The following is a 72,089-nucleotide window of genomic DNA, read 5'->3' as shown; positions in this document are numbered from 1 at the left end:
AAGAACTCTAATGTGTTTCATTTCTTGTATGATCTATGTTGCGTGCTATCACCCTTACTTGAAGATGCTACATCTTGTTTCTTGGACCTCGTCTGCAAAGTTTGAACTAATTGCACCTAATGCTAATGCTCCTAATCCACAAGGATAGGCCTCGTGATTTTATTATTACCATACATATGTGGTAGTGATGTGTGTGAACACACTTAGGACCACTAGCGCATTTTTTCCCTCACTAGGAGGTTTCTTCTCCCGTGCATTGTATATACGTCCATCATCCTAGGGCTAACTTATCTTTCATTTGTGCACTAAGCATTACACTCTCTATTGTGTGCCTTCGGCTTCTTCATCTTCTCCAAGCTATGTGTGTTTCCTTGTAATCCTATTTCCAACAATTTCTGTCAAAGCAGGTTGCGTCCTCCGAGGCATAGTCGTCAGCATCACCAATACCCACCTGCTCACTTTCTCCGATTTGGGTGAGATCTAGTGAGCGTCAGTAGGTCAAAAAATACTTCAGGATAGCTCATAGAACTGGACCAACTCAAAATTTCCATTCGAGCTCATTGCGGCCTCTGTTTCCACTGCATGCAGTACTGCGTAGGCAATTTTGTCCTTTTATGAAAAATTTATATCAGTGCAATTTTCTACAAGACATGTCTCTTACGGTCTTCTTTGGGTTGCGCTATATAGCACGTGCTGGTCTTACTTCATTTTACCTCTTTCCAGGCATTTTTCACATCAAGTACAATCACTCGTCATGGTTGACAACAACAAAAATGTGTTCAAGATATTTGCTGTTGTGGATAAATTGGATGGGGACAATTGCAATATGTTCTTGTTTCAAAGGTCATTTGAAATGTTTTGCAGGGCATTGATGTACATTCAGATTCTGTGGATACAAGTGATATTGAGGATGTTGCAGGTTTTGGTGGCAGGATTGTTGTTGCTAGAGCTATTTTTCCTACGACTGAGCAGGCTCATTGAGATGTTAGAGATGTGTAGGCTCATGTAGTGATTGCATTATCTGTGAAGTGCTCCCACAAGTGCTCCCACATCTGTAGGAGGCTACTGTAAAGTGTGAGCTTTGTCCTAAGGTGTGAGTCAAGGAGAGGAGAGTGGATTTATCCCACATACTGTGGAGCAAGGCTGTAGAGCTACTTAAAGCTCATTTGTTGAATCAATAAACAACAACTCATTTTGCACTACATGCTTGTCTATGGTGAGCTTGTGCTAAGCTAAGTCAATACTCAAGATTGTGTTTATGATTCCAAGCTAATCCTATCTTGGAACCTAATTCACTTGAGTGATAACCTTGCTTACACACACTCACACACTTACACCATGTTTCTCTTTCATCCACCCTAGCTAGCTCGATCCAATTCCTAACATTTGGTATTAGAGCCATGGTGTGCTAGCTAGGATTGCTGGTATGCATTTGTGTGTTAGTAGAATTAGCATTCATTGATCATCATTAGATAGATCCAGTAAATTTGCTCTCCTAATTGCATACCGCACGCTTGATTAGTGTTCCATTGGCTAGCATGAGCATGTTCTTGAGCTAAAGACTCTTGGGCCACTACTCACTAGCCAATTGGAAGCCTAATTAGCATTAGATTGCATTTAATTTCCATCAAGAACTTGCATTTTTCATTCAACATTTGCTCCTCATTTTGGCAAAATTGGCATTCACCATTGGTATGTGTACGTAGCCCCATTCAAATGCTTTCCGTCAAGCCCACCCATGCCAAAATCGCATTTAATTTGCCTATCCTAAAGCTTGCTTGATTTTGGTCTCATACACACCCTCAATCTCTGGAATTTTTTGCAGAACAAAGCCACAGGGGCACTTGTGTGTGTGTGTGTGCCTGCCTAAGGGAGCATTCAATGCTCATCAACTTTTTCCCACACCACCACGTTTCCTTTGTGAGCCCACGTGGTGGGAACCTCCTGTTTTTGGGGGGCCTTTGACCCTTTTAAAGGCAAAGGGCCACCCACACTTTGGGCACCCTGGCGGATTTGAAAAACAGCGCCAAACTGTTTTGCATGAACTTTTCACGGTCCGAACGGACCCCAGCCGGCCGACTGCAAGTCCATTTCTCGCCCGGCGGCCCTTACTGCATAGCGACGAATGCCTGCTGGCGCGCAAGTAATCCGACCGGCACTCCTGCCCGCGCCTGCCTGGCGCTCCTGCCCGGTTGACCAACTGCCCAAAGGCGCTTTGAATACCAGCTAACGGACACTGCAAGCCCCCCTTCTCACGGCGCTGCCTCAAGAGCATCAAAGGCCTCAAATTTTATAAGCTTACCCCCCTCACTGGGGCGCATTCCCACAGGCCAGAGAATACCTTGGTGGCCAGTCACATCAAAACCTCGACCCGAAGCAAACGGGGACTCCAAGGAAACCTCAAGATTCAAGTTTATCCTTCAAGCATCAAGGCAAAAGCTTCAAAATGATTCATTGAAGATTGCTCAAAGGCATCAAAGGACCCGACCAAAGGTGACCTTTTGTGAAGAGGGGCTTCACCGACGGTGAAGAGGAGCTTCACAAAGTTCAAAGGAATTTTCTCTTACTCTCTTTTCAAATCTTGTAGCCAAGCACAACAAAATTCTCGCAATGTATGTAATAGTATTTGTCTACATGGATGACATTATGTGCTTTTGTGATGGGATAGAAATTGGCATTGGAGAGTCTCCAAATCGCTAAAATCTCTCCATGTGTGAAGAATTTGTGACAAATTGTATGAGAAATTCCGCATGCTTGGGCTCTCGGAGTATGACCAAGATGGAAGAGAGCATTAATTTTTGCATAAACCTTTTCATAGGATATTTTAGCATATTGTTGCATGTCATTATGACGCATGGAATAAAGCCTGATTGTACCACAAAAAGGGGACAGAAGTACTTGTTTGAGGGGAGGATAAGAAGTCAAACCATGAAGCAGTTGAAAGCAAGAGTAGAAGCAACGAAGGCAAGAGACCTGACAGAGGATCAGCTCACATAGTAGAAGACAAAAAGGATGAAGACGAAGGTAGCGTTTGGGAAGACCCATTTTGAAGATGCAGACTCTCTACTTGTAGGGGAGGATTTTTTTTCTGTGTGAATACCAGCTTATCATCCTGTGTGGACATCATGATCCTTTGTGGATTTTACCATCCTGTGTGGATATCACCATCCTTTGAGGACTTTATTTTCCTGTGTGGATATCACCATACTGTGTGGATTTTGTTAGCCTGTGTGGATCATGCATCTTCAGTATCTTGTCTTAGTCCAAACCTCAAGGGGAGGATTGTAAAGTGTGAGCTTTGTCCTAAGGTGTGATTCAAGGAGAGGAGAGTGGATTTATCCCACATACTGTGGAGCAAGGCTGTAGAGCTACTTAAAGCTCATTTCTTGAATCAATAAACAACAACTCATTTTGCACTACATGCTTGTCTATGGTGAGCTTGTGCTAAGCTAAGTCAATACTCAAGATTGTGTTTATGAGTCCAAGCTAATCCTATCTTTGAACCTAATTCACTTGAGTGATAACCTTGCTTACACACACTCACACACTTACACCATGTTTCTCTTTCATCCACCCTAGCTAGCTCGATCCAATTCCTAACAGCTACTAGCATATTGTCCTCATATCTAAGAATATCCAATGAATGAAGGTCTCCTATGATGATTGAGGGTGTCTCAATCGTGCTAAATTCTCGTCCCACACCTATGCTCTACATTGGGAAGAGCACATGCTAGTTTATCCCAAAACACAACCCTACCACTAGGTTGATTCGACGAATATACATTTAGAAGGCCAAGCCGTGCATCTCCCACTTTACTATTATTCTCTAAGCCTACCGGACGAGGGATTACCACACCTCTGTCAACAATAGTTCTAAGCCAAGAATCTACAATAGGTATACATATCCTACCTTGGGCTCCAACAGTAATCTGAGTCTACCCACCCTCGCAATTAAGATAGCCGATCAGTCACATTGCCTCTCAACATCATCCATTGCAACCAAGCTGTGTCCAAAGGAGATTCTTGGCACATATATCATCCTCATATACATAATATACATAGCATGGGGCACACTCTTCTCTGCAACCAATTGCACACAATGTTTTCAATCACCCATGTGATGAGGGAACTCTAAAGCTTGCATGCACAAAAATCTACTCGCTATGACAACATTGGTCCAGTTCCTGTCAAAATTGCCACAAAGGTGAAAAGAGAAGGCAAGGGTAGAGTCTTCATGGTTGTGTCATCCTTTTTATATTGAAGCTAATTTTTGGGAGTAGCATTGTTCTCTGATTATTGCCATGGCTGCATTTGAATGCAAAGTGTTGTTTGGAAGCTGTATGCGATATGATTCCTTTCCATTTTATCTCATAACATTTCAAAGTGACTAGTAGTAAAAATTTGGTAAAATGAAAAACTTTTGAATTTAGGTCTCTACGTTATTCAAGTGCAGTAGTAATGTAGGATATTGTCTTTTCTTCGACCTCACTGATGATAGAATTTTATTGAACACAAGTTTGCTAAACATATGGAATCTGGTGGTATGCAAAAGCAATCGGATTGTGATGGTGCACACAAAGAATATGAGCAACATATTTTGGAGAAGCTTTGTTTGCAGAGAGGTCTTTTGGAGCTTGACATGCTCATGTTTGGATCTGAGGCAACTATAAGGAGTTACATGCAGGCAACCGAAAGAAGGCAACCGAAGGGTTAGGTGGGGCAAATGATTTTTTCTGGGTTGATTTAGGAGAATCTTGGGAGATGTTTTGTTTTCTTAGAGGGAAAGTGAGTGGAAGAGGGAAAGTCCAGAGGGCATGAGAGAGAGAGCCCTAGCACATGGAGCTGGTGCGGCTAGCCAGCCAGCAAGGGGGAGGAGGAAGGTAGCTGGCTGCCATCGAGTGAATCTTGAGCACAACAGGGCTGCCTGTCGAAGGATCAAAGTCCAGAAACTGCCAGCTAGGAGAGGAGGACGCGGAAAGAGACTGCAGAGGGTGAAGAAACCTTGCCACACGGCGGGTGAGCCTTGGGCTACACCGGCCAGCCAGCCATGGTCCAACCACAAAAAGTGTGGGCCATGTTAGTGCACGCACCTGCAGACCCCCTTTTAGCCGCCTGGCTAGAGCCTATGTGCTCATTACAAGAGAGAGAAAAGGGCAGAATGTCGATGAGCATGATAGACCTTGGATCCGTGATGGATCAGGAGGGGGGCTGTCATTCAATTATGAGCTACATTTGTGAAACGGGCGTCCGTGTTGCTCTGCGTCATCTTCCACATGGCAAAAGAAGTTCTTGGTCGCCATACCCGATTTCGTGAGGCTTGCTCACCTCTTCTACATTGGAATTCTCATTGCATCTACCTATTGTTTGCTTTCATCCATGGCCGGTTTTTCCTTGTCTTGCCAACCTGTGATCTTGTTTTCATTCCCCGTGATCATCTTCTTGTGTGTTGCTTGCGATTTTATCAATACCCAAGATGATGTCATAGGTCTTCGAGATGTTGCAAATGCTTATCAAAGCTGCACTCGGTGTGGATGATGGATCGATGGGGGAGAATGGTGGTGTGTGGCACATCTGCAAGGGAGACTCATGAGGAACGCAGAACACACACACAGAGAGAGAGAGAGAGAGAGAGAGAGAGAGAGAGCTACCGTCTATCAGGATGTGTGCCGAGAGACACGGAGATTTCCTTTTCTCTGCAATGGGTCCCCATATGCATCCTACCAACTGTAGTGTTGATGAAAGTGGTCATAGAACCTTTTGAATCTAATTTATCAAATGAATAGGTTTTCTTTTGAAGTGGAACCAATAGTAGAAGGGATACCCATTTTGTAAATTCTATATATGAAGATTATTATGAAGATGCGGAAGGAATTTTATTGTAAGAAGTAAGAATTGGAAGGTTTCTAGAACTATAGTTTGCATGAGGCAAGAATGGAGTCAATCGATAGATACAATGGGGGAGTGATCTTGCTTGGCACACACATCTCCCTCCTGCTACCTGCTTTCGGCCCTAGTGCTCTTCATCTGGGTTTGCAAAACCTCCTTACCCTCCGGTGCTCCATGGAAAAAAGAGATGTCTAGAGAGGAGATGGAGAAGGTGGATGTAAGCAAGCGGAAACAAGGTGTAAAAAATAAAAAATTAGCAAAATTTGTGAAGATGTGATGCGTCTAAGGTGAGTTTGAGGCGCGAGAGAAGAGGGAAACATGCGCGCAAGAGGCAATGGGTAATTCCCGTCTCTTTTGAATTTAAGTGTTCTTTCTCTCCCTCTAAATGAGGTCGCAAGGTTGGAAACTCTCTCTCTCTTTCTCTCTTCTTCTTCTTCTCTCTCTTCACCACTCTCTGTCAGACCAAGCATCTGAGGGCATGCATTATCTCATGAGAATGGTAAGCATGTGCGGCAAAGAGTTGCAGAAGCTCAAACACAAGAAGTTTTGGACAGATTCTCACAATAATTCCCACATTATGACTTACCATAACATCATGAGCTTCTGCTCGGGAGGCATGGCATACCTAGCTAGGCACGATTGGGGGTAGCAGTTATGCATTGTATGAAAAAGGTTCCCTTTTCCTACATGAGAAAATTTCTAAATCTTCTTGTGTTAAAAGTGGCAACATCAAGAGAAGGGGGAGAGGGGGATAGGAAGCTCCCCTCTTGTGTAGGGTTTTGGGGGGAGGCTATATTCTGACATATTGAATTTTTTTTATTAAAACAGTAGTAGTAGTCGTACCAGATTCCAACTTGCTATCACGAGTGCCCACTAACGTCTCACCCAATTAAAAAATTGTGCTTTAAAAAAAAAAAATCTCTAAACTTTACTTGCATGATTCTCTCACTTTTTTTATCGACCCTACTAAGTCACTCCAGGAAAACACAGTGGGTTGGCCTCGTGGCAAAGAAGCCAGAGCAGCTACAACTGGTTCTGCGACACAGCCACAAACACCTGCACAGATAGATCTCTCTCTCTCTCTCTCTCTCTCTCTCTCTCTCACGCACGCACGCACATAGAATTATAAGTTTTGCTTTCATCCTTGCATCTACACATAGAAGCTGCCCTTGGATTCTTTCAATCCTTCCTTTTGCAGGCTTGCTGCTGGTTGGGAAGTACTACGTTTGTTGATTCCCAACTTACAAGGTCACTCGCCTTGCCCGCTTGCTACTCCAGCGCCTCTGCCAAAAATTAGTCATGAGCTCAATAGTAAGTCTCTAACGCTGCCAATGCTTTGTGGCTTTTGGATGACCGACGTGTCTCACGGTCAAGTTTTACATCGTACTAAACGAGTTGTGTATGGAAGAACGGGATGCAAGGGCTACCTGGGTGCGCATATGATTTAATCCAACTCCATTCCCCTAGATCGCGGCCCTAGGTGCAAGATCCCTCCCAATGCTAAAGTCACCAACCTCCATCACTTGGGATCTGCCTAGGTTCCGAATCAATATGCGAGTGTATCTCTCAAACTCCACCACTAGTCCGATCTAGCACGAGAGGGGTGCCCTCTGTCCCCACCTGATCCCAAATTGCAATAAGCATCTCCAGCCATGTGAAGACTCCATCCAAGTCGGGGCATTTGTCAATTAGGGATGAGACCAAGCCTCCGATAGTGCTGCCTCTATGTCCTGAACCTTCAAGCAACTCATACGCCAATGTCAAGGCCTCGCGACGTGAAAACACTGCCTCCCCAAGGCTACTGTCCCAAAATGCCGTCCCTATAAGATGGAACATCCCCCAATTTGTCTCTCACAAGTGGGACGTAGTCCCCTAGCTATGGGATCTAGGGGGATAGATGGGGGATGAACTTTAGAAACGAAAGAGCTGTTTCACCTCTGTAAGCATCTGCTGATTTGAAGCACAAACTGGGTAGACCAACAAAAGAAGAATACAGTAACGCGTAGGAAGTCGCTAGGCACGCGTAGGAAAAACTATACCCCCAATCTATGTATGTTATCTAACATCCCGGTGCTCCCCCCTCCCCCACCCCACCCCACCCCAAACCCCCCCCCCCCACACACACACACCCATTCCCCGTTTGCAAGCACTTCCTCATCTGCTTCCCCATTTCTGTTCCCCGTCCCACATGACTATGTGGACCCATGCATCTTTGTCAACTGAGTGTCATCTACCTCCACTTATGGTATCAGAGCTAGGGGAGAGGAAAGCCATGGAGGAGGGAAGGAGAAGGGTCACCTTGCTTTGCATGGTAGCAGCATGAGTTCTCTCTCTCTCTCTCTCTCTCTCTCTCTCTCTCTCTCTCTCTCTCTCTCTCTCTCTCGTTCCAACTCTCTCGTTCCAACTTGAGGGCGTGCATGGAGGGGCCAGCCGAGGGCGGAGCCGCAGGAGTCACCCCTTCTATGGGGAGTTTCATGGCGAGCTCAAGAAACTTAAACAGGGCGAGAACCACCCCTTGGTCGGGGATTGGGCCGGCAGTCCACCAGCACAAGATTGAGCACATAAGAGCTCGTTAGCATGGCGTTGAGCAAGGCTGCAATTTTCGTCACTGCTCGACCATGAATCGAGGAAGGGACGACACTCTGTCTCTATCGCTCTCCCAGCGCAGTCGGCCATCTCTGGTGCAGACGATTTCGTGTATTTTTTGGCTTTCTAAAAGAAACCCTTAGTGTTGGGCAGGGTTAGGGGGACTTTCATAGTTTTCAGTGCATGATAAAGACTTACCTTTCATTTCACATCGTGACTTTACTTTTCTTTCATTCTATTGTTTTAGAATGCGAGGCAGCATTTAGTTTCTCTGCATGCTTGAAAATGACTTTAGAGATCAAAACATTAAACAAAATATTCATAGGAGTTTGATCTTATGATTCAGTCTCTTCGAGAAAGTCCTTTTCGTCTAAGTGGAAAGTTTCCTCCTTATACAAATATAAAATGTAAATATTAGTAGAAATTTTTAAATTTACAAAATATCCTAACTATTTTCTAGTATATTTTATCGGGGTTTTCTCCTTTGCCATCCTTTGCAACCGGCTAATCTCGATTTTCAATCGGCTTAAGCCTAAGCTCAGACACATCTTTCTCAAACACTAAGGTATTGATAAACGATTCTCTCATTTGAGGATTTCAAAAAAAAATCACTTCACTAAAGTGTTTAACTATTTTCTATGCTTATTTGAAAGCATTAAAATATTCTTTTGTTTTGATTTTTAATGTGTCTTTTTATTTTACTTCCTTTTTGTTTTATTTTGTTTCAAAATACTAATGTGCAATGTGCACTATTTATCTTATTATTGGGGCCCTTTCATAATATATAAGCAATTTACGAGTAGCAAGTAGCGACTAGAAGAACATAAAAAAAAGGCCTGATTGAGACTTACCTTAAATGTTATTTAAATTTTATTTGTTTTCTCTCACATAGCCTTATGTAGACCATAATGAACTTTCACATTGTTTTTTTGGGACTCCATAAGGCCATTGTAAAAGGGTTACATTTTGGGTGCAATTGTGGACCATTGGTTAAAAAGCTTGTTGATTAGTGATATATGGCAACAAACTATCTTTTTTGGCTTTCTAAAAGAAGCCTTAGAGATGTGTTGGGTTAGGATACTTTCAATTTTTCAGTGATGATTGAGACTTATCATAAATGTTATTTTGGTTTTAAAGTATTAAATGGATATTTTTATCTCATCTTAATTCTAGTAAGTCTATACTACATACATACACATACACACATAAATATATTAATTTTATATATATATTATATATTTATATATATATATATATAATGAGTAAACCATGATAAAGAGAAGAAAAATAGGTGCAATGATGTCAAAACTTAGCTCAAAAATCCTACAATTTCAAAAATTTACTAATATATTTGGTTTGCTTCTTTGCGAGGAGGACACTCGATCGCTTAATAAAAGAGACATTCTTGAATAGTGTTTCACCTTATATCATTCTAGTTAAACTCAACCTAAAGATTTTATTACTTTCTTATTGTTTTAGAAAGCCATCGTGATCCTTCACTTGTTTTAATTCTTTAAGGTGGGTGTCCTACCCAATTAAGGGTTGAAGCCCATGACTAGGGTCGGCAAGGCATGGTCTACAACAAGCATGGCTAATAGCAAGGACCATGCAGAGTATCCACAACCAAAACGACTTGCAAAGCATAGCTTGCACGGCATGTCAGGATGCACACCAGTTCAAGGACATCCGACAATCTGCCGATGATAAAGCCGTATCTTTTTGTATGGAGCACTTTTCGTATGCAGGTATTAGCACGACAAGGATATGATCTTCAGTATTCAAGCAAGGCTTTGACTCAAGATTGGAAAAGGCTCGAGGTTCAAGGATGCTCGAACACGCAGGCAATGTGGCCGCCACGACAAGTTGCTCAAGGGCATTTTGGAGGTAACCAATAGCTTTCAATTTCGCTTGTTACTTTCCTTCAAAACATGTTGCATCAAGACACAAGCAAGGCTTGTGCAAACCATGTTGTTATCAAATTAAAGCATGGCTTATCCACGGCGTCAAAACCCGGCATGGTTGGCTCATGCCACGGTTTGTGTTTAACAACTTTGGCTATCCAAAGATCAATAATTGGTTTGACGACCAAAATCAAGCAAGGTTTGAGTGAGCAATGATCTCACCTAAAAGCAAGGCTTCTTCCCATGCCTGGCAAAGTTCAAGACATGGTAGTGTTTGAGAATCTCATAGAGATCAGCACAGCCTGTTGCTAGCCTTGCTGAAGGAGGTGCAGGTACTCGGTACGGTCGACCATTAACTACAATTTCAAGTAGTTTTTCAACAAGTTTCTCGGGCTTGACTTCTAGGCAAGTTGTCTGCCCATGATGCATTCAAATACGGATATGATCCACTCATTGTTGACAAGCATGATCTGATGAGCTTTCTAAGACATCACGGGAGCACGGCTCCGTCTCCACAAACTTCCAGAATACAGTAACCAAGCCAAGCTGGTATGAGGTACATCCCTTGAAAGTATTTTTATGTTTTTCACTACATTGTCAATTTGACAAGGTCAATTAGCTGTGAATGCTCGACAAGGTCGACTTTCTTTTGCTCTGTTAATTGGCAAGAATATTTGTTACCTATGCGCACCAGAACTCCATGAGTACGTATGTGAAGCAACACTCCCCTTTGGGTATTTGGCATCGTGATTTTCACAGTTTGAGATATGCTCTTACCATACAAACTTGGGAAAAATTGCCAAGCTATTTGCAGATTTTTGCATCACACGAGGGTGTATATGATACATATGCAAATTCACTCGAGCACTTTGAGCAAACTCCCAGAAACCTGGCCACAACTAGCTAACAAGGTTAGTATATTTTAAAGTTATGTTTGTTTTTGTTTATGTTTTGCTTTTCATTTTGGAGCAGATTTTTTTGTTGTGCAAAGCAAAGTGCTTGGGCAGACTCCATACGAAGCCGTTGTTCACAGCACAATGCCTTGCAACTTTTCTTGCGAAGCAAGGCTTATCTTATGTGCAAAGCTATTATCGATTGACTTTAGCACAATGCTATTGTCACGCATATTTCACACTACGTGGATATAAGCTCACAGTTTACACAGCGGTGCACTGTGATGTATCTATGCTAGTGTAATCGTGCAAGGCACGTATACCAGCAACTCATATGGTTGAGATTGTTATTGAAGCCAAGGGCTTATCATTCCATTTTTTGATATGTATGCATGGCGTACTAGTACGATGGCTTTACAACACCCATCATTGCATACGCTTGATCAACCTCCACTCTACAAGACTCGTTGCAGGTCCACCCACCATAGCTATACAAGCCACGTGAGGCTTGGATCCCTACCATATGTCCCCACTTCGTCCTCACTTGGGAAATCTAGATCAAGGGCTGACGAAGCCGCTTGTCCTCGCACCACTAAAGCGTTAGGCACAAGTGCTCCCACATCCGAAAGAGGGTACTAGCATATTGTCCTCATCCTTGAGAATATCCAACGAATGTCATGTCGCCAAGGTCCCCTATGATGTTTGAGGGTGTCTCAATCATGTTAAATTTTGCTTCCCAAGCCTATGCTCTACATTGGGAAGAGCGCCTGCTAGTTTATCCCAAAACACAACCCTACCACTACGTTAATTCGACGTATATACATTTAGAAGGCCAAGATGTGCATCTCCCACTTTACTATTATTCTCTAAGCCCGCCGGACGAGGGATTACCACACCTCTCTCAACAATCGTTGTACGCCAAGAATCTACAATAGCTATACATATCCCACCTTAGGCTCCATCAGTAATCAGAGTCTACCCACCCTCGCAATTAAGATATCCGGTCAGTCACACTGCCTCTCAACATCATCCACTGCAACCAAGTTGTGTCCAAAGGATCTTCTTGGCCATAAATCATCCTCATATACATAATATACATAGCATGGGGCACACTCTTCTCTGCAACCAATTATACACAATGTTGATAATCACCCATGTGATGAGAGAACTCTAAAGCTTGCATGCACAAAAATCTTGGTCCAATTCCTGTCAAAATTGCCACAAATATGAAAAGAGAAGGCAATGGCAGAGTCTTCCTGGTTGTGTCGTCCTTTTTTAATTGAATCTAATTTTTGGGAGTAACACGGTTCTCTGATTATTGTCATGGCCGCATTTGAATGCAAAGTGTTGTTTGGAAGCTACATGCCGTATGACCCCTTTACATTTCATCTCATAACCTTTGAAAGTGACTAGTAGTAAAAACTTGGTAAAACGAAAAACATATGAATTTAGGTATCTACGTTATTCAAGTGCAGTAGTAATGTAGGAGATTGTCTTTTCTTCCACCTCACTGATGATAGAATTTTATTGAGCACAAGTTTGCTGACCATATGGAATCTGGTGGTATGCAAAAGCAATCAGATCGTGATGGTGCACACAAAGAATATGAGCAACATATTCTGGAAAAGCTTTGTTTACAGAGAGGTCTTTTGGAGCTTGAGATGCTCATGTTTGGAGTTGAGTCAGCTATAAGGAGTTACAAGCAGGCAACCAAAGGAACACAACCAAAGGGTTAGGTGGGAAAAATGATTTTTTCTGGGTTGATTTAGGAGAGATGCATTGTTTTCTTCGAGGGAAAGTGCGTGGAAGAGGGAAATTCTAGAGGGCACGAGGAGGAGGAGGAGGGGGGGGGGGGGGGGGGGGGGGGGGGGGGGGGGGGGGGGGAGAGAGAGAGAGAGAGAGAGAGAGAGAGAGAGAGAGAGAGAGAGAGAGAGAGAGAGAGAGAGAAGGGCTGAATATCGTTGAGCATGACAGGTCTTGGATCCATGATGGATCAAGAGGGAGGCTTTCATTAAATTATGAGCTGCATTTGTGAAACAGGTGTCCTTGTTGCTCTGTGTCGTCTTCCACATGGGTGAAGAAGTTCTTGGTCGCCATACTCTTCTCTTACATTCAAGTGAAGGGCCACCCACGCCCATATTTCGTGAGGCTTGCTCACCTCTTTTGCATTGGATTCCTCATGGCATCCTACTTGTTGTTTGCTTTCATCCATGGCTGATTTTCCCTTGTCTTGCCAAGCTCTGATCTTGTTATCATTCCCAGTGATCATCTTCTTAGGACTAAGGATGACAGGTCTTTGGAGAGCAAGTTCGAAAGAGTGATTAGTGGATTAGGAAATGGAATCTCGAATAGAAAAGGAGTGAGGGAGAAATGAAGGGAGGGGAGAGAGAGAGAGAGAGACTTGGAGGATGAGAGAGGGGAGTGGAAGAAAGAGAGATTTTATTATATCTTCTTTGGAGGTCATCAAATATGACCTATGGGACCAAAGTTACATGTGATGAGTATAGAGCAGGCTGGCTGATGAGTGACTCTCGATGTTATGACCTATGGGACCAAAGTTACATGTGATGTAGTATGTGCATGGCTGATGAGTGACTCTCGATGGTCCAAAATTGTGGTGATGAGAGTCGCAATGGAGAGACCACACTGTGGCTGGGAGAGGAAAGTGTGTAGGTCTAAGTCATGGCTGAAAATGTGAGAGAAGGAAGTTTGGATGTGACCAAAAGCTAAGCACTCTAGTAGTGTGTGGTACTCAGACTCTCAAACTTGCGGTGAGTCTGTCAATTTCACTCTTCTACATTGCCCTGAACGCCCTGTCTTACATCGAAGGAAATGGGAGCTAAGCCGAATGGTTGTGATAGTGCGTATTGTCGACAAGGGGATAGGCTCAAGCATGTAAGTGTGAGTATGATTTCCTCTTTCAACAAAGATCATGGCTTTGTAGTTGGGGACAATATGGGCGGTGTAATGTATGAAGCGTTTCTCCCAAATAATAATACATTGGCATTGTAGAAAAGCTTCATTCACTTGAGAGTCAATTGAAGCATCATGTAGCAAGTGTAATGCAACCATTTCCCAAACCACTTCTTTATGTCTTGCATCCATCCCGTGCTCAAGATCTTGCTTTTATGCGTCTTTTGAAATCTTTTGCTTGCTTCCCATGCAATTGTAAGAAGTCGATGTGAGGGGTTTTGACGCATCTTTATCATGTACTCCACAACCCTTTTCATGCCTATAACCTCAATTGGAAGAGATTCCAACTCAAGAAGTAGGAGCGTATATAGTGTCTGTGTCTTAACTTGGAGAAAGTTTGTAAGAAAACGCTTTTGAACATTCTCAAACTCTTTCCAAGTAGACTTTGAGATGCTCCCGTCCCACACTTCAACTCCATAAAGAAGAACCGGTGTCACCAATGCATCAAAAAGATACTTCTTGAGAACCCAACACTTGATGTTTCTCGTATTATACATATTCTCAAGTGCATAATATGCTCTCTTTTCCGCTTCCAAACGATGCATAGCACATTTATGCCACTTGTGATTTGACGGAACCTCAAGGGCAAGGTACTTTAAAGCTCTCAACAACATCAAGCGTCTTATTGTTGTACACAATACATGGATTCTCCTTATGGTTGGCTTTCACAAGCATAACCTATGTTTTGGATTCATTCACAATCAGCCCACTAGGCAAGCAAAAGTTCTCAACGACAACCATAAGCTTTTATGCATCTTCTAAAGTGTGTGCTAGAAGCAGTACATCATCCGCATACAACAAAAGCATGATTACCGCATTGCAAATAGTGACCTCTTCAATGTCTTCTTCTTGCATAAAGTCAAGTACCATTTGTTCCAATTGATCAATGCATAGATCAAAGAGAGTTGGTGACAACAGACATTCTCTTCCCATGCGCAATTGACAAATCACCTTCTCATATATTCAAGAAATCGTAAGCATAAACTCACTTGACACTTGGAGTTCTTCTATCCTTCTCCACAAATTGTTACATGGAATCATATCAAAGGCTTTGTTAAAGTCCACAAAACAACAATACAATCGCTTGCCTTTCAACCGACTTTCCTCCATGAGAACACGAAGAGTGACAAGATGATCAATGGTGCTATGGCATCGATGAAAACCTGCTTGTCCCTTTGCATGCTTGTCATTCTCTTCAACCCAATCACTCAGTTTCATCTCCATTATGTATCCAAACAACTTTGCCATAAGAGACCCAATCATTATAGTCCAATAGTTACTTACATTCTTTACATCCTCTTCTTTATGCAAAGGCTTAACCCAATTAGTACTTTAATTATAAGGCATACCATGTTGAAGTGCAAGGTTGAATATATCACACATCCACTCATGGGTAAAATCTCTCATCCATTTGATCATCTCCGGCTTGATACCTTGAAGATCTCGCACTTTGCAAGTGGCCAACTTTTCAAGCCCACCACCGTATACATCCTCAATAGTAAAAAAAGAGGGCATACATGGTAGTGAACCGTATACATCCTCAATAGTAAAAAAAGAGGGCATACATGGTAGTGAACCATAAAATGGCATCTTTTCAGCATTTGCTTGCTCATATAATTGCCTACAATGTGTGTACCTATCCACAAGACTCAAGTTACCAAAACGCTCAACCCACTTTTCCCTCAAGTTTCTCCAAAATCTTCCACATGCATGTGCCTTTTCTTGGACTTGAAAATGTTGTTTCTTTACTTCCCATCTTCTTCTCTTCTTTTGAATCAATGCCTTGTATGTATGCAAATGACTTTGATAGTTTTTTTAATCCATAGTTGCATCAAACTTTATCAAGGACTTTCGAGCATCTTGACATTCGTTATCAAACCACCTTTTGCGTGATCTATCTTTGTTGATACCATGGAGATGATTTATGAAAAAGCATTCTTCAGCACAAGAACAAATAACTTTCTTGAAATCTTCCCATTTAGTTTCCAATGGTGCATCATATTGAAGCTTATCCATAATTTTTTCTCAACCATTTCAATGTACATTGGTGCCCATTTGAAATCCATATATAGTGATAGTTTCTCTTCCCTTTGGAGAGAGAGAGAGAGAGAGAGAGAGAGAGAGAGATAGAATTGATTGAATTATCATCCACGGAGGTAAGATATGACCTATGGGACCAAAAACTGTTGGTATACTGGCAATGCCCACCTCTCTCAATTTTGCCACCACAATATATGCAACATAGTTTGTAAGGCCTCCATATGAGGAGAAGCCAATGGTGCACATATATTTGGTGGATTGCAACTTTGAGATCTCAATTTGTGATCATGGATGGTACGAAGAAAATTCAGGGGCAACCCCGAGACTTTTTTTTCCCTTCGCCAGAATATTCCTTTTCGGCGGAATATCTTGGTCGGACGACGACCGGAAGACAATCGGAAAATGACCGTCCGGTGGCCGGTGGTCCGTGGTCTTTGGGCGGTGGTCGGCGGCCAGTGGTATTTGGCCGGTGACCGATTTCTAAAAGGACTTGTCTACCCAAAGGCGGCTACACATAGACGCATGGGAGAGTCCTACTTGGACTTGACTGTCTAAGGGCGGCTGCACAAGGACGTTTAGAGGCTCCCTTACATCTATATAAGGAGGCCTTCTCATGAGTAATTCGGTAGAATGATGTGCCTACTTGACGCACACAACACATCCTTGTGTAAGGATTGTTAGTCCCTTGTATTCCTACTTACTCTAGTTGTCTAAATCGCCATCTAAACTCTACCTTGAGAGCGTATGGGTGGATGACGCCATCACTTTGTAATAGTGTGCTAATCTAAAGTTTTTGATTTTACACTAATCTACTTTGCATCGTATCTCTCTCTACTCTCCTTGCTACTAGATCCTTATTGTATTCCGCATTTCTTACAAAAACAAGCATTACAACGGGTGCGTTTTGTGGCAGATCGCATTGGTACATATCAGTTAAGGACTCAGGGTCCATTGGGAAAGTAAAAGGGGGAAGACAAAAACCTAGAGGGTCATCTGTGGGGGGAGTCGATTAAAGATTTTGAAACTCCTGGATGATAGCTTTACCACCTCGGTAGACTGTCCATTTACCTTGTTTGCGGGCTTCATGTACCTTCTTGAGCTCTTCACTTTTGCGTTTGAGTTGTAGCGAAGTGAGTTCTTCTGCGATCCAAAACTTGGTATCTTTGAGGAGACATGATTGTTGGAGAAGCTTGAGTCGGCCTTCCCTACTTCCGAATTCCAAGATGGCATGACCATGTTATATGGGCTTGTCAGGGCCTCTCGTGGTGATACAATCTATTGCATTGTAGTCAAGCTTGATCGGCTTGAGAGTCTCGTTGAGGAGGTTGATGAGCTCCGAGAAGTCATTCTTAGTTGTTTTCCATGCTTGGGGTAGCCCGTCAATGCGAATCTTGAGGGTATTTTCTTCTTGAAGTCGTTGTTCTCGAAGCTCTTCTGTCACACATGTCTTCATCTTTGCAAGTGTTGCCGAATGGGTTTCGATGGCCTTGTCTTTGACTTCTTTCATTCACTTTATTGGCTGCAAGATCGGCCATGGAATCAAATCGTGCCTCAAGCTTGTCAAGGTGAGCTTTAAGATCGCAATTCTCTTCCATGACTCGATCGAGATCTACTTGGAGGCGTTCGATTCGATCGAATTTGTCGGTGCTGCTAAGATGGCAGCAAAGCTTGGTCGTGTTCTCCCAACGGTCTTCGGGGTGTTTTCTCTGGTCGTCATGCTTCCAAAGGGAAGCTTCTTCTTGTTGAGTGCCCACACAAAACCAAGGTTTTGTTTGCCAGTGGAAACCTCCTATGGAAACTCCTATTTATGTTAGAGCTTGTGAAAGCACTCGAGCGCCAGGGGGAACCCCTGTTTATGTTAGGGCTTATGAGGTGTGAAAGCACTCGGGCACCAGGGACTGACAAAGGCGGTTGCAGGGGCCGATGCGGGCTTGAGATGGACAATCAGTTTCCAGTGCCAAAGAGGTGCAATAGTCAACAGCAAGGTTGAGATGGGCAGTCAAAGAGGTTGTAGCTGTGACAGTCGGGCTATGTCGAAACAGCGCCAAGCCGAAGATAGCGCTAGACCGAAGAGGTTGCAGTTGAGGGGAGGGATGGGGCTATGGCCTAACATCCCCCCAAGGGCAGCCCCTCGTCCACAGGGGGGCTTGGGGGGCTAGAAAGGGTGAAGGCTATGCAAAAACGCAGACGAGAGGCTAGGTTTCAAAGAGAGAGAGAGAGAGAGAGACACACACACACACACACACACACACACACACACACACACACACACACACAGAGATAATGTGACAACTTGTGATTTCTAGACAGGTTTGAGGAGGAGAAAGTGAGAGCCGCCGTCTATCAGGATGTGTGTCAAGAGACACGAAGATTTTCTTTTCTCTGTGATGGGTCCTCATCTGCATCCTACGAACTATGTGGTTGATCAAAGTGGTCATAGAACCTTTGGAATCAATTATATCAAATAAATAGGTTTTGTTTTGAAGTGGAACCAATCGTAGTAGGGGATACCCATTTTGTAAATTCCATATATGAAGAATCTTATGAAGATGCGAGAGGGAAATTCATTATAAGAAGTAAGAATTGGAAGGTCTCTAGAACTATACTTTGCATGAGGCAAGAATGGAGGCAATCCGGAGATACAATGGGGTAGTGATCTTGCTTGGCACACACGTCTACACCCTACTACACTGCTTTCGGCCCTATTGCTCTTCATCTCAGTTTGCAAAACTTCCTTACCCTCTGGTGCTGCATGGAAAAAAGAGATGGCCAGAGAGGAGATGGAGAAGGTGGGTGTAAGCAAGCCGGAACAGGCTGTAAAAAATAAAAAATCGATGTGATGCGTCTAAGGTCAGTTTGAGGTGCAAGAGAAGAGGGAAACATGCCATCAAGAGGCAATGGGCAATGCCCCTCTCTTTTGAATTTAAGTGTTCTTTCTCTCCCTCTAAATGAGGTCGCAAGGTTGGAAACTCCCTCTCTCTCTCTCTCTCTCTCTCTCTCTCTCTCTCTCTCTCTCTCTCTCTCTCTCTCTCTCTCTCTCTCTCTCTCTCTCTCTCTCTCTCTCTCTCTTCTTCTTCTTCTCTCTCTTCACCACTCTCTGTCAGAGCAAGCAAGACATTATCTCATAGGAATGGTAATATTGTGCGGAAAAGAGTTGCAGATGCTCACACAGGTAGACTATGAAGCAATAGTAACTAATGCTAATCGATGAATAACAACCTAAGCTGATCAAAGTAGATAATGATAGACACTGCAGTGTAGCAAGAGAATAAAGGCTAAGTTGTATTGATAAAAGAGATGAAACTTCCACACGCTTTACATAACAAGGGTCTCCTTATATACATTAGGCAAGAGGAGCCGTTTAGGTAAGTGCTAGGATGGAGGGCAATTAGCTAAATTAGGGGGAGATGATTTAGGGCTAGTGGGTGAGATGATTTAGGGAGTGGGTGTACACCGTTATAGTAAAAGGGAATTTTACATCCCCCCGTAACGGTGAACACCTCATTACATGGGAGAATCCCCCCCCCCTTAAGGAGGTGTGCAAGCAATTGGTACAAGTGACAAATTGCGACATGATGTAGTTTGGGTGGTAGCATGTACTGATTTGGTGAGAAAATCAACCCAATTGTGTGCAGTGGGCACATATTGCAACTTTAAAAATCCATTGGCTATCAATTTCTTGATGATGTCATAGCTGATTTTGATGTGCTTAAGTTTGCTGGAGAAACTTGGGAAAGCGGCCAAAGCAATTGCAGATTGGTTGTCGCAGTAGAGGGTGACTGGTTTCTCCGAGATAGGGTAAGGGAGCTGAAATTCATGAATGAGCTCAGAAATCCATAGTGCTTCCCTCGAAGCAAGAGCGGTAGCAACGTATTTGGCTCCAATCGATGAAGAGGCAATTGAAGATTGTCGCTTTGTTTGCCAAGATATAGGTGCACCTGAAACAGAGAAGATCTATCCACCTGTGGAGAGGCAGCGAGGATCATCCCCTGCCCAATTGGCGTCGACATAGCCACTCAGGGAGATGGGTGCAGTGGGATCATAAACATAGGTGAGAGCATAGTGTTTGGTGGTCAGTAGGTAGCGAAGTGTGTGTTTTGCAGCTTTCTTGTGTGCTTTGCATGGCTGTGACATAGCTCTAGATAAGATATGGCTGGTGTAACAGAGATCGAAGTGAGTGCATGATATGAGGTAACGAAGATGACCACAAAACTTGAGATAATGAAGAGAGGGCCAATAGAGCTCATCAGTGGGAGTGTATGCATGAAATTCAGGTGCTAAGTTATGTTTGAGAGGAAGGGGACTAAATTCAGGAGAACATGTACTCATGCCATAATAAATGAGAAGTTCTTCGATGTATTTTACCTTAGTGAGTTTGATCCACTTGCCATAGGGGTCACGAAGGACTTGAATGCCGAGAAAATACGTCATGGGTCCGTTGTCGCTGACAGAAAATTCTTGTTGGAGACAGTCGATGGCGCGCAATACCATGATTTTGGTGGTGCTGATGAGTGCGATATCATCCACAAATAAACCCCAGAATGGCAAGGCCATCACTTGTACGCCAGATAAATATATTGAAGTCGACAGTGAGTCGCTCCCAACCACATACAATGAGATAATTGTGTATGCGTGTATACCATTCACGTGCAGATTGTTTAAGGCCGTATATGGGCTTATTTAGCTTGCAAACATAATCGAGATAACATGGATTTGCAAAGTGCGGTGGTTGGGTCATGTAAACAAGCTCATAGAGTAAGCCGTGCAAAATGGCGGTTTTAATGTCAAGGTGATGTAGAGGCAAATTATACTTTGCAGCTATAGCGACTAAAAGTCTAAATGCAGTCAAGCCAAGAACAGGGGAGTGTGTGTCAAAATAATCTACACCTCTGTGTATAGCCGCGAGCGACAAGTCTGGCTTTGTAACGCTCGATTCTGCCATCGCGGAAGTACTTTTTCTTCAAGATCCACTTGCATGTGACTATATTGTGATGCTCCGGTGATAGAACGAGATCCCAAGTATGGGCTTCTTCGAGTGCCTGAAGCTCAGCTTGAATTGCTTCATGCCATAAATCTCCCTCACTGGATGAGAGGACATCGACGACCGAGATTGGCAGAAGATCTTCTACTGGAGCGGGCGGGGTGGTCGAATGAAGTTCGTCTTGGAGAACAACGGAGAAGCTTGTAGCAGCGTAAATATCTACTAATGACCATGTGCGGATGGGACTGCTAGAAGCTGCCTGGTCAAGACGTTGTGCAGATGGCGATGAGTCCGATGAGGTGCAGGTGGTAGGAGATGTCGCCGAGATGGCGATGAGTCCGATGAGGTGCAGGTGGTAGGAGATGTCGCCGAGGTTGACATAAGTGGTTCGACCTCGTCGATCCCTGATGGAATAGGCTGATTTGAGGTGGTGGCGTGAGAATCATCCACCGGCGAGGAAATCGACGTTGAGGTGGTTGGAGCTTGATATGATGATGCGGAGCGAGATGGGTCTCGGGTAGGGGCTACCAGCAATGAGTGAGCAGGAAGGGGCATTGAGCTCTTGCAGGCAGTTTGGTAGGTCCAAACCATGGTAGGTGAGGTTGGGGTTCGCAAGGTGGGTGGTCGATGGTGAGAAATGCCGCCAAGAGAGGGATTATGGGAGGTTACTTTGTTGCGAGCTGGGAAATGAGCAGATAATGGTGCAGCAGGGATAGGGGGGCATGTGAGGGCGCAAGGGGATGGTGGAGGTTGATAGGTGCCCAAGGGGCACAAATGGTGGAGGAGGGCAAGCTGTGGAGAGCTGTGGGTGGGGTTGGCGATAGTGCCGGGTGAGGTTGCAAGTGGGGGCGCAGCTTGGGGTGGTGGCGCAAGCTGAAAATGAGACTGGGGTGGGGTGCTATGTGGGCTGGTGGGCTGAGTGCATGCAGCGACAGTAGGAGGAGAGCATGGGGTTGCGGTATGGCGTGAAGTGCTAGGCTCCGGAGTGTTTGTGCTTGAAGAAGTAGCTCCAACAAGTGGAGGAACGCGTAGAGGAGGCACGACATTCACAGGGGAAGCATAGCGCATGGGAGAGAGAGAGGGTAATATAGGGGGAGGGTGTTCCAGATGGCGGCATGCAAACCGATTGCTAAATGAGGAGGGTGATGAGGGGGTAAGAGGGGGGTCATGTGGAGGTTTACGAGGAGGTGGGTCACGAGCAAAAGAATGAGCAGCATAGCGACCATGTGAAGAGGCATCATGTGGATGAAAATGAGTACTAGAGCGAGGAATTCCTTGGAGGATAAAATCTTCATAAAAAATGACTGTACACGCATGAATAAATTTGTGGAGCTCGGGTTGATGGAGGCGATATGCCTTGACTCCAAGACGATCTCCGTAGCCGACGAAGATGGTGCGAGTGGCTCTTGGTGATAACTTGGAGATGGGATTTGTTTGGAGAGGATATGCTATGCTACCAAAAATGCGGAGATGAGCAAGGTTCAGTGGGTTGCCATACCATAGAGCGTATGGAGTCGTACTGGGGTTTTGAGAGGATGGAATCCAATTCTGAATGTAGCATGCGGTGGCCGTAGCTTCTTCCCAGTAACTATCTGCTAAACTGGCTTGGATGAGCATGGCACAAGCAGCATCAAAAATGGTGCGATTCTTGTGCTCGGCCCGACCGTTTTGTTGAGGGTGATCAGGGATGGTAAATTCATGACGAATACCCGCCGTGTGCAGATATCCCAAAGCTAATGGGAGGTGTATTCCCCGTCATTGTTGGTGCGGAGTACCTTGATTTTCCGATCATGTTGGTTTTCAACCAGTGCTTTGAAGCGGCTAAAATATGTGATAGTTGAAGCTTTATCAGTCATGTAATAGACAACTGTGAACTTGGAGTAGTCATCAATAAAATGAGCATATAAATGTTGCCAGTGAGTGATTTGACAGGCAAGGGGCTGATGTCTCTCATGGTCAAGTTTTACGTCGTACTAAACGACCTGTGTATGGAAGAACGGGATGCAATGGCTACCTGGTGCGTAACACGTATATAGTTTAATCCAACTCCATTCCCCTAGATCCCGGCCCTAGACGCAAGATCCCTAGGGGTGTCCCTCCCTAGGCCAAAGTAGCCAACCTCCATCACTTGGGATCTGCTTAGGTTTCATATCAATATGGCCAACGTCTCTCTCAAACTCCACCACTAGTCCGATCTAGCACATGAGGAGACTCGTGAGATGTCACTCAAATTCTACCCTCTGTCCCCACCTCCCAAATTGCAATAAGCATCTCCAGCCATGTGAAAACTCCCATCCAAGTCGGGGCATTTTTCTCTTGGGGATGAGACCAAGCCTCCGACATTGCTGCCTCTATGTCTTGAACCTTCAAGCAACTCCTACGCCAGTGTTAGGGCCTTGGGAGGTCAAAACACTACCTCCCCAAGGCTAGTGTCCCCAAATTCCGTCTCTATCACAAGTGGACACAGTCCGCGAGCTATGGGATCCTAGGGGACAGATGGGGGATAAACTTTAGAAACAAAAGATCTGCTTGCCCTGTAAGCATCTAATGGTTTGAAGCACAAACTAAGTAGACCAACAAGAGAAGAATATCATAAAAAAAAGTAACGTGTAGGAAGTCACTAGGCATGTGGAGGGAAAAAATACGCCCACAGTGTATGTATGTTATCTAAAACACAACCCTACCGCTAGGTTGATTCGACATATATACATTTAGAAGGCCAAGATGTGCATCTCCCACTTTACTATTATTCTCTTAGCCTGCCAGACGAGGGACAACCACACCTTTGTCAACAATAGTTGTACCTTGGGCTCTAGCAGTAATCTGAGTCTACCCACTCTCGCAACAAAGATAGTTGGTCAGTCACATTGCCTTTCAACATCATCCACTACAACCAATCTTTGTCTAAAGGAGCTTCTTGGCCCATATATCATCCTCATATACATAATATACATAGCATGGGGCACACTCTTCTCTGCAACCAATTGCACACTGTTGTCAATCACCCATGTGATGAGATAAATGTAATCTTGCATGCGCAAAAATCTACTTGTTATGACAACATGGTCCAATTCTTGCTAGAATTGCCACAAAGACAAAAACAGAAGGCAACGATAGAGTCTTCCTGGTTGTGTCGTCCTTTTTATATTGAATCTAATTGTTGGGAGTAACATTGTTCTCTGATTATTGCCATGGCTGCATTTGAATGCAAAGAGTTTTTTGGAAGTTGCATGCGATATGCTCCCTTTCCATTTTATCTGATAACCTTTCAAAGTGACTAGTAGTAAAAATTTGGTAAAGTGAAAAACATTTGAATTTAGTTCTTTACGTTATTCAAGTGTAGTAGTAATGTAGGAGATTGTCTTTTCTTCCACCTCACTGATGATAGAATTTTATTGAACACAAGTTTGCTGACCATATGGAATCTGGTGGTATGCAAAAGCAATTGAATTGTGATGGTGCACACAAAGAATAGGAGCATCATATTCTGGAGAAGCTTTGTTTGCAGAGAGGTCTTTTGGAGCTTGACATCCTCATGTTTGGATTTGAGGCAACGATAAGGAGTTACATGCAGGCAAGCGAAGGAACGCAACAGAAGTTAGGTGGGGCAAACAATTTTTTCTGGGTTGATTTAGGAGAATCATAAGAGATGCTTTGTTTTCTTAGAGGGAAAGTCTAGAGAGCATGAGGAGAGAGAGAGAGAGAGAGAGAGAGAGAGAGAGAGAGAGAGAGATTTTTTAATCGTCCTCGGAGGTCAAATATGACCTATGGAACCAAAGTTACATGTGATGTAGTATGTGCATGGTTGATGAGTGACTCTGGATGCTCCAAAATTGTGGTGATGAGAGTTGCAATGGAGAGACCACACTGTGGCTGGGAGAGGAGAGTGTGTAGGTATAAGTCATGGCTGAAAATGTGAGAGAAGCAAGTTCGGATGTGACCAAAAGCTGAGCACTCTAGTAGTGTGTGGTACTTAGACTCTCGAACTTGCAGTGAGTATAATGTGCACAATCAATTTGACTATTCTACATTGCCCCAACGCCTTGTCTCGCATCGAAGGAAATAGGAGCTAAGCCGAATGGCTATGATAGTGCGTATCGCTGACAAGGGGATAGGTTCAAGCATGTAAGTGTGAGTACGGTTTCCTCTTTCAACAAAAAAACATGGTTTTCTAGTGGGGGGAAATATGAATGGTGTAATGTATGAAGCTTGACCCACCGGATTTCTCCCAAACCGTAATACATTGGCATTGTAGAAAAGCTTCATTCACTTGAGAGTCAATTGAAGCATCATGTAGCAAGTGTAATGCAACCATTTCCCAAACCACTTCTTTATGTCTTACATCCATCTCGTGCTCAAGATCTTGCTTTTATACATCTTTTGAACTTTTTTGCTTGCTTCCCCTGCAATTGTAGGAAGTTGATGTGAGGGGTTTTGATGCATCTTTATCATGTACTCCACAACCCTTTCCATGCCCATAAGCTCAATTGGAAGAGATCACAACTTAAGAAGTAGGAGCATATATGGTGTTTGTGTCTTAACTTGGAGAAAGTTTGTAAGAAAACACTTTTGGACATTCTCAAAGTCTTTCCAAGTAGACTTTGAGATGTTCCCGCCCCACACTTCAACTCCATAAAGAAGAACCGGAGTCACCAATGCATCAAAAAGATACTTCTTGAGAACCCAACACTTGATGTTTCTGGCATTACACATGTTCTCAAATGCATAATATGCTCTCTTTCCCGCTTCCAAACAACACATAGCACATTCATGCCACTTGTGATTGGACGTAGCCTCAAGGCCAAGGTACTTGAAGCTCTCAACAACTTCAAGTGCTTGATCATTGTTGTACACAATGCATGGCTTCTCCTTATGGTTGGTTTTCACAAGCATAAACTTTGTTTTGTATTCATTCACAATCAGCACAGTATGCAAACAAAAGTTCTCAAGGACAACCATAATCTTTTGTGCATCTTCTACGTGTGTGCTAGAAGCACTACATCATCAGCATACAACAAAAGCATGATTACCGCATTGCAAATAGTGACCTCTTCAATGCCTTCTTCTTGCATAAAGTCAAGTACCATTTGTTCCAATTGATCAATGCATAGACCAAAGAGAGTTGGTGACAATAGCCATCCTTGTTTAATCTTAATAGTGTTTACAAAAAATTCTGAAATTTCTCTTCCAATGCGCAATTGACAAATCACCTTCTCCTAGATTCGAGAAACCGCAAGCATAAATTCACTTGGCACTTGGAGTTCTTCCATCCTTCAAATTGTTATGTGGAATCATATCAAAGGCTTTGTTAAAGTCCACAAAACAACAATACAATCGCTTGCCTTTCAACCGACTTTCCTCCATGAGAACACGAAGAGTGACAAGATGATCAATGGTTCTATGGCATCGACGAAATCCCGCTAGTCCTTTTTCACGCTTGTCATTCTCTTTAGCCCAATCACTAAATTTCATCTCTATTATGCACCCAAACAACTTTTCTATAAGAGACCCAATCATTATAGTTCAATAGTTGTTTACATTCTTTGCATCCCTTCCTTTATGCAAAGGCTTAACCCAATTAGTACTCCAATCATAAGGCATACCATGTTGAAGTGCAAGGTTGAACATATCACACATCCACTCATGGGTAAAATCTCTCGTCCATTTGATCATCTCCGGTTTGATACCTTGAAGATCTTCGGCTTTGCGAGTGACCAATTTTTCAAGCCCACCACATATATCCTCAATAGTAAAAAAAGAGGGCATACATGAGAGTGAACCATAAAATGACATTTTTTCAGCATTTGCTTGCTCATATAATTGCCTACAATGTGTTTACATATCCACAAGACTCAAGTTACCAAAACTCTTAACCCACTTGCCCCTCAAGTTTCTCCAAAATCTTCCACATGCATGTGCCTTTTGGACTTGAAAAAGTTATTTCTTTACTTCCCATCTTCTTCTCTTCTTTTGAATCAATGCCTTGTATGTATGCAAATGACTTTGATAGTTGTCTTTGTTCATAGTTGCATCAAGCTGTATCAAGGACTTTCAAGCATCTTGGCATTCTTTATCAAACCACCTTTTGCGTGATCTATCTTTGTTGATACCATGGAGATGCTTTATGGCAAAGCATTCTTCGACACAAGAATAAATAACTTGTTTTAAAGCTTCCCATTTAGTTTCCAATGGTGTGCCATATTGAAGCTTTGTCACCCATAACTTTCGCTCAACCATTTCAATGTACATTGGTGCCCTTTTGAAATCCATACATATTGATAATTTCTCTTTACTTTGGCTGAGATTATTATGCTTACTTGCTTCTCCGCATGAAAGGTCAATACATAAGGTCCGATGATCGGATTCCGGACTCCATTGGCCAAACATAAAACTCTTTATGTGATACATGATGGCTTCAGAGAGTAGCATATAGTCAATCACACTATCCCCATTATCTTTCCTACATGTAAATCCATTTGTTCCACTCCACAAAGATACACCATTGGCAATGAGCATACCCGTGCTATTGCACATGTGTAAAAGTAACTTTCCATAGTGATCCGGCTCTTTCTCATCCATTGAAGTATGATCATACAAGTGAACTTCCTTCAACTCCCTTGAAATGTATGGCATATCAGATTGTTGAGTATCATGTAACTTGATGTTGCAATGTTTTTGTGAGAGCATTCATGTCTCCAAATACAATAACATCACCTTTGCCTTTGAAATAAGCAATGTCCTCTTGTAAATTAAAAAATGACTGATCTCTATCTATGCAAGCATCAAAAGGGGGAATCACGGTGAGGAATGTAGCAACCGTCCACAAAAATGGGTGCTCTTTTTGGTGTCATAATTTTCAGCCATACATAACGTTTGTACTTGTCATCTTTCACAACCGATACAAAATCTTTCAATCCTTTCTTAACCATATATGCTACCCCTCCCTGCCCTATTCGTTGCTCAAGATTCCTTGACCACATCAATGAATGTACATTGTAATCCTCCAAGCCGTTAATCCTTTGTGTATCATGCACTACAAGAGGTACTTAATAGTAGCGACGCTTGTAGTGCAACGCTCAAAGATGAAAAACCACGGTGTCGCTATAAGCGTCACTATGTTACAAGTAACATAGCGATGCTCATAGCGACGTCACCAGGGCTAAAAAAAAGAACCGAGAGCGTCCGAAAACTCAAATCTCAGATCTGAGTTAGCAAGCAAGGTAACGCTCTCCCTCTCTCTCTCTCTCTTTCTTCTCCACACACACACACACACACACACACACACACACACACACACACACACAAGGAGAGGAAGGAGAGCCAGGTATGCTCCTTCCCTCTCCTCACTCTCATGTTCCTGTCCCCTCTCTCTCTCTCTCTCTCTCTCTCTCTCTCTCTCTCTCAAAAACACTATGTGTGTGTGTGTGTGTGTGTGTGTGTGAGAGAGAGAGAGAGAGAGAGAGAGCACAAGCATAAACAAAAAACACACACACATGCATAAACAAAGAATGCACACACACATTGAGAGAGGAAAAGAGAGGGAGAGCATGCATAAACCAAAAACGCACACACACATATATAAACAAAGAATGCACACACACATTGAGACAGGAAAAGAGAGAGAGAGATATATAAAACAAAGAGAGAGAGAGAGAGAGAAGAAGAAGAAGAAGAGAGTCTTAACATCGTAGGAAACTATCCCAAGAGACCTTAAAGATCTAGTCGTCAACAGGAGTTGAACTCAAGACATGTTATTCATGAGGGAAATGGCATAACCAATCTATCACACTTTGGTAATAGAAAAGTTATACCATTTTTCTCTTTTTTTTATGGCGTACACACACACCCACACACACACCCAAGAAGAAGAGAGTTTAATTTAACGTCGTAGGAAACTAATTAAAGAAACCTAAAAATCTAGCCGACGATGAGTTGAACTCAAGACCTGTTATTCAAGAGGAAAATGGCATAACCAATCTACCACACTTGGGTGATAGAAAGGTTATACCATTTTTCTCTTTTTATTGGCGCACACACACGCGCACACATGCACACACACAAGAAGAAGAGAGTTTTAACGCCGTACGAAACTATCCCAAAAGACGTTAAAGATTAGGTTAGATGTAAACTTACGTTAAATTAGATTTAGGTTTATTTAAGTTAAATTAGATTAAATTTAGGTTTATTTTTAGTTAGATTTACGTTTGATTAGATTTAGGTTTATTTACGTTAGATTTAGATTTACGTTATATTAGATTAGATTTAGGTTTATTAATTTAGGTTTATTTACGTTATATTAGATTAGATTTAGGTTTATTAATTTAAGTTTATTTACGTTATTTACCCGTTATTGAAGAGGGAATTGGCATAACCAATCTACCACACTTCGGTGATAGAAAGGTTATACCATTTTCTTCTTTTTATCGTTTAAGATAAGGTTAGAAGAAATGGCGAGAAAATTTCCTTCGCTCACAGCCTCGACAGTCCATGCAGACCAGCAATTCCACCTGCATGTTCGACTGCTGCTACCATACAATAAGTTGTCATGTTCAGCTAATGGAAGAGCAAATTGAGCCTACACAGAAATTAGTGATGCAAGATGACGAGTCCAAGGGTCACACACACACACACCATATCCCGTCAAATCTAGAGTAAGAATTAAGTGCCTTGAGCAGACATCAGCTACATTGCAAGAATGGTGTACCTGCATGCTACAACCAAAGATCTACTGTGAAAAGATGTTAAGATGCTGTGAAATGCTACACCTAGAGAAGAGGCAAAGGGGTTTTGTCCACTACATGCAGTATCATGTAGACGTGGGTGTGTAGATTTCTTGTACCCACTAATATAGGCATTGACCAATAAAGACAAGATTATAACCCGGTGGTTCTGATCTCCGTGCACCTCTAGACCGAGGTGTGCGGGGATTGGACATGACTAGAGAATGTGAGATAGTTTACAGTGTGAACAAAGAGAGAGAGAGAGAGAGAGAGAGAGAGAGAGAGAGAGAGAGAGAGAGATAAAAGACGAAGAATGCCAATAGAAGATTAAATTTGTTGTCCAGGTTATAAGTTTTTTACCCTCATTATGAGTAGTGACGACGATGTGGGGCCGTCCAACCGAAACACCTATCTCTCAACGAGGATCTTATGTCCTTGTAATCATTACAAGCATGCTGTGCGACGGACAAGACGCGTTTCTTTGCAGCACGTTCGCGAATTTGGCGAGTTCGATCCATCTATTATAAATCGAGTTGTTGCCAATTATAACTCGTCGGACTCTGACGCTGGCCAACATGCAGCAATCTTGAAACCCAATAGACGTGTTCGCAGGCGCTTTGGTCAAGCAACATATATGAGGCTACAAGATGTAGCCTCTGACAGCTCGGGGGATGATCATGCAGACCACATTCCCAACGAGGCAATGTTTGAGCCCGAGATTGATGAAATGATCGAGACGATCATGGATTCAGAAAGGCTTGTCTATGATGATATGAAAAGTGAAGCCGATACGCCATTGTATAATGGAGCACGTGTGTTTAGATTGAAAGCGCTCCTGGTTCTTCTCAACATGCAGACAAAGTTTGGATGGAGTGACACTAGCATCACAGCGCTTTTCATTTGTCCTAATGAATGCATTCTTTTCAGAGGGGAGTACATAGACATGGAGAAGTGTCCGAAATGTGATTCCGAAAGATATCGAGTAGATCTCCACGGAACAAAAATTCCGCAAAAGGTTTTTCGACATTTTCCTCTGCTTCCTCGCATCAGGCATTTCTTCGAACGTAAGTCCATGGCCGCCCTAGCATCATGGCATGAGGAGAATAAATCTTCGGATGGTGTGCTATGGATCCCTGCAGATTGTGCAGCCTGGAAACATATAGATGGAACATGGTCGGATTTTGCCAGGGAAGCTCGAAATTTGCGCTTAGGCCTGGCTATGGATGGCGTAAATCCATTTTCTCAAAGATCAACATCTTACAGTGTATGGCCCGTTGTCATCGTCAACTACAACATTCCCCGCGGTTGACTACGAAGAAGAGGCACCTATGGCTAACCTTGATTGTGCCGGGGGTACATAAAGTGAAGAATATGGATGTCTATCTTCGTCCACTATTGGAAGAGCTACAACAATTGTGGATTGGCATAGAAGTGGTGGATATGAGCCGACACACAGGTCGACGGAATGCTTTGATCAAAGGCATTCTAATGTGGACCATGCATGACTATCCCGGACTAACAGAATGCTCAGATGATCTATTTACACTCCTCACTCAGACACTGTAAATCTTGGTTTTTCTCAAGCTGATCTATTATCATGTGTATACATGCAGGCCTTCAAACAAGCGGATACGGAGCATGTGTCACATGTGGACCTAGACTGAATGCACGTAGGGCGCCCTCATTGAAGAAGCAAATCTACGAAGGTCATCAAGCGTATCTTCCAGAGAATCATGTGTTACGCGACGGCCTTTTGGGAAGAGAGCCACCAAGGATGTCTGCACAAGCATGGTTAGAGCAGAAGGAGATGTGTGATGACGGATTGCCCCCAGGGATGAAGATACTTTGGGAGCCAGAGTTGACCTTAGGAATGTGGATCGTATGGAGCAATATTGGCCGCAAACAGTGTCCGATGGATCGATAAAACTCCCTAAAGCACCATGGATTTTCACAGGAGTCCAAGAACGCAAAGTAAAAGAGACCATTTGATCTTTGCAGACCCCCACTGGCGTAATGCACTCGCTCCGAACGTGTTTTATTAAAGAAGGAAAGCTTACCGGTTTGAAGTCACACGACTAGCATAAAATGTGTCAGGTATATTCATAGTGGAGTATATCATAGTGGGAATTGTGTAACAAATTTGTGTGTGGACTTTAATATCATTGCTGTACGTGTTTTGCAGTTTATTTTATCGGTTGCCATTGAGGGATGTTTGTCTCTTGACGTCCGTAACACAATCTACAAACTTGCGAAGTTGGTGCAATGGATCTGACAAAAGGAGATCAACGTAGACTCCATACCATTCGCCAAACTAAACGCTGCGGAGGTTGTGTGCATGTTTGAGAAACATTTTCCTACTACCATGCTAACCATTCATGTGCATCTTCTTGTTCACATAGTTGATGAGGTGGGAAATAGCTGGCACAGTACATTCCAGATGGATGTTCTTTTTAGAACGTTTCATGAAAACGCTCAAGGGATATGTGCGTCAGAAGGCACGTCCAGAGGGTAGCATGGCAAAAGGTTGGCTGGTATCAGAGTCCCTAGTGTACATTGGAGAGTGGCTAGACGGATTGGATAAAGCCCGGGACACGCTATGGCGAACCATAGATGATGAGCGCATATCTGGAATTGTCATGTGTAATCTCGGTGTTGAGAAGAAGATGACGGAAGATCTAGAGGCTAAAATCAACCAATTTTGCATGCTTCACAATCCAATCATGTAGAAGTGGATTTTACAATATGCCAGATGCAAAGCAAGAGCGACAAAGGGCACGAATCAAGTGGAGACGGGAAAGACGACCACCGATGCACTATCCGACGGGTCTAGAGAGCCTACCAACATTCATGAGCTTAAGATGGTTGCACAACCAATTGAAAGGCGCACAACAGTGCGGTGAAGAAGTGACTGAAGAAGAGTGGGAGTACTCTAGGGGTTGCGCGACCAAGGTAAGTTTGCAATGTACGACTAGTAACTTTCTAGATGTTTGAACGGCCACTCATAATCTTTGTTGGTTGTAGTATAAGTCATACACAACAGCATGGTGTAAAGGTGGACATTTTGGGGTGGAACGGATCGACAAAAAGCGTTTTACTCAAGATTGTGGAATCATGGCAAAATTTGAACAGTCTAGTCGACGACGGTCCTCTGATGCAAATCCTGTGGTGGCAGAACTCACTTACTTCGGCACGCTACAAGAGATTTTGAGGATCGATTATAGAGGATTTTTTGTCGAATTGTTCGACGTGCAATGATTCAAGATAATCATGGAGGGTCGCAACGCTACTGTGTGTAGAGGAGAGTCTGGTTTTCTTAAGGTGGATTCAACTAAGAAATGGACTGACTTAAGAGACCCTTTCGTACTACCCCAGCATTGTGAACAAGTAAGTATGTAAATAGTTAACATCCCATTTTAGAATTTATGTGCTTGAAAGCTCTCATGTAAGTTATGTGGCTCTGGCAGGTGATATTTCATCCTACAAAGTCTGCATCAAACTAGTGGTACGTCATAGAGATAGCCCCTCGTAGTGCACGGACATATGAAGGCTACCATGTGCCAATCACAGCGGCATCAATGGAGGAGATCGAAGAAGATGCTCAGTCAGAAGCTGTGGAGGTGGTGCCAGACGAACATCAAGCTGCTACTCTCTATGGGGTGCATGCAGAAGATCTACAAAATGAAACAGAGGATATCTGTTTAAACGGAGAGCTCTATATACATATAGGAAGTTATGTTGAGCTATGCGAGGATGAGAGAGAGATCTTTTAAAGCCATAAATATTATATTTGAACAATTTTGCTCCGTTTTGTAAATTCAGAGTTATGCACTTGCCTCTTCTATCACTCAAGTTGAATAGAAGAAGAACGCTTTCTGTTGTTGCTAGCCTTTGAACATTCCAAAGCTACAAGCACCTTCAAGTTCTTATACGATTCTCCGTTTTGAACAATTTTGCTCCGTTTTGTAAAAACTTTGGCTCTCTAAGTATTTGCGTCATTGTGTCATTGCACCATCGACACCATGTTTTGCGCGGCTGACTTCCGTTCCCCGTAGCTACACACCACTAGCTACTCCTCCAGGAGTCACTCCAGTGGACACTCCTCGCTTTGGGGCTCAGACTCCAGTGGAGACACCTGGCGTCCGTACCCCCGTTGACACGTCGCTAGAGACCCTGCCGAGACACCCAGATTCATGCGTCAGCGGCGAGAGGGCTTGCCTTACTCTGTCGACTTCAGTGGCGGCATGATCTTGGATGATGAAGGCAAGAAGGCGATTTCGCGCATGCGCGGTCTTTGCTCTCAGGTGTTTAGACACTACATACTAAACACCTGGAGTGAAGTACCGAATTAATTAAAAGACAGAGTCATCAGCATGCTTCATGACGAGTTTCTCATTCCAACACAGGATGACCGCTTCAATGAAGATGTGATGAAGGTTCGAATGCGCGAATACTGCAAGCATAAGCGCTCCGAAGTGCAAAAAGCAATCAAGCATGGGTGGAGCAGACCAGATTGACTGGCCAAAGAAGATTGGAAGCATGCGAAGAAAGAAGCACGCAAAAATCCCGACAAGTGGAAGCAACAAAAGGAGGCAGCCAGAGCGCGAGTAGAGGCAGGGAGCTCGTACCACTTGGGGAGCGACAGGTAGACATCATTTGAGGCCGATTTTGTAAGTGTTTTCGCATCTATGTTTGATAGTTTAGGATTTATGGGATTTGAAATTCTAACATAATGGATTCTTTGTATGTTTTGATAGTGGTCGTTTACAGGACGTGATCCCACACCGTACGAGCGTGAGTACGCAGGAAGGAAGGGCATAAACGCCCTTATAGACTGAGTTCTTACGACGGCATGGTTAATATTAGGATTTTTTATTTTCTATTTATTATATTGTTTTATAAACGTCGCTATATGTTTATACTTACAACAAGCTATCTTATTGTTTTTTTTTCAGAATCCGACAGATACGTCCCTTCGACGCGATGAAACGTCTGATTAGACAACGTCAGTTTAGCCATAACTAGATAGCATTAGTTTCTTTTTGTCATAGATTATGTATCATGAGACGACTTTTATACGTCTTTTTGAAAACCATGTATATTTTTTAAATAATAACAATGGTTTGTAACTATTACATTTGCAAAGATTAACAATCAAGTGATTTTGTCTATGTGTACACTTGTCATTGATTTACTTTCATCAATTCACGCTTGTCATTTTTGTATCTTTATTTTGCAAACGATACGTACTATGGATGATGGAGTTAATGATTATATTGTCTTGTGGGTGACTATTTTGGGTCTATATTTACCTTTGCACTTTTTTTCAAAGGTAAATAAACAAATGAAACATTCAATACGGTTAATGGGTTGAATGTCCTGCCACCAAAAAATTTTCATCTCGAGCATCGCTATGACCGTCGCTATATTAAGCTCTTAAACGTCGCTATAAGCGTCGTTATATAACGACACTTATAGTGACTAACATAGCGACGCTTATAATGACGTCCCCGTATAGACACTCATAACGACGCTTTTAGCGACGCCGGAGATTATAAAAACCCAATGTATTTCCGTCGCTAAAAGCGTCACAAGAGCACACCTCTTGTAGTGATGCTCTCAAGTTTCAACAAGAAGTACATCGGCTTTTCTTGCTAGTTCATCAATGCCAACCCCCACATTCCATGGGTATCCATTACAATTCCAAAAGCATATTTTCAATTGTAACTCAGTCTCATAGGTCACACATCCCTATTTACTCAAGGGACTTGCCTCCTTGGGCACATTTTCTTCGTGAGAGATCTCCTTGTTTTTCTTATTCTTTTCATCATTCCGATGCTGCATGGAAAAAAGAGATGGTCAAAGAAAAGATAGAGAAGGTGGGTGTAAGCAAGCCGGAATGAGTTGTAAAAAATAAAAAAGCAGCAAAATCTATGAAGATGTGATGCGTCTAGGGTGAGTTTGAGACACGAGAGAAGAGGGAAACATGCCAACAAGAGGCAATGGGCAATGCCTCTCTTATGAAGTTAAGTGTTCTTTCTCTCCCTCTAAATGAGGTCACAAGGCTGGAAACTCTCTCTTCTTCTTCTTCCCTCTCTTCACTACTCTCTGTCATACCAAGCATCTGAGGCAGGAATTCTCACAATAATGGTAAGTTTGTGTGATAAAGAGTTGTAAAAGCTCAAAAGTGACAACAAGGGAAGGGGGAGAGAGGGAGCGTCACAAGAGGGAAAGGTAGGCAGGTTGAGGAGAAGGAAAGCGAGAGAATCGAAGAGACGCTCCCCGCTGTGTGCAAGGTTTTGGGGGGAAGGTATATTCTGACATTGTTTTTTTATTAAAATTGAGTCAGGACCATATTCCAACTTGCGGCCAAGAGTGCCCACTAACATCTTCACTAATCAAAATATTGTGCTTTTCAAAACAAAAATCTCTCTAAGCTTTACCTGCATGGTTCTCTTGCTTTTTAAATCAACCTTACTGAGCGACTTCAAGCACACGTAGTCGGTTGTCCTAGTAGCAAAGAAGCCAGAGCAGCTGTAACCGTTTGTGCGACGCAGACACAAACACCTGTAGCCTTCTCAACATAGATGAACCTTCCTCTCTCTCTCTCTCTCTCTCTCTCTCTCTCTCTCTCTCTCTCTCGCACACACGTAGAATTGGGTTCTGTACCAAAAAAATCATCCTAAATGGATTTTCCCACTATCCCCAAAACTGGTATAACCAAATGTAGACAACTCAAATTAACATTTTTATTATAAAGGCTTCTCGTGCATACATAGATGCGCGAGTGCATTTCTTGCTTACTACAAACATCAAAAAATGCATGTTGACGTGGGACTCTCTACAAGCAAAGCAATAGAATTGAACTATCAAGATAAAACCATTTTAGCTAATGAGTATGAATAAAATCTCACCCATAATTAAGCATACAACGAAACAATCTAGTCACAGAAACCACTTGAAATTAGAGAGCATCCTCTAATCTTAAAACGAAAGCCTAACACCTATCTCTTAGATGAAGTCTTGAAGACCACTATGGAAATAACGTTACTGTTTAGATTAAAACATTGCCAAAAGCAAATAGCATGAGCTCCCCTTGAACCTCAATTTTACAAAAGCCCAATCCTGTCTTACATATACATCAAACAAATTGCCAATGAAAAAACTAAGACATATATATCAAACAAATTGCCAATGAAAAAACGCAGTCTTTTGAGTCTCCAAAGACACAAAAACCAAGCATAGTGGAGCTAAACACAAGCTCAGGTTTATAATGGCATTTATAATCTTCACGAGATAAATGCCTCTCCCATTTGACTGACTCTAGATATGTCGTCTGGAAATCATAACTTTTATCAGAATGCTTGCATTAGAAAGTCTGTAAAAGAGCCTGCAAACCAAGAGCTGAAAAGTCACAAGTTAACTTCATATTTGAGTTCACATGCATAAGTACAACAATAAAAACCAAAGCCATTATTATGCATGTGTAAATTCCTCAAGTGAAAACGAATCATATACCTCCTCTGACCACATGCAAACCCTTGGAACTGACCATCACCTTTGCTAATTAGGTTAGTTCGCATTAATTGGTATTCCTGTAAAAACAAAGAAATTTCTTTTTAGTAACTCGGAACAATCATGCCTCAATAATCTGCCAATGCGCTAACCACAAAACATGCAATGGCTTCGACACACAAGGTATCTTCCTATCAAATCACTATATACTAATGAGACACTTAAGTTCAATTTCAGGTAAAGTATCCCCAAATACCCATATGTAAAAGTGAACAAGGGGATACAAACTCAATTCAGTAATCAATATGCTTACAAAACATACCTACACACAAGCAGTAGTTGATATGAGATGGGTAAGATGAGGGGAAAATTGGGGCGGAACAGGAGCCAAGTTGATCTACCAAAAAAATTCTTGAAGTTACAAATCCACCTGCACCAAAATCAAGTATTAGATGAAAACAAAATGTGTGAGGATTCTACATGCTAGTGGAACATCATGTGATTGCAAGTAGCTTTGATGATAAAAACTGTGTATGGTTGTGAGTAGTGGTTCACCTTGCTGGCCAACACCATGGACGACATGGCGAGTGTAGAAAACAACACCTAGGGCATAACACAACAAAGTGGCCTACCATATTTGCAGCCTTCTTTAAAGACATTGTTGCTAATAAAAGCATGGTATGTCTGATGACATTAGCTGCTTCCTATCGATGTCAAGCACTTTCACTACTGCTGGAGGCGTCATAAATCTTTCATTTTCATGTGCATTGTATACTAATGCATGCATGTTGCAAGGGCGGCATGCTTTTGAAGAGAAGTGCATGTGAGAAAAGGGCATGCATACATGCACAAGAAGCTAGGTTGAGCATCGTTATTCTCGATGACTGCTTCTTACTTTGAGGAGCTCTCTCTCTCTCTCTCTCTCTCTCTCTCTCTCTCTCTCTCTCCCCAAACCTGTCGCATGGTAAGAGTAGACGTGGGCGAACTGAGCAGGAAGCGGGCTGAGGAGTACATGCACGCCAAGGGCCTGCACCTGTTGCTGTCGATGTTCTTGATCTGCCTGCACCCTTTGTCTTTGCCTGCTCGCGCTTCCCTTGCCAAAAGACCTAAGAGGGTATTCATTTGACGCCCAACAATGGGAGGGAAGTTAGAAATGAGTCTTGAACTCAGCACGCGCTTCTCCTGTAAACAAGTGATGCAATCACGAGCCTTGACCTCTTCTTTTTTTTTTTTTGCAAAACTCACAATTGTGAGTGGATAGTATTAAGAACATCAGAAATAATGCAACAGAAAAGCCCTAGCTCCGTGAGTCGAGAGCAGGGGAACCCTAGCTCTGTTAAGCTCGACCTCTCGCCAGTCCTGGCTCTTGTGCACCGAGGCGGATCCTCATAGGCAAAGGGTCCAGGAGCCGACGGGTTTCGCTTGCAGAGAGGCGATCGTGCTACAGATCGTATGCCTTCCTGGTGGGGGTTGGACTTCACCGACAGGGGTGACCCTGGTTATGGGAAGCCCGGCTGCCTGCGCCGCCAGCCCGGTCCAAGGGCTTCAGCGAAGACGTTCTTTTTGGCCAAGGTCTTACGGTGGGTACCCTACTCTAGGTCGGAGAGAATCCTCCAGTTGTCGCTACTCCTTGTTGGATCTTGTGGATGTTCGTGGCCCGAGTGGTCTCTGCAGCGGGTCTGTTTCGATATTCTGCTAAGGGTTCTACTGTCCGTATTGATGATGAGCTCGTGTGGACGGAGGTGTTTCTGTTCGGGCTTGATGCTGCTCTGTCGGGTCATTGGTCTCACATGTGGCAGGGGTGGGTTTAATGGTGGCTTCCTGAGAGGGCTTGTCCTTGGTCGTCGACACTGCACTCTCGGTAGGTGATTTAGCTGATGTAAATATGCTCTATTTGGGTTTATTGGGGCATGTGGTTTGCTTGTGGCAGGGGCTCTCCACATGGTGGCAACCCAGTATCTCCATGTGGTTTGTTTATGTATGCGGGTTATGGGCTTCCCTGTAAAAAGCCCGAGTGTCTGAACTGTCGTCAGAGTTATGTTAGGTATCCATGGCTTTTGTCTAAGCATGGATCTTTATGTAATTATTTTTTCTATTATTCTCTAATATATCACTCACAATTGTGAGTTTTGCCCCAAAAAAAAAAAAAACATCAGAAATATACACCAATCTTGAGCTCAGACCGAGCCTTGAGGGTCAAAGGATTACAAGTTCTCTGCTTGACAGAGAAACCACAACTACTCCTAGTCTTTACTTATTACAAGATGTCATCATGATATGTATTGTTCTAAACCAGTCCTCTGAGGCTTGTTTACCTCCGATCCTATGGATCGTCACTCTCCTCTTTTGTATGATTTCACAAAAGTTTGCCACAGCCAGATCCCCCTCAAACACCCGGCCTTGACCTCTTAACTAAAGACGCAATTGGCATGATCTAAAGCCATTTCTCTCAGGCCAAACCACACGGTCACGAGCCTCAAGTTTGCTTTTAACATGATGCATGCATTGTTTTAATAATATCGTCGAAACTCAACTTACACATGTTTTACAACGCCCAAGAGGGCAACGATGGGTTGAAAGAGAAGGGTGACGATGGGTCGCAAGCTTTAGAGTACTTGTCCCTTGTTTTAAAATTCTACACAAAGTTCGAAGCCAACATCGATTGTTCTGACAAAGTTTTAGCAGATTTCATCATCAACCTCGCCCAACAGGAAACATTCACCAAGTAAAGAGCATGGTGCTAAGCTTCCTGGCTAGTATGTCCAAATTTTACTCACCAGGATTCATGTTGTTCTTCCCTCTAAAAACAAGATTGCAGATAAGGAGAAACACATTATTCTTTAAGAAATCCCGACGCTCAAACAAGGACCTCCAATAGAAGAGAACGCATATGGGAAAGAAGAATTCAGAGGATATGGCCATTTACCTTTGGCTTAGTTGCCTCCATGGGATTCTTGTCAAAGGTGGCAACGGAAGATGAAATGAAGACAAGAACTGGCTCATAATCTGATGGACGCATCGACTCCGATCTAGAACATGTGCAATGCCAAGCACACGAACAAGGCACACCTATGGAGAAGAGATATCACTGATGATGATGATGATATCATCAAAGAACACTCCAGTAAAGGTTCGGTGAGGCCTGAATAGCTTCTCCATCAAGCGGTTGAATGTGGCTGGTGCATTGGTCAAGCCAAAAGGCATGACAATGTATTCGTAAAGACCAAACGTAGTGCGAAATACGGTATTTACAATGTCTTGATCAACTATCCTTATTTGATGATAGCCACTTTTTAGGTCAATCCTACTGAAGTAGGTGGACCCTTGTAGCTTATCAAATAGGTCTTCTACCCGTGGAACGGGAAAACTATTTTTTATAGTGATCCTAGTTAGTGCTCTATAGTCGACACACATACGATATGTGTCATCTTTCTTTTGCACTAGTAGCACAGGAGAACAAAATGGAGATGAGCTAGGCCTAACCATGCCTTTCTCAACTAACTCATGCACTTGCCGCATAATCTCCTCTTGTTGAGCTTGAGAAACTCTATAACGAGGTTTGTTACGCGGTGAACTTCCTGTAAGAAGTTCAATTGCATGGTCATCATTACCTCGTTTAGGAGGTAGCTCACAAGGGATGTCGTCAATAAAGACATCCTGAAACCCCTTGAGTAAATTGGATAACTCTAATTCCTTTTGATTGTGTATATTTTCTTTTGCTAAAATATTAGGTTCATTTTGAGAATCTTTAACAAAAATCATGTACACGAAAATAGAGCTCTTTATTGACTTGTTGAAAGCTTGTGTATGTACAATGGGTATAGTGTTACCCATTTCCTTAGCATCTATATACATATCTTTTTCCCTGAACTTAAAGGATATCCTCCTTTCAGGGAATTTAACATTGGTAGCCATGCGATCAAACCACGGTGCCCCTAGGATTACATCCTTGTGCTTGAGAGGAAAGATAAAGAAGTTCTCTTTGTCCACATAGCTTTGGACATGGAGCCTCAATTTCCCGATTAAGGGAGTGACTGAAGCTTCTTGCCCCTTGAAAGCACCGTCTGCGGGGGTAGGACATCTCCCATCTCGTAGGCTTGTATGCCTAGCTTGGTGGCCAACTTTATAGATATAAAATTGTGAGTAGAACCAGGGTCAAAGAGAATAAAAGCATCATGTTCTCTTACCTTTCCCCAAGCATGGCATATGGAGATCCTTTGTGGTGAATTTCCTCCTCTTGGATTTCGACCAAGGTAGCTCTAGGAGGTTCATGGCGGGTGTTCTTTTGGGGACAAGCGCGGTATGCATGCCCTTGCTCGCCGCACTTGAAACAACGGTTATCCTTGCAATAACGCTCAAGCTCTTCAGGAGAGAGTTTATTTTTGCCTTTATAAACTCCCTTCTCTTTAGCTTTATTCGGGTTGCCCTTAGGAGACTTTTGGACATTGTCCTTCCCCTTAGGCTCATTGGAACCCTTGTTTTCCGTGGGCTTAGAATTTCTTTTAGCCCCCATTTGGAAATTGATTCGAGAGGCCACCATAGTATGGTGTATAACCGTCGATATGGTGTGTGGCCTTTGGCAGTTGACATACTCCGCCATTTCTTTAGTTAAGCCCGCACAAAATTGTTGCTTTTGCTCTCCAAAATCCAACTTTTTGAAGACAGTGGCTTTGAGTTGTAGGTCCCAAAACTTGTCTACATATTTGTGAAAGGATTCGTAAGGAGAGAGCTTTAAGCTTCGCCATTCGGTGAGTACTTTGTCTTTGGCATTGGTGGCCAAAAACTGCTTCATAATGGAAGCTCTTAAAGCTTTCCATGTTCGTGGAGCTTCACCATTGGCCCGTAGGCTAGACCACCATTGTGTATAGACTCAAAAGAGCATATATACTCCCACTATTGTAAATTGCTTCCTTAAAATCTTCACCAAAAATGTTCTTTGTACTTGTGCTGAAGAGAATATACCCATAAAAGGTTGTAAACTTGTCCCATAACTGGTGATGACAAGCTCTAGATCTAGCCAAGAGGAGATGCACCATATATTCGCTCTTTACAACCCATGAGATAGATGTATATCCATATAGTGGGGTCGAATCACAAACCCATCCCTCGTGAGTTGGAGAAGGTGCTCATTATAGAGAGCCATCTTTGTATCCAACTCATGTGTCAGTTCTCTCTATGTCCTCCTGGTGTCCAACTGGGTGAGGTCCTGGCAAATGAGTCTAGTAATCTTCACCCGTGTCAGAGATAGTGAGGGTGCATAAAGGGAGTACTGGAAGGGAGGTAGGTTGTCCATGCTCAAGCCATGTATCTAGAACCACAATGACATCTATGCATACCAGCACGATGTGCCCCCATAAAGATAATTGTTTGGAGGCACATCGTAACTTTGTTTTACCAAGGTTTATAGACAATCCACTATCCTCTGCAAAGATATGTAATGCATCCGAATGTTCTTGCATACCCTCTGATGAATCAGATATCAACACAATATCTTCAACACATAGCTACAATGGAATCCATGTCCCTATCAGTTGGGCACCTCTATAACCCTTTATGTCAATATAATCAAAAAGCTCATCTACATACATACCAAATAGAGTAGGGGACAATGGACAATATTGTTTCACTCCAATGGTGGAGTGTACTAAATCAGATTCCCCCTCACGAGTGCGTACATGTCCCACCACCAATTTGTATAGAGCCATGATCCCCTAAATCAACTCATTAGGCACTTTGACTCTTGTAGTCTGAGCATCAATTTGGCTCTAGGAACAATGTCAAATGCTTTCGAAAATCCACAATGCTACAATATGCGGTCACTCTTTGCCTTTTTGCTCAACTGCTCCTCAAGGATAGATGCATACAACCGTGCCGATGTGCGTCCAATCATAATAAAACGGTAGTTTCTAGGCTCTGTAGGATCACCCGCACAGAGAGAGAGAGAGAGAGAGAGAGAGAGAGAGAGAGAGAGAGAGAGAGAGAGAGAGAGAGAGAGAGAGAGAGAGAGAGAGAGAGAGAGAGAGAGAGAGAGCATAATAAAACGGTAGTTTCTAGGCTCTGTAGGATCACCCGCAGAGAGAGAGCGAGAGAGAGAGAGAGAGAGAATGAATCTACAAATAGCAGACCACCGTAAATTTGATTTTGTTGTTCACACTTTAAGTTCGAGGGCGATTACTCTTGATCAACGACCCACATGTGCTCATGAAAAGGGAGTGTCACTTGAGTAAATGACCCACAATGCTCATAGTAAACTTTTACTAAAAACTTGGAAAACCTACAAACAAAAAATTTATCAGCTAAGTTGGCCGTTTTTTTACAGTGAATTTCTCTAAGCTGGACCCGTTTAGGGTTTAATCCCGCCTGTGGAAAGCGAAGGTTGGCGAGGAGTAACGAGGTTGTCGCAGCAACAGGTGGGTCCCGCAGAGAAAGAGAGAGAGAGAGAGAGAGAGAGAGAGAGAGAGAGAGAGAGAGAGAGAGAGAGAGAGAGAGAGAGAGAGAGAGAGAGAGAGAGAGAGAGAGAGAGTTCGTCCCCCGGCCCGTCTTTCTTCCCGAAGGTGCATTTCTCATGCGGCTGGTCGCGAGCACCCTCGTTATCGTCGTGCCGTAGCAGGGTTTCCTCTCTTGCCCCCCCCCCCCCCCCCCCCCTTCCTTTCTTGGTTTGTGTTTGTTTCTGCGTCAAACCTTCTATGGCTTTCTGTTGCAGACATTAAAAAGAAAACCTTCCAAGAAAGGTGCCATCCCAGGAGAATAATGGCAAGGCGGAGGGTAAGAGCTTAGACTTGATGGAGTTTATATATAGACGAAAATTTCAAAGGAAAGGGCTGATTGCTTTCTCTGATGATTTCATCATGCAGGTTTGCTGAGCTTTCTAGAACAATTATGCAGATGTGGAGTATGCTCCACTGTGGACCTGGACCATCTCAAGACCGCTTTCAACAAGTTCAAGACTGGAGGACCTTTCTTCTTGGGCTCGACTAAGTGTGTCTCGACTAAATGCTTCCTCAAACTGCGTAGCATGCGATTGGGAGGATTTTATACAAGGCCTAAGAACATACTTTGGAAGTGTTTGATTGATGCTCGTTGAAAGGCAGATAAAAGAAGAGAATAAAGTCTGTGGTGTCTCTAAGCGTTTACTTAGTATGTAAGCTGTTGGAAAATGTTGTCTGACATTAACAGTTAAATTTTGCAGCTTATATGCAAAACATTCTGGTGCTTTTTTTGAAGCAGAGAGAGAGAGAGAGAGAGAGAGAGAGAGAGAGAGAGAGAGAGAGAGAGAAAGTTGCCTTGTCCACTTTGTGAATGATCTGCTTCACTCTAATTTGCACTTATACATCCAATTGCATCAGAGCATAGACTTCACATGTGAGGATGCTGCTTATCTAATAGTTTTTCAATGTACAACAGGTGTTGGGTTTATGTGTTGACTATTAATTTGTTGTTGCATGGTTCTCGGTTTATGTGTTGACTCTTTGTTCTAGCTGTTGAGAAGGCAAATCAAAAGTAAAGGGGTATCTAGCACTACCTGAGTTTGCCCCTATCAAATGTAATCGGGTGTTTTTGTAGGTGCAGGTGCCCTTGCTCGAAGGGCCCAAGCAGCATGACAGGTTTTGTATAGTGGTGAAGCCTTGATGATTTGTATCAACATCGGGGCGAGGTCAGTTTATTGTCATTAAGGGTCTTTGAAAGTACATCCCTTGTGTGTGGATTATCGCTCAGCCTCAAATGGAAAATTCTAGTAGTTTTTTAATCTAGATATTTGGACTAATGAAGGGTTGTCTATTATCATCTATGTTACAAAAAATGTTATGTTGTACTTTCAAGCATGTAGTGTACTTATGATCTGATGTGATTCCTTGTGACATGTGCAAATGATTTTAGATAAGATGCTGCCTTGCTTAGGTAGTAGAAAAACAACAATGACAATGTAGATATAGCTATACAAGCCACCCGAGGCTTGGATCCCTACCATATGTCCTCACTTTGTTCTCACTTGGGAAATCTAGATCAAGGGCTGACAAAGCCGCTTGTCCTCGCACCACTAAAGCCTTAGGCACAAGTGGTCCCACATACGTAGGAGGCTACTAGCATATATATATATTTTTTTCATAAAGGGCGAGAGCAGAATTATATTAAACAAGAAGCGCAATTACAAAGGACTATCACTTGAGGTATAGTTCGGTCAATAGATATAAAATCTTGGGTGTTTAAAATTACAATCTTAGTGACGGTTCTAATCTGTCAGGATAATCAGGAACTCGTGCAGGTTGGCGACAAGCCGAATACCATTATTGTGTAGCCTCTTTAATCTTTCCCTATCCATTCGGCATTCATCCAACATTCTCTGTAAGTGTGTATATGATCCATCAAGAAGTACCTCTTGCTGTTTGTTTATATTGGCGATGTTGTAGAAACTCATGCAGTCCGAGAGTACCTTGAAGCTAGCTTCATAGATCCGGCATTGTTTCAGCTTTAGTTGATTCACCTGTAAGGAAAAGTGGTAAAACTGTTCTCTCATACTTTTAGTTTGTCCTCATCCCTGAGAATATCCAATTAACGTCTTGTTGTCAAAGTCCACTATGATGTTTGAGGGTGTCTCAATCGTGTTAAATTCGCCTCCCACACCTATGATCTACATTGGGAAGAGTGCATGCTAGTTTATCCCAAAACACAACCCTACCACTAGGTTGATTTGATGTATATACATTTAGAAGGCCAACCTGTGCATCTCCCACTTTACTATCATTCTCTAAGCCCGCCGGACGAGGGCAACCACATCTCTGTCAACAATAGTTGTACGCCAAGAATCTACAATAGATATACATACCCCATCTTGGGATCCAACAGTAATGTGAGTCTACGCACCCTCCCAACAAAGATAGCCGGTCAGTCACATTGCCTCTCAACATCATCCACTGCAACCAAGCTGTGTGCAAAGGAGCCTTTGGCCCATATATCATCCTCATATACATAATATACATAGCATTGGGCACACTCTACTCTGCAACCAATTGCACACAATGTTGTTAATCACCCATGTGATGAGAGAACTCTGAAGCTTGCATGTGCAAAAATATACTCGCTATGACAACATGGTCCAGTTCCAGTCAGAATTGCCACAAAGACGAAACGAGAAGACAACGGTAGAGTTTTCCTGGTTGTGTCATCCTTTTTATATTGAATCTAATTGTTGTGAGTAACATTGTTCTCTGAATATTGTCATGGATGTATTTGAATGCAAAGTGTTGTTTGGAAGCTACATGCGGCATGCTCCCTTTCCAGTTTATCTCATAAACTTTCAAAGTGACTAATAGTAAAAATTTGGTAAAATGAAAAACATTTGAATTTAGGTCTCTACTTTATTCAAGTGTAGTAGTAATGTAGGAGATTGTCTTTTCTTCCACTTCACTGATGATAGACTTTTATTGAACACAAGTTTGTTGAACATATGGAATCTGGTGGTATGCAAAAGCAATCGGATTGTTATGGGGTAGGGAATGGTCATTTAATGACCATTCCCCATAATATTGATGACCCCATGGCGACCGACGGAGGCCGGGAGCCATGGTGGGAGTCAATATTATGGGAATGGTCATTAAATGACCATTCCCGACCATCAAGGGTCAAGGGGAGGGGGGCCATGCAGTGAGCTCGGAAAAATTACGTGCAATGAGGTATTCCACAATGATTGGGGGAGACAGTGAAGCGATGAAGGATTACGTGTGCTGACTTGGTCTGCAAGGATTGGAGGAAACGATGGATTATTACGAGCGCTGACTTGCCATGCAATGATTGGAAATGATGCTTGAGACAGTGTTGATTACGGGTGCTGAGCTGGAGATCGTACAATGGCTTGCAGACTGTCAACTGCATTTCTCAGATTCCGAACGTTGACTTGGCAAACATCCAGCAGTGCTGCATGTTTATTCTGTCCAGTAATGACAGCACGATGGATGGCCAGGATGGCCTGCACCCTGACCCCCGACCTTGACGGTGCACACAAAGAATATGAGTAGGATATTCTGGAGAGAGGTCTTTCGGAGCTTGACATGCTCATGTTTGGATTTGAGGCAGCTATAAGGAGTTACATGCAGACAACCGAAGGGTTAGGTGGGGCAAACGATTTTTTCTGGGTTGATTTAGGAGAATCTTAGGAGATGTTTTGTTTTCTTAGAGGGAAAGTGAGTGGAAGAGGGAAAGTCCAGAGGGCATGAGAGAGAGAGAGAGAGAGAGAGAGAGAGAGAGAGAGAGAGAGAGAGAGAGAGAGAGAGAGAGAGAGAGAGAGAGAGAGAGAGAGAGAGAGAGAGAGAGAGAGAGAGAGAGAGAGAGAGAGAGAGAAGGGCCGAATGTCGGTGAGCATGACAGGCCTTGGATCCATGATAGATCAGGAGGGGGGCTTTCATTAAATTATGAGCTGCATTTGCGAAACGAGTGTCCTTGTTGCTCTGTGTTGTCTTCTACATGGGTGAAGAAGTTCTTGGTCGCCATACTCTTCTCGCACATTCAAGTGAAGGGCCACCCCCGCCCTCATGACTAAGTAACACGGGGTCTTAAATGACCCCGAGCGGTGGGATCAACGGTTGCGGTTGAGTGGGGGGGATCTCGAGGACGGCGGACGACACACAAAAAGTCAAGGCGGGGTTGCAAGCGGGATTTGAACCCAGGCGGCCGCGGGGAGAGGCACACGTCCTAACCACGTGCACGCGGGCGTTTGGTTGTCCAAGATGGGAAAACATAAATATATAAATTAAACGAAAATGCTGAAAAGTAAACATGGACATGTCTGTTTAAAATTGGACGGCCGGCCGTGCCTCTGCTTTTGTGCGCATAGCTGCTTGCCGCCGATCCCATGACGGGGTCTTCATTTAAGACCCCGTGCTACTTAGTCCTGAGGCACCCCCGCCCACATTTTGTGACGCTTGCTCACCTCTTCTACATTGGATTCCTCACTGCATCCTACATGTTGTTTCCTTTCATCGATGGCTGGTTTTCCCTTTTCTTGCCCAGCTCTCATCTTGTTTTCATTCCCAGTGATCTTTTTCTTCTATGTTGCTTGCGATCTCATCGATACCCAAGATGATGTCGCAGATCTTTGAGATGTTGCAAATGCTTATCAAAGGTGCATTCGGTTGGATGATGGACTTCAGCTCGATGGGGGAGAATGGTGGTGTGTGGCTCATCTGCAAGGGAGACTCATGAGGAGCGCACCGAGAGAGAGAGAGAGAGAGAGAGAGAGAGAGAGAGAGAGAGAGAGAGAGAGAGAGAGAGAGAGAGAGAGAGAGAGAGAGAGAGAGAGAGAGAGAGAGAGAGAGAGAGAGAGAGAGAGAGAGAGAGAGAGAGAGAATGCAACAACTTGTGATTTCTAGACAGTTTTGGGAGGAGAAAGCGAGAGCTTCTGTCTATCAGGATGTGTGCCAAGAGACACGAAGGTTTTCTTTTCTTTGCGATGGGTTCCCATCTACATTCTACCAACTGTAGGGTCGATCAAAGTGGTCATAGAACCTTTGGAATCAAATTTATCAAACTAGTAGGTTTTGTTTTGATGTGGAATCAATAGTAGTAGGGGATATCCATTTTGTAAAATCCATATATGAAGAATCTTATGAAGATGCGAGAGGGAAATTCATTGTAAGAAGTAAGAATTGGAAGGTTTCTAGAACTATAGTTTGCATGAGACAAGGATGGAGGCACTCAGGAGATACAACAGGGGAGTGATCTTGCTTGGCACACACATCTGCCTCCTACTACCTTGCTTTCGGCCCTAGTGCTCTCCATCTGGGCTTGCAAAACCTCCTTACCCTCCAGTTCTGCATGGAAAAAAGAGATGTCCATAGAGGAGATGGAGAAGGTGGATGTAAGCAAGCCGGAACGAGTTGTAAAAAATAAGAAATCAACAAAATCTATGAAGATGTGATGCGTCTAGGTGAGTTTGAGGCGCGAGAGAAGAGGGAAACATGCAAGCAATGGGCAATGTCCCTCTCTTTTGAATTTAAGTGTTCTTTCTCTCCCTCTAAATGAGGTCGCAAGGCTAGCAACTCTCTCTCTCTCTCTCTCTCTCTCTCTCTCTCTCTCTCTCTCTCTCTCTCTCTCTCTCTCTCTCTCTCTCTCTCTCTCTCTCTCTCTTCTTCTTCTTCTTCTTCTTCTTCTTCTTCTTCTTCTCTCTCTCTCTCTTCACCACTCTTTTCAGACCAAGCATCTGAGGCATGCATTCTCTCATAGGAATGGTAAGCCTGTGTGGCAAAGAGTTGGAGAAGCTCAAAAGTGGCAACATCAAGAGAAGGGGGGGAGGGGGAGAGTCAGAAGAGGGAAAGATAGGCAGGCTGAGGAGAAGGAAAGCGAGGGAATCAAAGAGACGCTCCCCGCTCGTGGAGGGTTTTGGGGGAAGGATATATTCTGACATATTTATTTTGTTAAAATTGAGCCAGTAGTAGTACTAGTAGTACCAGATTCCAACTTACTGCCACGAGTGCCCACTAACATATCCATGAACCAAAAAATTATGCTTTTTAAAACAAAAATCTCTCTAAGCTTTACCTACATGATTCTCTCGCTTTTTTAATCAACCGTGCTGAGCGGCTTCAAGCACACGCAGTGGGTTGGTCTCGTGGCAAATAAGCTAGAGCATCTGCAACCGATTGTGCGACGCAGACACAAACACCTGCAACCTTTTGGCCATGTGAAGACTCCCATCCAAGTAGGGGCATTTGTCTCTTAGGGATGAGACCAAGCCTCCGATAGTGCTGCCTCTATGTATTGAACCTTCAAGAAACTCCTATGCTAGTGTCACGGCCTCAGGAGATGAAAACACTACCTCCCCAAGGCTACTGTCCCCAAGTGCCATCCCTATAAGGTGGAACAATCCCCAATCTGTCTCTCGCAAGTGGGACATAGTCCCCCAGCTATGGGATGCTGGGGGACAAATGGGGAATGAACTTTAGAAATGAAAGAGCTGTTTGACCTCTGTAAGCATTTGGTGGTTTGAAGCACAAACTACGTAGACCAACAAAAGAAGAATATCATTAAAAAAAGTAATTTGTAGGAAGTCACCAGGTACGTGAAGGAAAAAATACACCCACAGTCTATGTATGTTATCTAATATCCCCCCCCCCCCTCCCCCTCCCCACACCCACACACACAAACCCATTCCCATCTGCTTCCCTGTTTCTATTCCCCGTCCCATGTGACTATGTGGACCCATGCATCTTTGTAAGCTGAGTGTCATCCACCTCCTCTTCTGGAAGCTCCACTCCACAAGACTCGTTGCGGGTCCACCTGCCATAGCTATACAAGCCACTTGAGGCTTGGATCGCTTCCATATGTCCTTACTTCGTCCTCAGTTGGAAAATCTAGATCAAGGGTTAATGAAGCCGCTTGTCCTCGCACCACTTAAGCGTTAGGCACAAGTGCTCCCACATCAGTAGGAGGCTACTAGCATATTGTTATAATCCCTAAAATATCCAATGAATGTGATGCTACCAAGGTCCCCTATGATGTTTGAGGGTGTCTCAATCATGTTAAATTCACCTCCCACACCTATGCTCTACATCAAGAAGAACGCATGCTAGTTTATCCCAAAACACAACCCTACCATTAGGTTTATTCGACGTATATACATTTAGAAGGCCAAGCTGTGCATCTCCCACTTTACTATTATTCTCTGAGCCCGTCGGATGAGGGACAACCACACCTCTATCAACAAATCAAACACCTTACACATGCATAAGCAAAAGTATAAAGACATAAGCAAAGGCCTAATATAAACACGTGCCATAAGCAAAAGAACACTGGCATAAGAACAAGTTCAAAGAAATTAGCAAAAGACCTTACCTTGCTGCTTTGTTTCTTTTGTTGTAGCCACCTCCTCGTTTAAGACTCTCAATGTTCTTAAGTCATCTTTCTCTTTGTCAAAACCCTACTTTGTTTTTCTTTCTTCTTGGTGCATTTACTTGGTTTTACAATTTCTTCATGGCCTCCTTGCCTTCTTCAAGCTGCTTTTTCATAGCAGAAACCTGTTGACACAACAAATGATTCTCAAGCTTTAGAATGTCTTGTTCTGCGGCAAGATTTTTGGACCCCATCCTAAGGTGAGTACTTCTAGTATTGTCCTACCATAAAAGTACATTGATTTTTGAACCCCATCCTAAGGTGAGTACTTCTAGTATTGTCCTATACATTGATATTATAAAAAGGATGTAAGGTCTTCACTTTTCTAGCTGTCGGGAATGAACTCAAAGCTTTAGGAGAAAGCATTGGTCATACAAACAGGTAAAAACACTATCTCAAAGGCAATTAAAAATGGTATTTTTGGAATCTTAAGTACATCAAACCCAGGGTTAGAAATTTTCAGAATCAAGTTCGGACAAAAACTGAACCCGCTAGTATGTCTGGTTGATCTTGGAAAAAGGCCAAGTAAAAAGCACTTACCAAAAATTGCTCGCTTGGAAATATCCCCCCAACAAAATCATCCACCCATTGCTTGGGTTTATGCAACTTTTTGTGAGTGATACCATACTCAAGCACATAAAATTGTTTCAAAAGAGTCAATGAACAATGTTTGGTTTTATGGTCTTCATGATCACATTGAGAAGATGGCTTATTGGAGCACTTCTTCCATTTATGGCCATTTTCTCCGCAAAAAATGCAAAATTGCTTACACATTTTCTCCATGCCTTCATTTTACGTCAATGATGTGCTTCAAATTACATAACACGCACCTTCAAATCTCCCATCATCATCTTCATGACGAGCTTCACAAGGAATTTACTGACTACTTCCACACACACAGATTTTATTCTTGTATCGTTCAGGAGCTTCATGTTAAGAGTGTGGGCATCGCCTCTTAAAAAGTTGAAAATTTATTAATTTACAAACTAAGAGTTTGCAATTTTGTTGTCGACCAAAGTGTTCTCCTTGAGCTTTGTCAAGTGTGTGCCCTCATACCAAACCCTTCACATTCATCCCTATGTTGCAACCACCGTCTATTGCATGTAGCAATTCTGCAGTCGTCAATTTCTCAAAGCGATTTTGCTTCTATGTTGCATCTGCCTGGTCTAGTGCAAAAAAATCCTTGCAACTGATTACATCCTTGTGCTCACCTGTTATGCAGTGCTCATACAAAATACATAGATAATTATATGTTAAATGTTCAATTTTGAGCACACTCAGGTTATCAAGCAGTTGATAACGAGCCTCTATTGATCATATCTTGCTCTCAACGTCACAACATAGCCTCCCTCTTTTCTCACGCATGGAAATCCTTGCAGCAGTCGCTACTTTCTTGTAGTCAACCGCTACATAGAAACTTGAATAACATGTTTGTTATGCAATTTTTCAGCAGAGGGTTCATTACCCGGGGGGTTGTGCCTTAGAGTTGTAAAACCGCATCATATGCTCAATATTTGTTGATGCACTTCCTTTTCTTTGCACATAGAAATCACTACAGCCGATTGCCTCTCGCCTCGTCGTTATGCTACCCTCAGAGAAAACATAATTGATAATATTTAACTAGTTACTCATATCATACATCAATGGTGGTACCATAATGGTTGTGCCATCCTTAGCTTCATCACCATCCAATTTACCTTTGCTAGTAGTAATTTTACCCATGCATCCATACATGCATATAACATCTTGAAGCAAAAATGTACATACTTCACTCATAGCTTTGGTTCTTAAAGCCCTTCCTCAACCTAATTAATCAAATCTTCTCTTGCAAGCACAATATACCACATCTTCCATAAACCTACATGCATAGTAACTAAATCCACAACCCATTATAAATGCACAACGAAAGGGCTTGTAGGACACAAACCATTAAATACCTTATATTTGAATAGATCTAACATGTAGCACAAATTTCCACAAACTGAACCACGCCCTTCCACCAATCACAATCCTTGATCTTTGCAAAAGCGGCTCAAACTCCTCTATGTTCTATCCACAAGCTCTCATGAAACTCCTTGATTATTTGTAGTTGAATTGTCTTGTCATAGGCTACTCACTGGGGAGTCCCTCTCCTTTGTTTCAAGTGCTTCCACAAATACACATGCTCCAAAAAATAAATATAAGCCTTCTTTTTTAATCTATCCTTACTACTTTGTTAATGTGCTGAAACATCGGCCAACCAAGAGTCAATCTCCGTCATGCATTACTTCAGTGAAAGTCTGAAGAGCATAAACACTTTTCTACAATTTTCATACAACTGTGAGGAAGTGAAAAAATTCAAACCTACATCCTCACTCTCCATAATCATATCCTCCTCGTCTTCAAACATGGCCCAGATGACATAACAACAATTGGATTATCCTCTCCTACAATGTGGTGAAATTCATGATTTAAAGACTTAATGTAAGCAATCCAATGGATTAACCTGGAAATAGTTGTGGTGTTGAACAATTTGCTACCATCCAAATTAGATGTAAGCAATTCCTCTCTACTACCACTATAGTGCCCATAAAATATTCCTCATTGTGTGATAGCATGTTTAGGTGGTACCACTTTTTGCACCTTTTGGTGGTACCACCAATAGCACCTAGGTGGAGGGAAATTCAAACGTTTTTCAAATTTGGAAAAAGAGGGAGAGGGAAATTTTAAATTTGCATGCAATATAGTTTATTTACCTATAATCTCGATGCATGCGAGCCATTATGGGGTGGAGTGGGTCCCCTTTTTTGAACTTATAGTCATCATGGCCTAGACACTCCTTGTCGTCTTTATCCTTTCCTCTCACGCAACTAGTTTGTCACTCGAAATTGAAGGTGCCGCGTGAAGCGTGTGTGAGTGCAAGTGTGAGAGCAGAGAGAGAGAGAGACCTGCTTTGGGTGGAGTGCACAACAACGTAATCCTGTTGCAACTCCTTATTCTATTATGTATTAAAGAATAAGTGTATATAGGTTAAGTTAGTAGATGGGTTAGTAGTAAGTGGGATGTCTGGCCAGTTGGCCTAAATCCCAACAAACTCCCACTTGAAGGCCAACGCAGCCCAAGTGACCTGGTATGTACAACCGTGAAGCAATCTAGTGGCTTCAACCTATACCCATCAACTCATTATAATGCGTAAACCGCTCCAAAGCTAAGCCTTTCGTCAAAGCATCTGCTGGGTTGTCGTCAGTATGTACCTTGACCAAATCAATGAGCTTTTTGGCCAAGAAATCTCTCACGAGATGATACCTGACTTCAATGTGTTTCGATTTGGAGTGAAACACAGGATTCCTCGCCAATGCAAGAGCACTCTGACTATCACAATATATCACTAGAGTCTCATCAATGCCAAGATTTTTTACCAAGCGAGATAACCATACAGCCTCTTTACTTGCATCCGACAATGCAACGTACTTTGCTTCCGTAGTGAAAGACGACGTACAATCTTGAAGACATGACCTCCAAGATACTGCTGCTCCAGCAATAGGAAGACATAGCCAGATGTCGATCTCCTATTGTTGACACAACCCGTATAGTCTGCATCCGCATAACCCACGATGGATGCATAACTGTTCCCAAAGCGTAAACACCTGCTGATCGTACCTTTGAGGTACCTAAGAATGTGTTTCACTGCTTTCCAATGCTTGCTGTCAGGATTTTCCATATATCGGCTCACCACTCCCACGACAAAAGCAATGTCTAGCCTTGTGGCTACCATAGCATACAGGAGACTGCCCACTCTCGAAGAATATTGTACCTTAGCCATTTTTGCTCTCTCAACATCAGATTTGGGTACATCTTCCTTGCTGAGTTTTAAGAATGCTTCCATTGGGGTACTCAAAGCTTTCCCCCCCTGCATATTGAAACGCTGCAAAACTTTCTCAATGTATGTTTCCTGAGATAAATCAAGAATACGACGTTTGCGATCTCTTTTGATTCGCATGCCAAGAAAGTGTGTAGCATCCCCCAAATCTTTCATTGCAAAATTATTGCTAAGTGTTTTCTTCAAGTTGGCAATTTTTGCAATGGATTTCCCAGCTATAAGCATGTCAGCAACATACAGAACTAGAATGATTATCGAGCCATCATCTAGTTTTCTGGTGTACAAGCAGTGATCATCTTCGCTCCTTTTATACCCTTGAGACCTCATACATGCATCAAATTTATGATACCACTACCTTGAACCCTGCTTTAAGCCAAAAAGTGCCTTTTTGAGCTTACATACTAGCTCCTCACGAGATGCATTCTCTTGAACGAACCCTTCAGGCTGCTGCATGTAAACATCCTCATCGAGATCCCCGTGAAGAAATGCTATCTTCACATCCATTTGGACAAGTTCCATGTCCTCAATTGCTACAAGACCAAGTATGGTTCTAAGTGTTGTCATCTTGACCACAAGCGAGAATATTTCATCAAAATCGACTCCCTTTTGCTGTTTGAACCCTTTGGCTACAAGTCTAGCCTTGTACTTTGGATTTGGATCACCTGAGGTAAATTTATTCTTGTAAACCCATTTGCAAGGTAAAGCTTTCGCATCATTTGGCAGTTCTACCAAGTCCCAAGTGTTATTAGCCAGAATCGAGTTAAACTCAGATTCCATAGCCTGCTCCCACTTCACCACATCATCCGTCATCATGGCTTCTTGGTAGCAGCTTGGCTCACCCCAATCATCCAACATGATGTAATCAAGACCTGGCTCGAAACGCGTAGGTGGATGAGAGACTCTAGTAGACCGTCTCACTCCTTGACCATTGCTATCTGCTCCTTCTGGAGAATTGCTAGTGGAAGGTACATCACTAGCCCGTTGAGTTGATTTCACTATCTCTGAGGCAACATCCTCAAAAGTGACTCTCCGAACCTCTATTTCCTTGATAGGTTGTTTGTGCATCTTTGACTCATTGAAGATCACATCTGAACTACGGATGACTCGATGAGATTCCGGGTGCCAGAGACGATATCCCATCTCTCCATCTGCACCATATCCAATGAAAATACATTTGTGTGATCTTGGCGCTAACTTATATCGAGGTTGTTTAGACACATGAGCATAAGCTTCACAACCAAAAACACATAGATGGTCATAGTGGGGCTTACGTTTAGGCCATAACTTTTCTGGAATCTCATAATTCAATGGTGTACTAGGCGAACAATTTATAATGTGCACTGCGGTCAAAACGGCTTCTGTCCAAAAGTCTTGTGTGAGATTTGCCCTAGAAAGCATGGCTATGACTCTTTCCTGAATTGTACGATTCATGCGCTCAGCAACTCCATTCTGAGCTGGTGTGTATGGTGTAGTAAATTGCCTTTTAATCCCCCTTTTAGCACAGAAATTGTCAAACTCCTTGGAGACATACTCTCCACCGTTGTCAGTCCGCAATCTCTTGAGTTTCTTGCTAGACTGATTCTCAACGAGTGCCAAAAATTTCTGGAACACAGGAAGAATTTGATCCTTATGTTTCAAAGGATATGCCCACACCTTTCGAGTAGAGTCATCTATGAATGTCACAAAATAGCTGGCCTCCCCTAGAGATTTGGTTGACATAGGACCACAAAAATCACTATGTATAGATATAGTGCTCACAAACAGGAAAGTCAACATAAGACAAGACAGGTAAGTAGCCAAAACAAGTCAGATTTCTCATTTCTTTTTGGCTAATATGACCTAGCCGGCAATGCCACAACTCAGTAGACGGCATCTCGGCTATAGATAATGACCAACATCTGACACATGCATGGAATACAAGGTACCATGCTTCTGACCTTTGAGTACAACAAGATTACCTTTGCGTACTATCCACGAACCATTGCCAAATGTGGTGTTGTAGCCCAAATCATCAAGCTGACCAACAGAAGTCAAGCTTTTAGTCAACTTGGTCACATGTCTGACATTACATAAAGTAAAGTGCGTGCCATTCCTTAGATGCAATTTGACATTTCCGACACCCTCAATGTCTAGTTCATAAGCATCACCAAGTCTCACTTTGCCACAAGAGTGAGAATAAGTAGAGAACCACTGTCTATGTGGTGTCACATGGAAACTCGCACCAGAATCTACTATCCAATTTTGTGCATACTGCACATCTTTTGTAACAAGAGCCTCGACAGGTAGATCTGCTGTGAAGACCAATACGTCAGAGGTAAGTGGCATAACAAAACCGCTGGAAGAGTCTCTACAATAGGAGCATTTGAAGACTCTAGCACATTGATCTCCTCTAACTTTGCTTTGCCCTTGTTTGAATCATCAAACTTAGAAGTTTCACCGGATTGTTTATCCTTCTTGCTTTGCTGCCATTTTCTTGAATCCTTCTTCACATGCCCTTTTTTATGGTGGTGATAGCACTCGACATTACGCATAGAACCCCGAGACTTACTGTGTGAGCCCCCACATTCCTTGCTTTTGGCACGACTTTGAGTGTGACCCCTCTGTCTATCACTAGCAACATACGCATCACCATCCTGCTTTTAGCACTTCCTTGTGCGCGTATGTCGCATGTGTCAATGCAAGGAACTTGCCGATACACCATGTGCGAGCCAAAAATGGCTCCAAGCACACAACAAGCCTAAACTAGTAAGCTCAAAGAAGGCGATGGTGTGTCACTCACCGCTCTACGCTTGCTTCGTGGAGGATTCCTCGTCGCGAAGAAGAAGGAGCCGCCGCGCTCAACCGCTTCGCCGCTGCCGTGCCGTCGTCGCAATGCTCGATCGCACTCTCTCTCTCTCTCTCTCACACACACACACACACACACACACACACACACACACACACAAGGAGATGAAGAAGAAGAAGATGGAGATGGAGCAAGAGCACTCCTCTATTGCACAAATGAGAGAATGAGTGAATTTTAGGTTTAGTTGACTTTTATATGAGCTCACCCCATTCACACTTGAGCGCCCATGCTTAGCCAACTAATCCCTTGAATGTTCCAGTTAGAGTGTGCCTCTCATCGGCGATCACTCTTACCCTTTTCCTATTGGACCGACAAGCCCGGTACCTGACTCTACCAAGTAAATAATACAATCATCCATCGTAGGTGATAGGGTGTTCGTGAGCCGTGAGGGTTAACATGCCCCCCTTCCTGATGTAGATTCCGTCCTCGGAAGCTATTGAGTTGAAGCTCGTTCATCGAGGTGGAAGAGCTTTTGAGATGAATGTCCTTAGCCTCCTTCAGTCACTGCAAAATCAAACAACATTGGCACAGTAATTGCATTCTCATAAGCAATTAAAAAGCATATGCAGTTGTAGGCAGACAATTTGATTGGTAACAGAATTTTAAACCATTTGTCAGCAATAAACATTAAATTTCAATATAATCAAATGCATAAGCAGATGTAAAGGTAAAAAATTAAACAAGTCTGGGGTCGCTATTTAACGATCGAAAGGTAGTAGAGATCGACTATTAATACCATGCGTAAGCTTCTCAATTTTCTATGGTCAATTAAGTTGTTTAATCGCGACAGCCAAGTATTTCATGTTCGAGGGTTGACTAGAGGCTATACCTAGAAGACCTTGTAGTTAAGCTACAATAAAAGGAATTTCTCATGAAATCATCGCCTGACTGATTACCTTTTCTTTGACCCCCCAAAGTCTTTTCACAGTGATTCAATTTTGATGTGTGTGCTTATTTTGTATGCCTTGGTTTTTTTGCTTTTCAAGGAAAAGCGCCCACATTGGGAACCTCTAGGGCTCTAGTACCATAGACGATACATGTGAGTGAAGTACCCAATCAAGGTGAGATTTCTCTTCCAGGTTAAAATTTTACATTGTGGCACTTTGATTTTTTGTTCGTTCATTTTCAGTATTTTAATTTTGTAACTTTTGGGGGGTCATATAACACTGATACACCTCCCCTGGCTCATCACACAAGTAAACTCCCTTTATAATACTTAAGCTAAAGGTCAATAGGGTCAAGCCCACTAGAAAGCCCTAGTACATTTCACACAATGCTGCCTAAATTGGATTAAGAACCTAAGTAACCATTGATTATTAGGAAGGCATTCCCCATGGTATTAAGAGAAGATCTCTAACACCTAACTTGGTCAAACTAGCTTAGTCGGACTTGCTTGATGTTTAAACCTAGACAAGTGATTATGACCAAAAATGACATTGAATTTAATGTTTGATACTAAACAAAGGCACTGAATATTATGCTACCAATCACAATCAAAGCAGACAAACATGGATGCAAAAAGATAAAGGGCAATGCTAATGGACAAGAAACACCTGTTTGTGTCGATGGTCGCGCTTGATTTGAAGTGTGAATGAGAGAAAGATCCCATGAAGATCCAAATACTAACAACAGCAACACGTTCCTGTACACACTAAGAAACACAAAGAATACCTCTAGGAGGCACATCAGTGGGAAAAGGTACCAACACTTATTGAACACAACAAAAAAAACATAAGAAACCCTAACCTAATTATTTGCACTCCCCCTAGAGAGTCAAGGGAATAGGATATTGTAGAGATTGGGGGGAAACCCTAAGGCTAAACCCCTATCCTCGTCGTCGAGATAAACAAAGTCATCATCCATGAGACCATATGTGCCATCCGTGTAGTCATGTAAATCCTCTTCTTCATCATAGGTACCCATGTTTACTAAGAAGGTCACTAGACGCCTATAGTCATCTTGGTCAAAAGCATAGGCTTGTGCAATGGGAGAAACGCTCTCTACTAAGTATGGATCAGTCGTGGTCAAGAGACGTATCAGCCACTCTAACTCCTCAAAATTCCTCTCACATGCTAGCGTACTTACCAAATCCCATTCACATGCAAGCACCGGAAAGACCATGTGAAACATTTGTGAAAAGTAACGAGGGTACCTCTCACCCAAGGCAGGAGTGGATGACTCTAGCGTACTAGCCATATCTGTACATGCAAATAGATGATGGTTAGAGTGCAAATATTACAAGGGTCGTGTTCTTGTGCATAATGTGTTTTTATGATTTTGTGTTATGGCTCTTGCTCTTTTACTTTTTTATTTTGTTTTTGTGAGTATAAGGCTTTATATATACATTCCCTAAGATTGGAGATTAAGAGGTCAGGGAGAAAGGTTGAGAGGGAAGCAAGTGAATGATGGATGTCAACAAACACTCCCCCCTTCCTTGGGTAGATCATACCGTTTGAAATGATGTTGTCACCCTTTGAAACCAATTGTTCCAAGTTGTTATAGGTGAAGGCTTTAACCAATAGTTTTTGACCGCTCTATGTGTTTCATCTAGTTGCAAGGGTGGTAAGGTACTCTCCCATGATTTTATTTCCAACATCGTTGTAGGTGGTGAGCTTACAATGGGAGGTGTAAACTCTTTCTTGCTTGTATGGATATGTACAATGGTAGGTGGAGGTTGTGTTGAAGCTTCTATTTCCATATAGGAACTACATGAAGAGCAAGAAGCTTCATTTGCTTTCCCTGTTCCTGAGCTAAGTGGAACAAATCGTTCTTTCTTTGGTACCCAAACTAGCTCTGGAGCGGGTGTGTCGCATTCCGTGATTTTTTCCTTTCCACGATCTTCAATTTGTTTTGGAGCCACAGGATTGAGCTCACATGGGCCCGGTGACAAGTAAGAGCACAATTTACGTTTTGGCACCCAGATTTGATCATTTCCTTCATAGTAGCCTTGGGCTTCCAATAGTTTTTTAGGAATCCAACGCAACATTTCTTTACATTTCTTGGGGCGAATGGGATGTCTCTTACCGGGCTCCTGTCTTTTACCATTGGCTATGGTTGCTAAAGAAGCTTTAGGGACCCACTTGTATGTTTTCTTTGTTATATTGGGATGGTTCTTGTGTGTCTCAAGCTTTATTTCAGCTACATCAGTTGAAGCTCTAGAGACTTGGGCTATGGGGACATATGGTTCAACCTCTTGGACATGCAATGTTTTGGGTTTTATTTCCTTAAGAGGCAATATCTCAGGGACTATGGCTTGCATGGCAGGGCTAAGAGTTGGTTTCTGTGTTGTGACACCCCCTGTCCCCCAATCAATAGTGCATTTGGTGCCTATCATCCACGTGCGTCCTGGGTTTATATTACCCTCCATAGTTCCAACAGGCATGACCAAAAAGTCTTGAGCTACAACCCCATTGTCATAACTGACAGAAGTGTGCCAGATTCCAAAAACTGCAGTTTTTTTCTTGTTGACACCCTTGACTTGGATAATACTCTCAGATAGAGGTGGCTTCCCTAACTGACACCACACCCCATATGATAGCAAATTATATTTAGCACCCGTGTCCAATAAGGCGTTATATAGCACTTTTCCATAGGTGCTGTTTAGCTCAATAAGGTATCATAGAGGTGTGTCAGAGTCCAACCAATCCTCATTGATTTCAACGTGGAATGCATGTGTGACTCCAAGGTTAGCCTCTCGTTTTCGTCTTATACGTTGTTGTCGCTCCTTAGCCTTAGCTTGAGCTTGTATCTTCTTCAATTCTATTTGTACCTTGGCTGCCTTTTCTGTATGGATGGCACGCAACTCCTCTTGGCTTAAAGGATCATAGTATCTTTTAAATTTTCTCCCATTGAGGAACCCAATGGTTTCAACTCCATCAAGAGTCTCCACACGAATGGTTCCTTGTGGGGTGATCTCACATACTCTATATGGTTCTTTTCCCGCATATTTCAACTTTTTCTTTTTGTTACGCACTCCATACATAAGGACTTTATCACCAACATTGATATCTTTGTTCTTTAGATGACGGTCAAACCATTTCTTCTCCTATCTTTCTCCACAAGTGCATTTTGCATAGCTAATTGTCTCTCTTCATCTAGCCTTTCAAGGATATATAATCGCTCAACTAAGGGGTTACCATCCCAACCCTCTTGAGAAGCTACTCGAAGACTAGGAACGACAAACTCCCATGGCATAACCGCTTCTTGGCCATACACCATCTTGAATGGTGTGCAGTTAATGGCAACTTTATACGCAGTACGATAAGCCCATAGAGCTGATGTAAGCTTTAAATCCCAATCTGTGCGATGAGCTTCCACCGTTTTGGTTAAGATAGAGATTAAGGTCTTATTGGTGCTCTCAGCTTGGCCATTTGCTTATGGATAATAAGGTGTGGATTTATGGTGAGCTATCATAAAGTTGGTAGTGAGTTCTTTTATTACTCCATTTATAAAATGAGTACCATTGTCACTCATAATCTCAAAGGGACAACCAAATCTTGTAATAATGTTCTCAAAGAGAAACTTGGCAGTTGACCTTGCATCGGCCTTACGTGTCGCCCTGGCTTCCGCCCACTTTGTCACATAGTCAGTGGCAACGATAATATATTGAGATTGAGTGCTACGAGCTGCCGGACTAATTGGTCTTACAAAGTACAAACCCCATTTTTCAAATGGTTGAGTCACTTTAATAGGATGTAAGGGCATCCTATCCTTTTGTTGTGTGATCTTGTAACGTTTGCATTCATCACATCCTTTTGCAAAAAGTGATGCATCCTTAAATAAGGTTGGCCACCAATAGCCTGATTGCAACACCTTTCTAGCTGTCAGTTCCCCTGAGAAATGTCCTCCGGCTATACCCATGTGGGATTCTTGCAGTATGTATAAATACTCATCCTCACGGGCACAACTTCTAACAATATCATCCTTCCCTAGCCTGTAGAGAGTTCCCGCAATGAGAGAGTAAGGTTCACATTCTTTTAACAGTTTTCGAGCTCTATCTTTACGAAGCTCTTTGGGTGGAAAACCATTAACTAGAAAGTTCACAATCTTCTCACTCCATTCAGGTATGGTTTCGACTAGGAATAGAGAAGTATCAGGCAATTCATCATCGACTCCAGTAGGGGCTTCACCATTGGGTATCCGAGACAAATGATCAGCCATGACATGTCTTTTACCAGGTCTCACCACAACGGTAAAATCAAACTCAAGGAGAATTAACAACCATCGTGTAATTCTTCCCGTGGAACAAGGTTTATTTACTAGATACAACAAGGCTTGATGATCAACATAGAACACAAACTTGTTGGCCAGAAGGTAGTAGCAAAATTTCTTCACTGCATAAATCATACCTAAACCTTCTCGCTTTGTAGTGGTGTAGTTTCTTTTGGCATCATTCAACTGACGACTTGCAAAGCAAATGGGGTAGTCCAGTTTATGTTCTCCTGGTTGAGCTAGAACACACCTAATAGCAAAGTTCGATGCATCAATATGCACATGAAAAATTACATTCCAATCGGGCACTCGTAGAATACGAGCGCTAGTCAAGGTCTTTTTCAATGACTCATAAGCATGGTCACACTCCGCAGTCCATTGGAACTCAATAAGAAGCTTGTACAAATGACGAGCTATCTCGGCAAAGTTTAAAATAAACCGTCAGTAATAACAAACATGGCCCATGAACCTTTGAACTCCTTTATAATTTGTAGGTGGTGGCAATTCAACAATGGATTTAATTTTGCTCTCATCTGTGGAAATCCCATTTTTGGACACTATATGCCCTAAAATGACTCCATGTTTAACCCAAAATTGGCATTTGAAAGGGTTTAAGGAGATGTGATACAATCTACACTTCTCAAACACTTTTCGTAAGCATGATAGATGTTCTTTCCAAGAGGAATAAACACAAAGGTCATCTAAGAAAGCTTCACAAAACTCCCTCAAATATTCTCTAAAAGCAGTGTTTATTAATCTTTGAAAGGTAGCAGGGGCATTGGTTAAACCAAAAGCCATAACACGAAATACGAACACTCCAAATTCGGTTATAAAGGTTGTTTTAGCTTGGTCCTCCAGCGCAATTGTGATTTGATTGTAGCCAGAGTACCCATCTAAAAATCTATAAGCTTCCTTCCCTGCAACTCTTTCAAGCACGTGTTCTGAATATGGAAAGGGGTAATGGTCCCTCCTAGTGGCGGCATTGACCTTCTTGAGATCCATGCACACTCTGAGTTTCCCATTCTTTTTTGGCACAATCACTATTGGTGATACCCATTCTGAGTGCTCAATAGGGTATATGAATCCGCATTCCACAAGCTTTTCAATCTCTTCTTGAACGATTTTTGCATATTTAGGATTCATTGGGTAGGGTCGTTGCTGAACTGGTTTAGCCATGCTATTCATAGAGATTGTGTGTTGCACCACGGAAGGTAGAACACCTTTCATATCATGATAAGTCCAGGCAAATATATCCCTGAATTCCTTGAGAAGTTCTTTAAGTACACACTCCTCAGTCTCGGTCAGATCTTGGGCAATGAAAACAGGTTTAGACTCTTCTCCGGGTCTGCTAACTCTATTTCCTTAACTATCGTTGGACCATCATAGACTCCATTGCTCCCATCGATAGGTTTTCTTTGAGCCTTTGTATACACAACCTTACATTCTTCTGTGGTATAGGATTTGAAATGTTTAGGTGCAGGGTGTAAGTCTGTGGGGTCCTGTTGTTCTATGGACTGTGATTTAACTTCTGATTCCTTTTGTTGTTGAGCTAACGCTCGATTTTGTCGTCTCCTTACGGTACGGATCAACTTTGGCTTCTCTGTAGCCTCGAGTTGTGCGATGTCAATGGGTTGTGGACTACACCACATAACGCTTTGAAGGTATTCACCCCAGTCATCTACCAACTTTCGATGAGCATCACATGCCCCTATATAATTAAGCCATTCTGCGGTAGATTTCTTTTCATTTATTCTAGCACGCACATTTTCTTGATATCATCACCTCTTATATCTCTTACTCTTCTTGTTTAATTCTCGATTACGATCGATTTCTAGTGAAGACTCACTAGATGAATCACTACTTGTGTCTTCTGCTCCCTTGGATAGATTATCATCTAGGTTACCACTGGGCCCTGAATGGTTTGTCCCCACATTTGCACTAAGATTTAACTTAGATTCTTCGTCCTCAGAGTCAATTTCAACTGATGATTCTGACCCCAAATCGTGTGGGCTATAGTCTTGTGAGGCGCTACTGGTTTCAATGCCAGTCAAACTTTCATCTTGTAGATCATCAGAAGCTATATGCATTGCTTCTAGCATGTTTAAGGGTACAAGTGGTGGTATTTCATCCCCCTCAGGTGTTACCCAGGTCATCCCCCTATTTCCCCAAGTGTCTATGGTTGTTGCTAGGTGGACCCAATCCACATTGTCCGACTCAGTCATCCCAGGTAGTACATCCATATAAGGAGAATCTTCCGCAACATCAGTGTCCGCTTTACACGTGTAACAATACTGCATTGGGGCCGAGTGAACTGTGGTGTCAGATCTATGATCAATTATAAACCTGTTTCCTAGAGGATGTGCTCGACCCGTCACAAGATCCACTCGAATGACAGAATCTTGGAACTACAAGTAGACATGGTTTTTAGACCAGTCATGCACCATTTTTGCTTCCCTCATGAAAGGACGTCCTAAGATCATTTCTGATGCCATAGTGTGCTTGGAGAAATCCATAACAATGAAGGTAATCCTTATTTTATGTCCAAAGACCTTGATCTTGAGATCTTCTAGCATCCCAATAGGTTCAACAATAGACCCATTGGCCATCTTCACTACTATGGTCGTGGTCGCAAGGTGAGGTCTTCCCATAGTTTCACAGCAATTTTTAGTCACAATGCTAACCCCATCGCCACCATCAAGGATTCCCTTCACAGTTAATCCCTTAGTAGTGATTGCTATGGTTGCATTGGATTCATCACCCTCAAAGTATTGTCCCAACTTGTTAACAGATATTTCTATAACAAGGTTCTCGTCTAGGTTGGGTTGTGGATCTATGTATTCCTCCTCTATTGGCATCTCCCCAGCTCCATCCATCCGTGTAAATTGTGGTAGCCCAAACTTCAGTTCTCCATTGAGGAAGGCTCGAAGAGCTGAGACTAGCTCGGGGTCTTTATATAGTTTGGACATGATGGTGGTTCTAACTTCTGAAGACATGAAATCCATCAATTTGGCAATGTTTAATGGCACCTTGTGGCATTGAGTCCCTTGACGTGGGGAAGATGGGATCTCCATTTCTTCGATAGGATCAGGTAGTCCCTCTGTAAACATTCTTTCCATCAAGAAGTGAGTACGCCCACTTTCCCATGACTTTAAGTCACTTTCTTCTTGGATGACACTAGGTATGTCCAAGGGTCTATGGACTTGGTGAGGTTGTTGTTGCGTAGGGAACACGGTGTCTGTAATTTGGATCTTCCTAGGTGCTGGTTCTAGATCCCTTTGGATATCTTCTACCAAACTCCTTAATTGCTTGACTCGCTCAATCTCGTCTGTAGGGTTTGGGTAAGTTCCTATCTTCTTTTTGGATCCGGACCATTGTGGCTCATGAAGATCTTCCTTGTTGGTTTCTATGTTAGTGGTCGTTTTGGTCTCCATGGTTTCACCTGAATCTGAATCTTCTTCAGCGTCGTTTATATATACGGGGTCGTCACCAGTCCCTATGTTGGTCTTTGAACTGGGGTCTGACTTCGCTGCTTTTTGCAATCTCTTTCTTCGTGTTTTCTTCTTTTTCTAAGATTGGGCAATTGATGTCGTGTCTCTTTCCTCAAGAATATAATTTTGTTTTTGGAGCATCGATCGTGTGAGTACGTTTACTGGTACCACGGGTGCACTTGGTGATGGCTCCTCGGTAACTTCAATCTTTAATGGCGTGATCTTCGGTGCATTTGGATTATTTGGACATTGGGCAATCAAATGATCTATGCCACATCGATTACACATGAGTATCGGCATTGTAGACGTGCTCACTTGATTGGTTTGCATTAGTGTGGCGTTCTTTTGTAGCCTAATAGGACACTCGGCTACACTATGTGGACCTCCACACTCATAGCATTGAAGAGGTGGTCTCTTAGCAGTGTAGTTGATATTTTGGCCTCTTGCTGCAAGAGCAGCTACTTGATATACAGGTTTGACTTGTCCCCAATAGTCCTCCATGTAGTATTGTGGACTTTCTTCAAGCACATCCATCCCATAGGCGATATTAGGATCTATATCTTCCTCACAGCCTTCCAAACAAGCAATAGATGACTCACAACCCACTTGATTCACAGAAGTGATTCTCGGATGTGGTGGTTGCGGTCCTAGAACTGGAGGTGGTAAGGGTGTTGTTTGAACAACATTTTGGGCCCTAGGGACCATGTGTTGTGCTGTTTGTTCAAGAGGTGGGGCCGACATCAATGCAGGCACTCGAGGTGTGTCTGTCCATGCTAAGGTTGGTCTATTGGCCATCGCGCACTTAAATACTATGAAATCCTTAGCTTGATGACCATACCTCCCACAGGCATTGCAGTGCCCATTGAATTTTACTCTAAAAGTAGGGCATTCACTGGTACTATGCGGTCCATAGCATACTGAGCACCATTGTTGCTTCCTTCTTGGATACATATGATTGTTTTGCGGAGCATGATTGTCTCTAAGACTCTCTTGAATAGCCTTGGTGAGATCTGCTAAAGTCATCTCAGATATCTTTGGCTCCTTAGTAATAGGCTTTAGGGTCATTGGCTGATGCCCTGATGCTTGCGAGCTAATAGATTTAGACTCAACAGACACTCTTTCTCCTTGAATCATTAAATTATCCTCCAATTGGATTGCATTGGTGGTGACTGCTTCCCAAGTGGTGATACCTCTAATGACTAGGCCATTGTAGATATCCTCATGCCGTAATCCCCTAATGAATCTATCAAGCAATTGGTTATTGTTGAAGCGCTCATTTGGATTACAACGAGAATTCAAATGCTTCAAGTGACTTATAAAGTCTCTCACCGACTCTCCTTCCTCTCGTTGGGCTTTCTGGAGTTGAGAGGCTACACCCCAAAGTACTCCCTCTCGTATGTATTCTTTTAAGAACAGTCTTCTAAGAGTAGGGTAAATCGTTTTTTCTTCCACCCTTAGGGTTCTATACCAATCCCCTGCCTTCCCACTTAAGGTTAGGCTTAAATCATTGCTCTTATGTAGGTCATTGTGTTCTCCTAGAGAATCGCATATCTGTTCAAACACTTCGATATGCTTTCTCACATCCCCGTCTCCATAAATTTTTGTGTGAGCTTGGCTATTTGTACTGCCTTACTTCTAGGCTCTCTATCAGACGTGTTACGCATATTCTCATCTATAGATCAACCAATAGCTTGAGCAAATGTTGCCAAGTCACCTAAGTGAGCAGGCACCATGGGTGAAGGCGCTCCAGAGACTACATGTGGAGTAGGTATTGGCATTGGGCTTGGCACATAGGAAGCCCTTGGATTCCACGTTGGGTATGATGTTGTGCCATGTGGTGGTCCATAGTTCATATGTGTGGCCCTAGGCATAGAAGACGTCGGATGTGACATGCTAATGCTAGCCGGTATAGTCCCATGGAAATAAGAACTTGTGTATTGTGGTTGTGGAGCATAGGTAGTTGAAACAATGGGAGGGGTAGGGACTACATAAGTGTGATGACCCATAGGTGCATACGATTGGTACACACTTGTAGGTACTGTTACAGGCATTGAGCCACCATGTAGCGGTGCTTTACTAACAAATGAGGTCCATGGCGTGTTTCTCGGCATGCCCATCATTGGGGCAGGCATGGTAGCCGTGATGTCATCAAGGGAAAGATGAGCTAGACTTGGAAAGGTGAAGCTATCACTTGTGGGCTCAGATTGCACTGAGATCCCTGGAGAAACAACATATGGGGGATCCATCGGACTTACCGAGGGAGTCTCCATTTGCGATAAGGTCGGTTGTTTAGCCTTCCCTGTATCCAAGAATCTCATGAGACCCGTTGAAGGCATGTTGATCCCCTTGTTCTGTCTCTCTAACTCAATGACCCTATGGATGACCTCATAAACTCTTTGTTGTTGATCCTCTACACTAGTAGCACCCATTGTGGATTGTAGGACATCTAACCAACCCACATGATAGGTGTTACCTGTGTATAGGTCGGTCAGAGTCTCTGTTTGTAATTCGTACTCCCATTTCTCATTTAAGAACACTCCATCTATGATTGAGGTGCTAGGGGTGTCCTTTGAGCTATATGCAATGTTGCTTTCTAGAGGTTGCCCTTTAGCAGTTGCTAAGTCAGGAGCACTTGATTGCTCTCTTAGCAAGGATATTGACATAGGGGCTTTCGCTTTTAACTCTCTTCGTTGCTCTGCCTTGCGTAAGCTCTCGACTTCCTTTTCCCTTGCTGCAAGGATATATCGCTCAACCTCTTGCACTTCGGCAAGGCTTCTACCATCGACTAATATGACCTCGGAGGGAAATAACTCTGAAGAGTCAAGAGGTGCAGTGAATGAAGTATTCACGTGTACATTCTCGAATGGTATAGGGTCTATGTTTGTCACGAATGGAGAATTTACTTCCCCACCCCCCTCATTTACATCATTAGCTCCATGTTTGGAGCGAGTGGCTCTACTAAAGGTTTCCTTCAGGCGGCTAAGCACACTCGGCCCGGACCGCGGGCCCATGGCATGCATGTCTTGGCTTGAGCTATCGGGATTAGGCATTGGGAAACCCTCCATGACGTCGTAGTCAGAGGAAGAGTCACTAGCCGCTATGTTCGGGTCTTGGTTTGTACTACCTTGGGTCCCCGCCGAGGGTCCAGAACCTAAAGTAGGTGGATATTGAGAACTCGCGTAAGTCGAAATTCTCTCTAGTTGCTCCGTCTCTAGCACACGACCAGAGCGCAGATGCATGTGCCTTTGGCACCCTACAAACGTCGGCGAATAACCTCGAAGGTTAATCGCTTACCTTTTTTAAGCGTCCGTTTTCACTCGTGTTTTTTACGTTTTTAATGTTTTTTAATGTTTGATTTTTTTTTTATTAAAGTGTGTGATAGCTCGAAATGAGCGTATCACTTAGAGGGTCGCTGTGTGCTTTACAACACAATTTTCGGGCATCTGACGTTCCGTTGGTTCTCAAAAAATCGATTTTTAGCTATGTGTGAAGCTAAAATTCATTTTTTAAAAGGCGATTGAGGCCTAGGCCTGAGCCTGAGCTTGGGCTTGGGTCTGGGCTTGGGTTTGGGAGATATTCCCGATCCCGATCCTACCTTTAAATTTTTAAAATTTTTTGATTTTTTATTATTATTATAAAGGATAAGGTCGCCACGGCCTGCGCGGGAGCACACACACACTCTATCTACCTACTTCTAACTAATGCACCTACTGTTACACACTAACACACTCTATTAGCTCTCCTAGATCTACTTCCTACTTACTGTACACAGAAAACTAACTACCTTAATACACAGAGAATAAACACAGTACCTTTGAAAACTCCATTAACAAAGAAAACTAACAACCTTAATACACAGAGAATAAACACATTACCTTTGAAAACTCCATTAACAAAAAAACACACAGTATAACCCCAAATCCCTCTTCTCAACACACACACACTCCTTCCTTACCTTTCCTACAATAGAAATTGCACCCCGGAGAAGCACAGAGTGCTACTCAAGCTTAATGCACGGCATTCCCCGACAACGGCACCAAAAATGTGCGCGTATGTTGCACGTGTCAATGCAAGGAACTTGCCGATACACCGTGTGCGAGCCACAAATGGCTCCAAGCACACAAAAAGCCTAAACTAGTAAGCTCAAAGAAGGCGATGGTGTGTCACTCACCGCTCTACGCTTGCTTCGTGGAGGATTCCTCGCCGCAAAGAAGAAGGAGCCGCCGCTTCGCCGCGCTCAACCGCTTCCCCGCCACCGTGCCGTCGTCGCAATGCTTGATCGCACACTCTCTCTCTCTCTCTCACGCATACACACACACACACAAGGAGATGAAGAAGAAGAAGATGGAGATGGAGCAAGAGCACTCCTCTATTGCACAAATGAGAGAATGAGTGAATTTTAGGTTTAGTTGACTTTTATATGAGCTCACCCCATTCACACTTGGGCACCCATGCTTAGCCAACTAATCCCTTGAATGTTCCAGTTAGAGTGCACCTCTCATTGACGATCACTCTTACCCTTTTCCTATTGGACCGACAAGCCCGGTACCTGACTCTACCAAGTAAATAATACAATCATCCATCGTAGGTAATAGGGTGTCCGTGAGCCGTGAGGGTTAACATTCCTCTACAAGCTGCTCCTGGCTTACTGCTACTTCTCCTTTCGGTGCTATCTTAGTGGACTTGCTTCCACTTTGTTGTGAGGATGAATCGTCATCAAGATCCTTGGATTCACCCTCCTTGTAGACCGCACAATTATCTACAAGGTAAAGAGCCTCTTTAGTTAACTCATTTAACGTCGTGCTCCTCTTCATATGTAAGTCCTTCTGGAGATCTGCATTCCTTAGTCCTTGAATAAATATAAGCATAAGTCTAGACTGAGTTGGCAGTTCTTCCACAGGGCAGAAATTAACATATCCTTTTAGTCATAGGGCTATCTTTCGCACAGATTCCCCTTCTTTCTGTTTGAATTTATGGATTTGTGAAACTGTATTATGAGCTATCTCCTTTTGTGAAAATCACTCAATAAACTCGTCAAACACCTCCTCCATAGACTCAAAGTCTCTACGCTCCATAGAGTCAAACCAAGTAGCAGCATCCTCCTCTAGGGTCAGTCCAAACCCTGCAAATTGGGTAGGGAAGTCTAACACCTCTTCAGCTCTAATTACACGCACAAAGGCTGCTACATGATCTTTAGGATCTCTGTTTCCCGTGTATTTCTTGTTTACCCATTTTTAAACTTGAGAAGGTCTAATTCTACGATGGTCTACAAATCTCATCATTGGTTCTCCTCATCCCAATCGATATACCTCC

The 72,089-nt window shown here is 43.0% G+C and overlaps 1 protein-coding gene across 1 annotated transcript; it reads right to left on the bottom strand.

Moving 5' to 3' along the window:
- Positions 1-37,015: 37,015 nt before the first annotated feature.
- On the bottom strand, positions 37,016-39,273 carry LOC147462573 (uncharacterized). Its single transcript, XM_086526652.1, has 5 exons — positions 39,086-39,273; positions 38,447-38,598; positions 37,815-37,922; positions 37,496-37,572; positions 37,016-37,381 (listed from the first exon to the last, which is right to left on the bottom strand). Exons 1-4 carry the CDS (start codon positions 39,271-39,273, stop codon positions 37,550-37,552), a joined length of 471 nt encoding a protein of 156 aa, XP_086382778.1. The 3' UTR covers positions 37,016-37,381; positions 37,496-37,549.
- Positions 39,274-72,089: the final 32,816 nt, after the last annotated feature.

This window comes from Adiantum capillus-veneris, chromosome 2 (genome assembly GCF_014529385.1).
Source record: "Adiantum capillus-veneris isolate H3 chromosome 2, ASM1452938v2, whole genome shotgun sequence".
In the NCBI taxonomy this organism is placed as follows: domain Eukaryota; kingdom Viridiplantae; phylum Streptophyta; class Polypodiopsida; order Polypodiales; family Pteridaceae; genus Adiantum; species Adiantum capillus-veneris.
This window is presented reverse-complemented; position numbering and strand designations above follow the sequence as displayed.

Coding starts and splice junctions, on each gene's coding strand:
- LOC147462573 (XM_086526652.1), bottom strand. CDS start 39,273: ATGACCCGACAGAGCAGCATCAAGCCCGAACAGAAACACCTCCGTCCA. Junction 38,599..39,085: donor AGGATTCTCTCCGACCTAGA/GTAGGGTACCCA, acceptor ATACCCTCTTAG/GTCTTTTGGCAAGGGAAGCG. Junction 37,573..37,814: donor CAACTACTGCTTGTGTGTAG/GTATGTTTTGTA, acceptor TTGTTTTTACAG/GAATACCAATTAATGCGAAC.